The 72089-nt window shown below is 30.9% G+C and overlaps 3 protein-coding genes and 1 pseudogene across 9 annotated transcripts; all 4 read left to right on the forward strand.

Moving 5' to 3' along the window:
• Window positions 1–4822: 4822 nt before the first annotated feature.
• LOC120092570 (uncharacterized) lies at window positions 4823–7960 on the forward strand. Of its 4 annotated transcripts, none has more exons than XM_039050694.2 (4): window positions 4823–5123; window positions 5527–5673; window positions 7278–7375; window positions 7453–7960. In XM_039050694.2, exons 2-4 carry the CDS (start codon window positions 5599–5601, stop codon window positions 7718–7720), a joined length of 441 nt encoding a protein of 146 aa, XP_038906622.1. In that variant the 5' UTR covers window positions 4823–5123; window positions 5527–5598; the 3' UTR covers window positions 7721–7960. The 4 variants fall into 4 exon arrangements, with proteins under 4 accessions (XP_038906622.1, XP_038906623.1, XP_090164838.1 ...); XM_039050695.2 differs by having other exon boundaries at window positions 4882–5123; window positions 5566–5673; XM_090308712.1 differs by having other exon boundaries at window positions 4891–5123; window positions 5527–5680.
• Window positions 7961–10855: 2895 nt separating this feature from the next.
• LOC120068596 (glutelin type-D 1-like) lies at window positions 10856–26422 on the forward strand (annotated as a pseudogene).
• Window positions 26423–29647: 3225 nt separating this feature from the next.
• Window positions 29648–37003, forward strand: LOC120092925 (U-box domain-containing protein 33-like). Of its 2 annotated transcripts, XM_039051167.2 has the most exons (9): window positions 29648–30172; window positions 30718–30839; window positions 31091–31212; window positions 31759–31863; window positions 32178–32517; window positions 32663–32812; window positions 33002–33523; window positions 34981–35727; window positions 36376–37003. In XM_039051167.2, the coding sequence occupies exons 1-9, from the start codon at window positions 30019–30021 to the stop codon at window positions 36559–36561; spliced, it is 2448 nt and encodes an 815-aa protein (XP_038907095.1). In that variant the 5' UTR covers window positions 29648–30018; the 3' UTR covers window positions 36562–37003. The 2 variants fall into 2 exon arrangements, with proteins under 2 accessions (XP_038907095.1, XP_038907096.1); XM_039051168.2 differs by lacking the exon at window positions 30718–30839 and having other exon boundaries at window positions 30032–30172.
• A 6978-nt stretch (window positions 37004–43981) lies between these two features.
• On the forward strand, window positions 43982–57541 carry SPPL4 (SIGNAL PEPTIDE PEPTIDASE-LIKE 4). Of its 3 annotated transcripts, XR_016525492.1 has the most exons (15): window positions 44079–44734; window positions 45372–45530; window positions 45682–45793; window positions 48609–48728; window positions 48841–48992; window positions 49093–49275; window positions 49747–49781; window positions 51839–52001; window positions 53972–54025; window positions 54976–55189; window positions 55938–56030; window positions 56129–56271; window positions 56609–56679; window positions 56960–57043; window positions 57157–57541. XR_016525492.1 is itself a non-coding variant. In XM_039020203.2 (14 exons), the coding sequence occupies exons 1-14, from the start codon at window positions 44597–44599 to the stop codon at window positions 57267–57269; spliced, it is 1620 nt and encodes a 539-aa protein (XP_038876131.1). In that variant the 5' UTR covers window positions 43982–44596; the 3' UTR covers window positions 57270–57541. The 3 variants fall into 3 exon arrangements, 1 of the variants encoding a protein (XP_038876131.1); XM_039020203.2 differs by lacking the exon at window positions 54976–55189 and having other exon boundaries at window positions 43982–44734; XR_016525493.1 differs by lacking the exon at window positions 54976–55189 and having other exon boundaries at window positions 56129–56319.
• Window positions 57542–72089: the final 14548 nt, after the last annotated feature.

A 72089-nucleotide genomic window follows, 5' to 3' on the forward strand; every position in this document is an offset into this window, starting at 1 on the left:
ATCACACTTGCACCATTTTAGCATTTTAGCATTTTCAATTCAAGAACATAAAGGTGATGGAATAAATCATCAATATAATTACAACAATAATTCTTACATGCATAATCACACAAGAAACAATCAAGTACAATCAAACATATAACACTCAAACACACATAACCTTGTAATCACTCTCCCACTCAAACACATAAATAAGTCAAGTTCAATATAATTCTCCCACTTGATAAAACCACACTTGAACACATAACTAATTTCAAGCATATAACATTCATAAAACCAATCAAACAAAACCATTTTAAACATGACAAAAGTGATTTAATAATTTTAAAATCACTCCCAAACATGTACAAAAATTAGTAATAAAAATATTTTTAGATTTAATAATATATTCGAATTGGTCGATTCGTCCCAAATTAATTTTAAGTTAACACATCATCCAACTCAAGCCATTAAATTTTAATTTAGTTGAATCTATCCAACCCAAATAAATTCATAACGTAACTCAAAACGATAACATTGAGTTGGGTAAATTAAGTTTTTTAGGTCATCTGATTTATTTTTACTCACTTATATTTCTTTTCAACTAAAGTCATGTTTTCTACTCCTTAATCAAATTGTTACAATCGTAATGATTTTTTTTTATTATTCATAGTTTATAAAATCTTTTTAACTAGTCATCGGGTAACGTATCTAAATGGCTTAAGGCCACGTTTATTAAACCGTGATAAAAGTTGGCATAATCGGAATGAGATTTCATTAATGGATTAATCGTAATAGGTCTGAACCGTAAACACAATTGGATTGTTGTTGACCACGTTTACCTAGAATTAATTTGTCACATTTTACTATTATCATTACTGTTTGGCCCTAACGGTAACAATAAATGTGACAAATTAATAATTTTCATATTGTTATAGTAACAATATTTGTAACGGTAACAATAAGATGGTGTATTCCACGACAATTAAATTCAACATCTTTTATAGCTCAATACAAATTTCAAGATGAATTCTATATCTAATTACGATTTTGGTAAGCAAGTAAATAACAACAAAAGTAATCAACTAGATTCTACTTCTACCTTTTATAATACTATTCATGGATTATTTTTCAACCGCTGTAAACTTGACCTTAGAGTAAAGCAAACATGGCCTAAATAGTAAGAAATTTGTAGTAGGTGTTTTTCTATTTATATGTATATTCCTTTTTAAAACTATTTGCAAATATAAATTATTTTCTGAATTACCTTAAATACATTTACCTTCTTTACTTTTTTTCTAAAATAACCTTATTCTGCCCCTTCTTCCTCGTCGTCCGGCTTCTTTCTTTACGTTAAATCTATTTTCTTTCTTTCTGTCTTTTTCCATAGTGGGGCTTCATCTTCCCCCTTCTTTTTCATCGTTTTCATTTTCTTTCTGTGCTTTTCCAAAGTGCCACTTCTTCTTCTGAGGTTTCATCTTCTTTTTGGTCGAGCTAATGTGCGCTTTCCAGGTATGTCTTCTCCATTCTGCGTCGCTCAATTCTAAGGTTTTCTGCTTATGATTTCTTCTTTCTATGTTCAATTTTGTATTTCTGACTCACGATTTTGTATGGTTTCATCCTCTTCTTGTGTGATTCTTTCTCCAATATCTAGGTATTCGATTTCTTACTCTATTTTTTATTGGATGTCTAGGTATTCGGTTTCTTCTTTTGTAGGTTTCATTGATTTTACTTGAAGTATGCTTTGTTTTTTTTATTGATTTCCTCAGTTTTCTGGTATGATCTGCTTTAATTTTTTCTTTGAGTGTTCATAACTTAATTTCTGTTTAGTTTATATTTAGGTTTTTTTCTCCAATCAGTCATGAACTTCCTATCACTGATATTAGTAGTCATGAACTTCCTATCACTAATATTAGTAGTCAGGAACCTATCATTGATATTAGTCCTCTGATGATAGATACATATCATAGTGTATCAATGATATTAGCCTATCACTTATAGATATTGTTTTCTATTTATTCTACTAGTCTAGAATGTCATGGGTTTAATTGTTGTTTCTTGCAATGATTTGGAAATATGATTAAGCTTGCAATAGTGGTGTTTCATAGTGGACAGTAGGATGATAAACATAATTACTTGGTTGATAAAATTATGTGTTTTGAGAGTTTTGTGAGTTTGATATTAAAGGAAATTCAATTGGAAAGTATCTATTTTTTCAATACAATTATCGATCTCATTGGATTTTGGTATCAATGACATTCAAACTGTGGTTGAAATTCATGAAGATAACGATGTTTCTTGGTTAGTAATGTTGGTTTCGAGAAGTGGGTTCGTGCATATTGTAGAAGGAGAAGATATCAGATGATTACTACAAACATTTCATAATGTTTAAATACAATTTTAAAAGAGCTTAGAGATTTACCTGTGGCATCACTACTCAATTCAATCAGACAATTACTTCAAAAATATTTTTATGATAAAAGTAAAGTTGCATATTGTATGAAATCTGTTTTGGGTTGAGGGGAAATTACGAACACAACATCATATATCAAGAAGCTTCACTGTAAGAGTTACTTGTTTTCATGGGTAATATAGCACAATTTGTCAATGATTGAGTTCTATCAATCATAGACTTCTATCATTGATAGATTCAAATAGTTGGATTTTAATTAATTTCTTGTCTATGTGTCATTTTTCTCAAGTTAATGCAATTAATGATGTCGAATTTCAAGTAATTGATGGAAACAATCATTTTATGGTACATTTAGATTCCAAATCATGTACTTGTCGTGTTTGGGATCTTGATGAAATTCCATGTGTCCATGCACTTGCTGTTATTCGTGGATGCAACATGGATACTTACTCATTTGTTCATAAGTATTTTTTGACAAGCACCTTGATTTCATGCTATGTTGGATCTGTCCATGCTAATTGGAAGCCTATAGGGATTGACGTGAGTATATTACCTCCAATTGTTAAGCGCCCAACAAGCCGACCTCGAAAACAACGAATATTATCAATTGGCGAGCAAAAAAGTCAGACAAAGTGCAGTCATCATCGTATTGGTCATAATCGTAGAACTTGTAAATTTCCACCATTTATACAATGATGCAACATTTAATATCAATATGATCTTTATAGATGTGAACGTGTAGGTTGTGAACATTTTTAGAATGTTGTAGGGTTTGCTATTTTTACCATTAGTTTGATTGTTATATTGTTCATACGAACATAACATTCTGCTTAGAAATATAGAACCTTTTTTTTTCCATTTTTTGTCAATAGTATATGTATTCGCTTTGCTTCTTATTAATGTGAAGTAATGTCACTTAAAAGTACAAACTTTAGTCCTTTGAACTTTTTCTCAATACAAAGTATATAATTTCCTATGGAATAAAAACAAAATCAAGTACATACGAAAGAAAGTAAAATCAATTTCAAGTATTGTCACTATGCTTTCTATCACTGATATTGGTCTATCATTGACATTGATCTATCACTGACCATCCATCACACAATATCAAGAGTTTAGTTCTTAGAATTTTAAAATAGAAAGCAAAAAGGGGCATAATTTCCTATATTTATATGACAAATAGAACTACATATGAAGTTTTTATGAGTAATTTCAAGCAATGTCACTGTGATTTCTATCACTAATATTGGTTTGTCATTGACATTGATATATCACTTTTCACCCATTACATAATTACAAGATTTTAGCCCTCACAACTGTAAAAATAGAAGCACAAATGGATATAATTTGCACTGATTCAACTAACGAATCCAACAATTTCCTATATTTATACGACAAAATGAACTACATATGAAGTCTATCATGGATCATTTCTATCACAGATATGTTTCTATCATTGATACTACAAATGTGTCTACAAAAACTAGGGTATAATATCCCACATCCCATAATATTAAAGTACTGATAGCCATATCCCATATCCACAAAAACTAAGGTCTAATAGCCACAATATTAAACTAAGTCACGACTACATTATTACATTTGAGATTTTTAAGTCAAAACTAGGGGCAATGTCCTTGATTCTAGGAGAATGCTTTGTTTGTTTTGAAGAAGCTTTCTTTTCGTTTTTTGCATTCTTTTTGTCCTTTGCATTCTTTTGGTCCTTTGCATCCTTTTGCTCTTTTGCAATCTTCTCGTCATTTGTATTTTTCAACATCTTCTTTCACGGTTTAGGCTGCCTTTTTGGTTTAGGCATTCTCCAACAAATAACAACAATAATAACAAACAATAATAACAAATAACATCCGTGAATAATCAAGTTTATTGGTGACAAAAATCTATCACCAATAGACCCCCAACAAAAATACATTTGAAGTTTAAAGCACACAAACAATAATCAAACAACTAACAACAAAAAAGGGGAAAAAAAAGTCATGTAACTATATTTTTTGTTACCTTTGAATGTGATTCCGCAATCGTTTTCAGTGAATAATCGTCAACGACGGTAGGATTCTTTTTTGATTTGTAGATTTTAGAAGATAGGGTTAGGGTTTTGAAGAAGATTGAATAAAAATAGTAGAATGGGTCGATTGAAGAAGATAGTAGAATCGTCGATTTCAATGAATAATCGTCAATTGAAGAAGATTGGAAGAATCTGAAGATCGAGTTAGGAGTTGACGATTGGGTTAGGGCTACTATAAATTTCCTTGTTTTCACGCTAAACAAAGAACACAGGTTGTGGATTCATGGGCTGAAAGAATATCGGGTCGTGGGCCTATTATATTTTTATGGGCTTTTTAGTCTTTTTGTATGGCCTATACTTAAATTTGTCTATATTTATAATTTGTTTTGGTTAATGTTATATTTACTGGCCCAATAGCCTATGTTTGCAAACAGCCCTAAATATTATTTGAGAGATACTGAACAGTGAAATTACTATTCAAACGTGAGTTTTGATCCTGTATCGCCTTTCTTTCTCCATCTCCCTCCCACACTCGCCTGATCCCTAATCCTCCCGCGGCAGCAGCTTACCGGCGCCACTCTTCTCCGGCAAGTACATACTTCCCTTTTCGAACAAAATCCTAGGACGGCGATAGACCCACCGGGAAGGCGGTCGACGCCCACGAACATTCCTCAGCAACCCTCTCGCTCCCGGCGCGACATACCAGCGGTAAAATTTATCAAGTCCTTCGGAACTACTACATCGATTCAGTTTATAATTTGGCTCAATTAGTACCGAAAACCTGTATTTCTGTTTATAAATTTTGGATCAGTAAGAACTCTAGCGTCCTAGTGCTCGTGTGTTGTTTGTTTGATTGCTTTATGATTTTCTTATGTAATAAATGGGGACTTGATAAGATAGCATGCTATAATTTCTGATGAGATTATATAGGGTTGACATGCTTCCATTGAAGTGTGTATTTTGGATTCTTAATAACCTCGGGATTCTTAATTATCTTAATAATTTCTGATAAGATAGCATGCTATAATTTCAGTTTATATTTTGGATACTGAGATTAGAAAAACTCGGGGCGTTTCATGAAGTAATGACGGCTTATTCTAAATTTCTGCAGAAATCATTACAATTTCATTGTGGATCGTCGTGTCTGCAGTCTCGCAGGCTTGAAGTTGCAGTAGTAAGCGAAATGAGCAGCAAAATGAAGAGGCCGCAGAAATCTAGACCTCCCGAAATTATTAAGCTGAATGATGCAGCGAAGTTGGTAATCAGTTAAAGTTTCTTTAGTCACTTCATCATGGTTTTGTTCTCATTCCTGTTCTACTTTGCTGTTGCTGTTGGGTTTTGCTGCTAGGATTGTTATGCACCTGGATTTACATTTACCCCAATGTAGCTTGCTCAATATATTGTTAGATTTTTGTTAAAGTATAGATATAATTAAATTTACCATAGCTCATCAGCTTACATTTTTGGGCTAAGTGTTGATTTAACTCGGTCTCCGAGGGTCTTGTGTTCGAACTTCTATAGTGTGATTTCCTCCCAAGTAATATTAGGTTCTACTGGTTTGATTTTCTATTAATTTTCAAGCCTACTGATGAGGGAGTGTTAAAAGAATAGATATAATTAAATTTACTGTGACTTATTAGCTTAAGCTTTTGGGCTTAGTACCGATTTACTGTTTTGTGTTCTTCCTTCCCACTTTTTCTTTCAGTTTTCTGTTGCTAAAACGTTAATCTTTTACACTGGGTCAGATAGCCTTTTCTGGAGTAAACTAAATTTTAGCACTCTAAACTAATTGTGTTGCAACATGAATAAAGGTTGGTGATTAAAAGGTCTTAACATTTGAGGTCCATTTTGAAGTGAAATACTGAGCCTTTCTATGAAGAGTTAGAACTTGCATTCTCTAGAAAAGGAGAAAATTATATGGACATGCAAATTATAAGGATTGGATGAGAAATTCAACCAAAAGAAAAAGGATATCCTCAAACTTGTCTTTAAATGCTTTTCTTCTGTTGCCACGAAATAACCTACAATTTCCCCAAAACGGCATAATATCAGTATATTTCGTCTCTGGAAGCATTTCCTCATTTTGTGGGTATGAATCCTCAATGAGGCGAGGCCAAAGTTCCAGCTTCCTGCCGTAAAATGTGACAGCCTTTATTAAAGGATGTATGTAGAGGTGTGTGTCTGCTAATAGGTCTTGCTTCGCTGGTTATGGAAACTTACATCCAGTCTTGTCAATATTGAGAAGGAAATAAAATGTTGGAGATGACATCGAGGTGGGAAGGATTGCGATGCACTCCCCATCCCTAACTTTGCAATGATTTTTCATCTTCTTCCTTAACCCATTCTCCAACCTATGTTTCTGGATTAGAGAATCTATGGTTTTCTACTAAAAAGTATGGACACTTTAGTTTGGCTAGCATGTCCATGTCCGACACGTGTTGGTTACTCCAACACTTGTTGGACACGTATTGGACACTTGTTAGTGCAACAAATGTGTTAGACATGCATAAAACACTTGTTGAGTAGACTAAAAAGACACATATATGACAATAATAATAACTTTTGAGTGTGAAATACATCAAGCAAAGTTTCTAAGTATATAAATACATCAACCCGTTTACTTTGAATTTTCTTTTGGTATACAAATTATATATATTTTTAAAAATGTATATTTTAATAAACGTGTCCTTACCGTTTCGTGCCCTAGATTTTTAGAATATGGCTTGTCGTCGTGTCTGTATCATGTCATATACGTGTTTCATATCCGTATCTTTGCTGTGTAGGTTTTCTGCATCATAATGCCGTGCATAAAGACATGTCTTGATATTCGACAAACTGAATATTCATCCATCTTATGTGCAGGCAGCGCAGTTGATGAGCAAGATGACTAATTCTGAGTGGAAAGAAAGTACAGTTGATAATGAATCAACTGCGATTGAACCCGAGATTCGACCTCCTAGGTCAGTATACAATGAACCTGTTTATTATATGCCTCATACTACTAAGCTTTTTACTAACTCTGGACATGTTTCTCCAGACTTGGACTTGGGGCCAAAGTAACACGCCATTTCAGAAATGGACCATCTAATGATCCACTTGATAGAAAACTACATGCCAAATTAGGTGCTGGGAAAAAACAAGCTTCTACAAAAATGTCGGAGGATACTCCTGTACTTAACAATAAAGATGATGATGGCGACGACGAAGAAGAAGAAGAAGAGAGTAGAACCGCCATGTTCAATAAGAAGCGAGCAGCAAAGCCGATAACGATGTCTCCTTTGCAGGGGAAGAAAAAGCGAAGGTAGAAAAATGGTGAAAATCTTATTAGAGTCTGAAACCGAAGGGTATTTAATTAGTTCATAAGGAAGTACCAAATTATATCTGGAAGGGATGATATATCATCAATATTTTTGTAAAATACAAACTTGAAATTTTTGTTGACGTTGACAATTCCTAGTTATAGAGGTCGTGTTTTTTTAATATCAAATTATGATGTTACAACTTGCAAGTTTATAAAATAGTTATCCTACAATCTTGGTTTAAAAGGTATTTTTTTATTTGTTCCTGGTTTGTTAGCACAATTCCTTCAATTTCTTTAAAAAAATAAAAAATTGATAAAGTACATAATTGGTGCTTTACCCACCAACGACATAAATTGAGCTTTCCCTTTTTTTATGACTAAATGAATACTATATGTGTTTGCACGTATTGCACGTGTTTTATAGGAATAAAATAAATTCTTGGATAATTTAAGGAAATATGTAACAAAAAATATATTGGTTAATTTACCTTTTCTTACAAAATTAAGTCTTTTAAAACTTTGTAATAATTCTCTTTTTTTAATTTTTATTTGTATGATTTGATTATCTTTTAATTTAAATTTTAAAAATATATATTTTCAATTTTTTGTGATAATTATCTTTTATTTTTTAAAATTATTTTGATTTAGATATCTTCTTTATCTTAAACTTTAATTTAAACAAAAATATTTTTTTGATTTTTTAAAAATCATGATAATCATCTCCTAAGTTAAAAAAATATTTTTTTTCATTTATTTTGATTTGGATGGTTTTATTGATCTTTCAAATTTTCACATTAACGAAAAGATCATTATTTACTTTTTTTTAATTTCGTGATAATCCTCTCTAAATTTTTTTTAAAAAAAACCCACAAAATTTGTATTTATTTATTTATTTGTAATTAAATGATTTGATTATCCTTTTAATTTTATTAATATTTTTATTTCATGATAATTTGCATAGTAAAAAAATATTTTTATTTAAATATTTTTTTTCCTGTTTTTAATATTATTTTTTTCTTAGACATAAATCCTGCAAACTTATTTGCAATGTTCTCTTGATTTTGAACTTTATTTCAAAAAAATATTGTTTTTATTATTGGATGATTAGACTAATACCTTAATTCTTTTAGTTTGAAAAATTCACAATTCGTTATAAACAAAAAGTTATTAATGGAAAAAGGAGAAAAAATCTTGACAAAGAAAGAGATAATCGATGAAAATTTTAAGGGTAAGGATTTTATAGAAAAATTTTGATTTGATCTTGAATCAAATCTTGAGAATAAATCGAAGTAGATAAAAAAAATATATATATATTCTTTTTTCAAATGAATCAAGATATCATTCATGTTAAAATGAAACAATTTTTTAAAAACATTTAATATGCGTTTTGATGCTAAAAAAGGGATAAAATTAGATTATTTTTTCTTTTGCGTGTAAGGCTAAAAAAATAGAGGCAAAATGATTTAATTAATAATTTTAAAAGTGAAATTACCTAAGTTACCCTTATAATCATCATTTAAAAGGGGCAAAAGATGAAATTGAATGTTTCTCCTCTATAGATGTCCACAAGCAGGGCTGAGGATGTCATTCTCCGCTCCCCATTTCATTCCCATCTCCGTGAAACTCCCTACAGAGATCGGGAAACTTTACTTTTTTTTTTGTAAAAATCCAATTAACTTAAATCACTAATGTGAACAAATTTAATTAAATAATTAACTTTATCACTAAATTGTTTATTATGGTTAGTTTTCCATGAAAATTTGAATTTAAAGATAAATTAGTCAAATTTTGGCCTAGAAAGAAATAAATATAAATCAAATTATTCACATATATAATCTAAATTTAAATATTCAATTTAAACATATTTATTATCTTTCTCAATAAATAATCAAATTTGAAATTTAAAGGTAATATTTATATAATAATAATAATAATAACATAGCATTAGATAACTATACTAAATAAATATGTAGAAGTTAATCGAGGCGAGGATGGGGATGGGGAACGGGGTCGGGGTGGGGGTGGGAGAATTTTTTTCCCCACTCCTTCCCTCATTCTCCGTCTAATCGAGGAATCCCCATTCCGTGGGGAATTTGGACATCTCTATCTATAGCCCATATCGAATATAGAAATTATGAAATTTTAAAATCCAACGATGCCAAAAAGATATGTTAAATCATACGAAATACCTTCAACTTTTAAAATTGGGTTTTAAATATATTCCTAAATTTGTGAAAAATTAAGACATTGTTTTACGTCATTTATAATAACACGCTAAGTGGATAGTGTTTGTACTATCGGAGGTCTGATTCTCACACCTCATACTTTAATTACAATATCTTTGAAAATAAATAAATAAATAAATATAAATCGACAAATTAAATGGTGTAAAAAATAATTATTTTAATGATATCTTTATGATGAAATAAATAAGAACGACGGTCAAAATCTTTTATACCGTTGTAAATATCAAATATGTCCGGTAACTTTTACACATATAAGTTCTGAGGTTAATTTACTTCCATTATTTTAATGGAAAGCTTCTGTTTTTTTTTTTTTTTTTATTATTATTATTATTATTATTATTAACAATACCAAAGTTCAAGGTAGCTTTTGGAGCAAATTTTGAAGCAAAAGTAAAATTTTCAAAGCCGATGTAGATAATTGAACCAAATAGAAGAAGCGAATTTTGTATAAATAACATAAAAAATATATTTAAAAATAAGAACAAATTTTTATATCTTATTAATATCCACTTACCTAAAAGAAAAAAAAATTAAAAAAAATTAATTTGTCATCAACACACAAAATGGAAAGTTTATGACTTATGATGGATCCTTTTGAAAAATTAGTAGTTAAATAAATACATAACTCAAAAATCATGGACTAAAGTTACCATGGTCATTGCAATTTTAAAATAATATAATCTTCACAGATTTGCTCTGCTACCCTCTATCACTGTTTCTGAGCTAATTTTTCGATTGATTCCCATCTATTCTTTGACGAGTGCACATCGGTGTTGTATGAACCTTGGGGAGCAACCGACTTCTTGCGATATAGCACTCAGGTCGCATTGTTCTTGCTTTCAAGGTAGTGGGTTCATCCACGGCATAACAATCTTCATCTGGAATAATATCAATTACCGAAGAAGGTTTATGTCAATGATTAAGGTTCTTATTATTCATGGTCTCCCACGGAGCTTCCCATGCCTTGCGAAGGAAACATCGGCGAAGGAATCTAATTTCCATGGCTTACATTTAGACATTCGATTTTTATAAAAACAAAAATAGTAAAATAAAACATGCAATTCGAGGATAAACATTCAAACAAAACTATAAGCATGCTAGAAAAGAGGTAGAAAAGAATAAATCAGAACTCACCTTTGAAGATTCTTCTAGCTTTCCTTTTCCACCGTTATCAATGGTCTCGAACTAAGAAGGATACCACCAACAAAGTTACTTTGCTAATCTCTTTGGAATGGTAGTCTCCAAGAACTTTTGAGGAGGAAAAGGATAGAGAATTTTTAGAGAGAAGTTAGAGAGAAAGTGGAGGCTTGTGTAATAAAAATCTCTTGCCCTAAATGGGCTATAAGGATATATTTATATGGAGAAGGGTTAACCTTTCCTTTATACCCTTAGTGCTAATTAATTAGCTAACTCTTATTTAATCAATTGACACATTAATTAAATGACCATATATTAAATCCTATTTAATTATCACAAATATCATATATTTATACTAACCTTCAATCTCCATTATCTCTTAATCGATTAATTAACTATTAATTAATCAATTAAATGACTATATTAAATCATATTTAATATGGAATTAATTAACATATAAATATCACATATTTATATGTGTGCATCTCTTTATGAATTCAATTCATATAAATCTACTATTTGAATCTTATTCAAATATATCTTTCTTACATAATTTGGATTATATATCATATCTATAATTAACTATTATATATTAATCTTAATTCCCTCATTTTATTTGAATAATTTAAATCATTCCTCATTCTATCCTTTAGTGATCTAACAAGGGGACCTTATGGACCTATAGATTAGAAGCTTCTATGATATGAGATTAATTTATTAAAATTTTTTAATCCAATTAATCAATATTCATTAACTATCGATCACTCCATTAAAGATCGATAATTGTACTCTTCGCACTGTAGATATATTTCTGTGTCCATGGATATAACCAATCAACAACACGTGAACCTTCACAAATGCTCATAATTACAGCTGGATCAAAATATCGTTTTGCCCCTACAGTTACATCTAACTCCTTAGTATCATTGATTCCTCTAATGAACAAATAGTTTATAGTCCAACTATCTCTCAGGTCAGTGAGAGGTTAAGGCCTCTTTGTTCAAGACCCAAAACCAGCTACTAAGGGAGCAATTTATCTACCTTCCCAAGGAATGGGAAGGAGTGAATTCCATCTTATGTAGTTGTGTTCCTAACTCTTTAATTAGACAAATCCTCAAAATGGTAGGCTTATTGAGTCAGCTATCATGTCCACTCTCATCCATACAGATCAAAGGACTACCATCATAAACAGGAATTGACAACTCACTCAGGATTAAGGTCAAGTCTCCTAAGGTCCTCATCGTGAAATATTAGTTTCTTCAAGTAATGGTGTTATAAAGGGAAACTAATTATTTTGTGGTCCGGTCTATGTATAAACTCCTTTATACATAATACCCCTACTCAAATGTTTTTTTACGAACAATATGGTTCATATTGTTTGTAACACTTACATCTCATGTAACAATTACAAAGTGTGTTATATCTGCAGTGTTATCAAGATAAGGCACTCAACTTTCATCAATTTACTGCAGACCTTTTAGGTTATTACTTAAACATGAACCATCTGTATGTCAACCACATATTGTTCAAGTGACATCATATAACCTTGGATCTTAGTTTATTTGATTGAATTAATGTTATCTAAATGTCAAATAAAATATCTCTGATTTTATTAGATAAATAATTTGTGTTAACAAAACTACAAACCACGAGATACACTAGATTTAGGACATCAATCCCAACAATCTTCTATTTGTCAAAAGCTAATGAAATGTATCAAAATACAATAAAAGACGAATGGGAAAGTAAAGTATCAATATGCAATGTAAGGTGAAGTATCAATGGACAATACAATAAACTAGGGCATACAATATACCCAATAAAATCTTCCACTTGCCCTAGCTTAGATGACTCATATCTCTAGACCCAGACGCTTCAGATGACCCTAAAAAACTTTAGCCGTGAGAGCCTTTGTAAATGGATCAACAATATTGTGCTCTGAGGCAATCTTTTGGATGATCACATCTACCCGTTGCACAATCCCTCTGATAAGATGATACTTACGCTCTATATACTTTTCCACGTTTGTGGCTACGAGGTTCCTTGGAGTTTGCCACAACACCACTGTTATCACAATAAAGTGTGATGAGCAAGGACATATTTGGAACAACTTCCAAATCTGTGAGAAATTTTCTAAGCCAAATGGCTTCCTTAGTAGCTTCATAAACAGCTACATATTTAGTCTCCATGGTAGAATCCGCAATAAAACCTTGCTTAATGCCACGTCATACTATAGCTCCTCTATTCAGAGTAAACACTGATCCTAATGTGGATTTTCTTGAATCCTTATCAGTCTGAAAATCAGAGTCAGTGTATCCTGTAAAGATCAAATCCTTAGCACCATACACAAGCATATAGTTTCTCGTTCTCCTAAGATACTTGAGAGTAGCTTTAACTACTATCTAGTGATCAAATCCCTGATTGAATTGATATCTACTGATTATTTCCACTGCATGACAGATGTCGGGTCTAGAACACAACATGGCATACATGAGGCTACCCACTGCAGATGCATAGGGAATCCGTCTCATTTCCTCGACCTCTTGAGGTTTCTTAAGACACTGTTCCTTAGACAAGATAATTCCATGTCTGAAAGGTAACAAACCCTTCTTGAAATTTTGCATCGAATATCTAACAAGTACTTTGTCAATATAGATTGCTTGAGACAAGACTAATGACTTGTTCTTTCGATCCTTTATAATTTGGATTCTTGGAACAAATTGTACTTCACCAAAATCTTTCATTTGGAATTGAGGATCTAGTCATTCGTTAATGGTAGTCAGGTAATATACATCATTTTTAGTTAGTAGGATATCATCCATATACAACACAGAAAAGCTACTAAATTGTTGATGATCTTCTTGTAAACACAAGACTCATCAACATTTTGATTAAAGCCATAAGATTTTACTGCAGCATCAAACCTTATATTCCAAGATCGAGATGCTTGTTTCAATCCATAAATGCATCGATTAAGCTTGCAAACATTTTTTCTTGAACCTGTTCAATGAATCCCTCTGATTGGATCATGTAGATGGTTTCATCAAAATTGTCATTCAAAAAGGCAGTCTTGACATCCATTTTTCATATCTCATAGTCATAATATGTGGCAATAGATAAGAGAATCTGTTTAATCATAGCAACAGGTGAGAAAGTTTCTTCATAGTCTACTCCCTCAACCTGGGTATAATCCTTTGTTACTAGTCTAACCTTAAAGGTTTGCACCTTTCTATCTACACCCAGTTTCCTCTTGTAGATCCATTTTCAACTTATAGGTTTAACTTCAGTTGATCTACTAGTTCCCAAACAGAATTGGAGTGCATAAACTCCATTTCTTGATCCATGTCTTTAATCCATTCATCTTTATCAACACCAACTATTGTCTTCTTGTAATACGATAGATCTTCAACCACATCATCTAATATGAAGATTTGAGTTTCTATTAAACCCAAAAAGCAAGTAAGTTGGGTTACAATCCTTCCACTATGTTGAGGCTCTCGCAACACTTGAGAATGATGTGTTTGACTAGATGAAGCAACATCAACAACTCTTTTTGAAGTTTCAGTAGTTTTTTTTGGAAATTTCATTTAATACGATTTGGCTCCTTGGCTTATGTTCTCTAATATGGTTTTCTTCTAAGAAAGTAGCATTTTCGATACAAATACTTTGTTTCTTTCGAATCGAAGAATAGACCACCTCTCATTTCTTTAGAATAACCTACAAATAGGCATAATCTTGAACGTGGTTCCAATTTCTTTGGATTTACCACAAGCACATGTGCTCGACATCCCCAAATCTTGATATATTGTACACTACTTTTACGATCTCTCCATAATTCAAAAGGTGTTCCAGTAACACTCTTTGATGGAACCTGGTTTAAAACGTAAGCTGCAGTCTCCTCTGCATAACCTTAGAACAAGATAGGTAGAAAAGCATAGCTCATCATAGAGCGAACCATGTCCAACAGGGTTCTATTTCTCCTTTCTGATACACCATTTTGTTAAAGTGTACCAGGTGCTAAGAGTTGAGACGTGACTCCATGTTCTATCATATAATTTTGGAATTCAATATTCATGTACTATCCACCTCGATCTAATCAAAGTGTTTTAATCTGTTTACCAAACAAATTTTCAACTTCAACCATATACTCCTTGAACTTCTCAAGTGTCTCAGACTTATGTTGCATTAGATAAACATGCTCATATCTTGAATAATCATCCGTAAAAGTGACAAAATATTCAAACCCTCCTCTGTCTTTTACACTCATCGGACCACAAAGGTCTGAGTGTATAAGCTCCAAGGGTTCTTTATGAAGGAATTCTAATGAGAGAACCTTGAGCGGAAGCGGATCGACCAAATTCCATAATTTATCGAATACAAAGTTTACAGTAAACAAACAACTAGATATGCATTTAATATAAATTACAGAATATTTTACAAGAAAAGGTTTCAAGAAATATTACCTTTGTAGAACCTTTTCTTCACGATTTTCCCTCGAACAATCACAAACTTCTTGAAGACCTTCTTCAAGATAAGCCTCGAACAGAAACTCGGACACTACCATAATGAAATCTTGGTATTCTTAGGGTGAGAACTCAAGAGGGGTGAGCTCTGACTATTTTGGTTAAGAGGGAAAAGACTTTAATGTGGAGGAGAAAGATTGGGAATTCTCTCAAGAACACAAAAAGATATGGAACACTTTTGCAAAATTTCTCAATCGTCCAACAGCATCAGTCACACAAAAAAGAAAACAAATATTGTCACCCTAATTTTAACAAAATTAAAATTACAAAAGAAAGTTATCATCCTTGAGTTGGAAGAGACTCTTGTGATTAGCCAACTACTAGTACCTTCCATGACGCACAAACCCAGATGGACAAGGGGTTTTCGTTGAACTCCACGCATGGCAAAAGAAGTGTTTGACGAATGATGCCTCGCTCGACACATGAGTTTGAAGTACCACATGCGTTGGACAATGAAATTCAGCACATGGGTATCGTCTCTCCGCATGCAACTGTAAGCATTGCATCCACCCCGCCTAAGTCCCTTCACCGCATGAGCATCGACTCGCCGCATGGGTATGCTCCTGCCGCATGGGTTTTCGTTCAACCTTGTAAGTGTCGACGCATGGTATACGTTGACGTGTTTATCTTTACTTTGCAAGTGTTAGGGTTGATGCCCTAAAGTCTCGTGTCTTGTAGTTTGTAAACAGTATATACGAACACCAGTGATTTTTAATATATGATATTTACTTCACATCTTGTTGTTTTGCTCGGTTTTTTGTTTTATTTGCTTTACCATAAACCAATAAACATATAATCCCTGGTTATCTGTATGTGACTCAAGCATGTATGTGGTGACATACAAGTGGATCATGTCTTGAGTGATAACCAAAATGGTTTGTAATAAATGGATAAAGGAGGGAAATCTTATCCTGGTAACGCTACGGACATGGTCCACTTTTTGGAATGGTCACAAGTGTTGTGACTTATCACAGATGATCTGATCCTGATCATTCGTGTTGGGGACATGCGAGTGGAGGTGTCTTATACAAAGAGTTTGTATAAGACCTGACCACGAAGTGTTAATATCTCGTTATATAACACCATTCATGACAAAGACTTCACTTCACTAGGATGACCATAGGTAACATAACCTCAATCCTGAGTAGTTCGGAACTCCTGCCATTGAGGGCAGTCCTTTGATTTGTATGGGTGCAAGTGGCTAGGTCGCCGATTCAAACCTACCATTTTGGGGATTCGTCTGATTTAAAAGCTAGGAACTCAGTTACATAAGATGGAATTCACTCCTTCCCTGAAGCAAGAGTAAGTAGATAGATGGCTCCCTTAAAGACTGATTCCGGAGCTTGAACGATGTGGTGCCACACACCTTCACTTGGCTCGAGAGGTGTTCACACATAGTTGGACTATGTTGTATTGTTTATTAGAGGAATCAGTGGTACTTAAGGAGTGAGATGTAACTACAGACGCAAAATGGTAAATTTGCCCAGCTGTACTTATGAGCATCTGTGAAGGGTCATCGTACTCATGATTGGTTATATCCGATGGACACATAAATATATCTATGATAAGAAGAATTCAGTTATTGGTCTTTAGTGGAATCACTGACAGTTAACGGATGGTAGACCTCGTGGCTAAAGAGTTTAGTCAGTTATTCACATACCGTTAGAGTTTCGAGCTACAGATCCATTAGGTCACCTAGGTAGCTTGGATAAAGTCGAGAACCAGTGTTTTGGTTAATTTGAAATATTCAAATTGACAAGAGGAAGTTCAATTATATATGATATAATTAGACTGGTTAATTAAATATGATATTAATTGGCTAAATGTATGAGATACATTATTTTGGAGAAAATTAGATATAAATATGATTTATATCAAGTAGAGGAGAAAATACTATAGTGGATATATGATATCAAACTATAGGATATAAATATAATATGATTATATTTATTAATTAAATTAATTGATTAATTATTTGATAATTAACCGATTGATCCACGTTCGGATGTGAGAAATGGGGCTGCGAAGGTTATGGTAACCGGCGAGTTAAACCAATGAAAATAGTTTTCATTTTATTCATTCATTCGTGCATTCGGAGCCCGCGCCCAAAAGAATCTGTGAAAGAGCGATTGCGAGAGCCTATACGATAGAAGCTCATTCGTCTAAACGATCGTCTACTTCACGCGTTCTCTAAACGATCGTATACATCTTTCCTAAATGATCGTTCTTTACTATACGATAAACATTTCCGCTATATGATAGCAGTGTTCATCTCCCATTTGCTTATCGTCTACACAATGTCTTCTCCTCCGTCCTCTACCAAATCACCAAAGCCCACTCTTTGGGATTTTGAGACCAAGGTTACCCGGGTTTCTCTTGTGGTGGTGTCGCCCCGCGGCATTGTTCGTGTATGTTCAAATCGTGTTGTTGCAGTCGACATACTCGTCGGGTGTCGGAGATCAGTAGGAGGTTTTCCGCTGCTGACGGTTCAATACGAAGACAGTCTTCAATTGGTATGAACCTTTTTCCTTGTTAATTTTTGTATTCTGAGCATGCTGATAATGAGTTTAATATGCATAACTGTATATATGGAATGTATATCGTTTGTGTTTCGGTCACTGTGAAATCGGAGCAATCTAAACCCGCTCATGGAACTCTCGATATGAGATCCTTCAGCAAGGCCATTACCCTATTGCATGGAATGCACCTCGCCACAAGCCGTCATCGCATGCTAAGATACCAAGCGCCATGAGACAGAAGCAGATCCTTTTTTTTTCTTTGAAAATCTGGGCTCTAGACAACATTGTTACTGACCCTGAACGACCCAAAAAATACATACTTGATTGCAAAAATAAAATGCACAAACAATAGGCCCTTACATTGATCAAATCAACATAAAATTTTACAATCTATGGTGCCAATAAATTATCTATCAAGCAAACCTTATATATTTTCAAGAAAAATGCAAAAAAATAACCCACCTCATGAACCGATTTTTGTTTAAAAAAACAGAAAATCAAAATATAAGAAAACATTGGCTCCGATGCCAATTGAAGGAATCGAATTCCCATGGAAGCATGTGAACGCCTTGCATTTAGACATTCGATTTTCATGGAAACAAAAACCGTAAAATAAAACATGCAATTATAGGATAAACATTCAAACAAAACTATAAGCACGCTAGAAAAGAGGAAGAAGAGAATAAATCAAAACTCACCTTTGAAGATTCTTCTAGCTTTCCTCTTCCACCATTATCAGCGATCTCGAACTTCTCCAATGAAGAAGGATACCACCAACCAAGTTACCTTGCTATTCTCTAGGATTCCAAAGAACTTAGAAGAGTGGTCTCCAAGAACTTTTTGTTGGGAATGTCCTAAACTCGCAATTCATAGAAATTGTTAACATATTCTATTTATCAATAAAAGTATTTTTGAGTATTTTTTTTTCAACAAAGTGTTGTTGATATTGCATTCTATTATAAAAATCCAATAAACGAATCCATGGCTAATATAAATACTTTAACTTTATGTGGCGACATAAAAGAAGATCAAGTTTTAGTATATAGCTAAAATGGTCTATAAGTATATAGATGAGATTGGGTACCTCATTCTGGTGACCTATTGGATGCGGTCTTTTTTTGTATATTGATACAAATGATGTGATCCCAAAATCATTCATGAGGATACATGTGAGTGGGGGCATCCTATGCAATGAGTTTGCATAAGACTAGACTTCGAAATAGTCATTTTTCTTTATAACGATCATTTACTGTTAAAACTGACTATTTCAAATTCAATGATCTAAGGTAACTTGATCTTAATCATGAGCTAACTATGAACTCCTGTCTATTCGGGATTATCCTTTGATCTGCATATGTGAGAATAGTCCATCAACACTGCTCAATAAGCCTCTCATTTTGAAGATAAGACCGAATAAATAACCGGGGACATAGTTCTGCAAGATGGAATTCACTCCTACCCGACTTAAGGTTAGCAGATAGGTTGTTCTCTTAAGCACTGATTCCTAGTCTTGAACAATAGGGCCCCGCCCTCTCACGATCGAGAGGGACATGGTTTATAAGTTAGACTATAAGCCAAATTATTTAATAAATGATTAGTGGGAGCTTAAGGAGCAAGATGTATTTATAGGGGTAAAACGACAATTTTGACCTAGCTGAAAAAACGAACAACCTGTGAATGATTGACTTACTGATTATGGTTAAAGTAGACAAAAATATATCTATAGTGAGGAGAGTGCAACTATCGAGCTATAATGGTGTGTCTCGGTAGTTAATGAATATTGATTAATTTAGTCTAAAAGAGTTTAGTCAATTAACCTCAAATCGTTGGAGCTCATGATCTGTAGGTTCATAAGATTCCTCTATTAGCTTGTAAAATTATATCTTGGATTAATGAGTTGAGCGGATTTAAAATATTCGAATTCGAAATTAGGATTTTAATTAATTGTATTTGATACAATTAAAACGTTTAATTTTGTGAAAATTGAACAAAATTGGAGAGTTTAAAAACATTTAAATGTTGATTTAAATATTAATTACATGAATACGATTCATGTCTAATTAGATGATTTATTAATTTAATATTTGATATTCAATTATTATTTATTTAATTAATTAAATTAGTTGAATTAATTATTTAAATAAATAAAACATTATTTCATTTATTGAATCAAATTTAGATTTAAATTTACAGTAAATATATATATATATATATATATATTAAATTTTACTAGAAAATTAAATGAAAATTTGGAAAAATGAAATTCCACTATGAGTGGAAATTTCCAAGTTTTTCCTTCATTTGGAGTGGCTTCACCCAAATCAGCCACATTTCCCACTTGTTTAATGCTAATTGAAGCGTCAATTAACAACTAAGTGTTTGCATGAATAGAGTTGGTAAATAAGCTGAATTTCAGCTTTGATTCATTCAAGCTGCTGGAAAAAAGCTGAAACCCTCTCTCCATCTCTTAAACCCTCTCTAACCCTTTACATAATTGGTTCCAATTTTGAGTTCCACTTCTCAAATCGAAGTTCGACGATAGTAGATGAGCTCTTTGTGGTGGTCCATTGAAGTTTTGGGGTTCAAATTCACGAGAGAAGCAAGCATCAAAGGTAATTATATTCTTGAAACCTATTTTAACATATAACTGTTTTTTACATGCTTTTAGAACTCAAATGTAATTAGAATGTTTTTTTATTATAATTTCTTCCGTTGCATATTAGTTTACTCTATTACTTTCAAGGAGAAAAATGGTAGAGAATTCTTAAGGAGAAGTTAGAGAGAATGTGGAGGCTTGTGTAATAAAAACCTATTGCCCTAAATGGGCTATAAGGATATATTTATATGGAGAAGGGTTAACTTATTCTCCAAGAATTTTCCTTTATACCCTTAGTGATAGTTAATTAAATAACCCTTATTTAATTGACTGACATATTAATTAAATAACCATATGTTAAATCCTATTTAATATACATTTATTTAATTATCACAAATATCATATATTTATACTAACCTTCAATCTCCATTATTTCTTAATCAATTAATTAACCATTAATTAATCAATTAAATGACTATATTAAATCATATTTATTATGGAATTAATTAACATATAAATATCACATATTTATATGTGTATATCTCTTTATGAATCCAATTCATATAAATCTTATATTTGAATCTTATTCAAATATATTTCTCTTACATAATTTGGATTATATATCATATCTATAATTAACCATTATATATTAATCTTAATTCCCTCATTTGATTTGAACAATTTAAATCATTGCTCATTAGTATCCTTTAGTGAGCTAACAATGGAACCTTATGAGATTAGAAGGTTCAATGATATGAGATTAATTGATTAAACTCCTTCAATCTAATAAAACAATATTCATTAACTACCGATCACTCCATTAAAGACCGATAGTTGCACTTTTTACACTGTAGATATATTTCTATGTCCATGGATATAACCAATCAACAGAGCGATGACTCTTCACAAATACTCATAACTACAACTAGGTCAAAATACCGTTTTACCCTTGCAGTTATATCTAATTCCTTAAGTACCACTTATTCCTCTAATGAGCAAATAGTTTTTAATCCAACTATAACTAAAACCTCTTGGGCCAGTGAGAGATTGAGGCTTCATTGTTCAAGACCTGGAACCAGATATTAAGGGAGCAATTTGTCTACTTTCTCAAGGAATGAAAATGAGTGAATTTCATCTTGTGTACCTGTGTTCCCAACTCCCTAATCAGAAAAATCTCCAAAATGGTAAGCTTATTGAGTCAGCTATCATGGTCATTCTCACCCATATAGATCAAAGGACTACCGTTATAAACAGGAGTTCACAACTCAATCAGGATTAAGGTCAAGTCTCCTATAGTCATCCTAGTGAAATATCAGTTTCTTCAAGTAACGGTGTTATAAAGAAAACTAACTATTTTGTGGTCCGATCTATGTATAAACTCCTTTATACATGATACCCCCACTCATATTGTTCGTAACACTTACATCTCATGTAACAATTACAAAGTGGGTTATATCTGCAGTGTTACCAAGATAAGACACCCAACCTTCAACCATTTACTGCAGACCTTTTAAGTTATTACTTGAACATGAACCACCTATTTGTCAACCACATACTGTTCAAATGACATCATATAACCTTGAATCTTAGTTTATTGGATTGAATTAATGTTGTCTAAATGTGAAATAAAATACCTCTAATTTTATTAGATAAATTTGTGTTAACAAAACTACAAACTATGAGATACACTAGATTTAGGACATCAATCCCAATAATCGGCACCTTCAAGCTCACTCTTGAGAAGAATGGTTTCGCTTTCCCTCGTTAATTCCGCCAAGGTCGCTTATGTTCTTCAAGGTTTTTTTTATATACCAAAATTTGTTTAAATTTATTTTTTACAGTTTTATTTTTCACTATGGATCTAATTGATGTATTAATTGTTTCAGGCAATAGAGTAGTCGGAATCATTTTGTCGGAATCTGAGGAGAAGGTGATTGGAATCAATAAAGGAGATGTGATTGCTCTTCCATTCGATGTGGTGATGTTTTAGTTCAACAAAGAAGCCACCGAGCTGGTGGTTTTGTTCTTAGGCGACACACCAAAGGCTCACAAATCAGGCGAGTTCACCAACTTCTTCTTAACTGGTGCCAATGGAATCTTCACCGGCTTCTCGATGAAGTTTGTCAGGCAAGCCTAGGATATGGACGAGGCATCAGTGAAATTTCTAGTGAAAAACCAAACTAGAACCAAAATCGTGAAGTTGAAGGAAGGAACGAAGATGTCAGATCCAAAAATGAGGTCGAAATGGAATGACGTTAAACTGTGAGGAGGCACTGCTAGATGTGGACATGAAAAATGGAGGACGAGTTGTGGTTCTGTAAATGAAGAATTAGCCACTAGTAGGGGAGGTAGGATCAGGAGAATATCTAGTTTGATTGGATGGTGTTGTTCTAACTAATGAGAGGGAAATGAGAAAAATGAGAAGTGTGTTTTTCATTCTAGAAAACTCCATACAAATACATATCTTGAATCTAAAAATAGATTCCACAGTGTTAGCAACTCCCACTAACTCCACAAGGATAGAAACTTAGACTTGACTACAACTAAAAATAACTTCAACTATTTCCTAGAAACTAGGAATTGACTAGACCAACTCAAAAACTAATTTGCAATTTTGAGTTACTAACATTCTCCTCCTAACTCAAATACTGCAAACACCTAACTTGCTCCTAAGAGTTTGAAAACGACTCACAACAAAACCTAGGTTCAGCAAGTGATCATCCATCTTGCTATACCATGCCCTAGAAGTTTGCTTCAGCCTATAGAGAGCCTTCTTCAACAAATAAACCTTTTGCTCTTGTCCTGGTATGATGAATCTGTCTGGTTGCTCAACATTGATCTCTTATTCTAACACTCCATTTAGGAATGCTGACTTCACATCTAGTTGATACATTTTCCATCCATGCTGGACTGCACAGCCAGTAGCAACCTGATTGTGTCCATTCTTGCAACTGGTACAAAAGTCTCAGAAAAATCAATTCCTCAGACTTGTGCATACCATTTTTTATGAAAATGTCCAACCTCTTGTGCCATAACTCAGTGTCATTTACTTGACATTTGAAAGCTATTTTCTCCTTCTTGAGTGGATCCAGCAAGAAGCTTATGTGCTGCATCTTTATTTTGAACAACTCATTCCCATTGGAATCAGAAATGAGGTACTTTCCTTCTTCAAACAACATTTTGAATCCCTTCTCTACTAATTGACCAACGCTTAACAAGTTTTGATCAATTTCAGGGACAAACAACACTTCAGTAATCAACTTGGTTTCAGCACAATTCTCTATTGACACGGTGTCATTCCCCTTTACTTTTAGATACTCATCGTTTCCTATCTTCACCCTTAACTTGAATGACTTGTCAGGTCCTTGAATAACTTTTTGTCACTTGTCATGTGATTGGTATACCCACTATCAACCAACCAACCATCACATTAAGTGACTGATGAGAAACAAGTAGCCACAAAGAGTTGATCTTCTTCTTGCTATACTACAACATGTGTTCCTCCTTGCTGTTGAGTTTTTGCTTCCTTACAGAATCGTTCAATGTGCCCTAATAAATGACATCTTCTACACTTCACATCTGGCCTTCTCCAGCATCTGAAATGTGGATGATTCTGCTTCCCACAGTGCTTGCATGTACTACCAGCATCTTTTGCAGCAAACTTTGAGTTATTGCTGCCATTTCCCTTCTTCTCTCTTCCACCTTCTCCCTACTGCACTCTAGTAGGGGTATTCATGGGTTGGGTTGGGTTGAAAGAATTTTTAGATCCAACCCAATTGTTCTGGTTGTAAATTTCTTCAACTCAAATAACTCTTACTAAAAAATGAACCCAACCCAACCCAACCATGAAATATTTGGGTTGGGTTGGTTCGGGTTAATCAGGTCATTTATTTAAAATTTTATTCTAAAAAGAAACATAAATATGTAAAAATCTAATTTAATTATTTTCATATATTGAATTAAGATTAACTACTCAATTTCAATTTATATAGTGGAAATTTCTTTCTAAAGTGCAAAGAAACTACTTTTAAGAGTTGTTGAAGAATAAATTATTCAAAAATATTGGAATTAAATTAAATTAAAATCAATATATGTATAAATAATTATGTTATAAGTAACAAAATATATATATTAAAGTTAATAATAAATTCGGGTTGGTTCGGGTTATATTAGATGAACCTATGAACCAACCCAGCTCATAAAATTTTCATTTATTTGAATCCAACCCAACCCAAACCGCACGGGTTGGGTTGGGTTGATCGATTTTTTCGGGTCATCAGGTTTTTTCAACACCCCTACACTCTAGCTTTCAATGCCCCCTCAATGTTTCCTTCTTGTCTCATCAACCTCATCTGCTCTTGTGCTTGCAAAGCACTAACCACTTCTATCACCTTGAGTTTTGAGAGGTCTTTAGTATTTTCTAAGGAAGCAATAGTTGCATCATATCTCTCAAGTATTGAAACTAGAATCTTCTGAACCAATCTATTATCAAATAAATTGGTTCCTAATGCTCTTGCCTTGTTAGCAATCTCAATCAACTTATCTGAGTACTCTTTAATGGACTAAGAATCCTTCATTTGCATTCTCTCGAATTCTCGCACCAAGTTCAACACTTTCATGCCTTTAATCCTCTCATCACCTTCATACTCACTTTTGAGGAACTTCCATATCTCCTTTGCCAACTTGAAGGCCATAATTTTGTTGAATATGGCGGGAGACACAACTGCATATAGGAAAGCTCGAGCTTTTGCCTTCTTGGTGACCCTCTCCTTGTGAGTCTTGATCTGATGTATTGTTGGGTTATCAGAAAGTGGAGCAATCTCATAGTTTACTCAATTGCTTCCCAATAATCATGACCCTCCATGTAGGCTTGTATTCTGATAGCCCATGCCTGGTAGTTTTCACCATCAAACACAGGTGGAGCCAATAAAGAAACATTATTTGATCCTAATTCCATCTCTAACAACTCTCACAGGTGTATCACTTAGTTTCTCTCGGAGATATTTCACCGATTCTCACTCACAGATCTCTTAAGAGTTAAGGGCTCTGAAACCATTGTTGTTCTAACTAATGAGAGGGAAATGAGAAAAATGGGAAGTGTGTTTTTCATTCTAAAAAACTCCATATAAATACATATCTTGAATCTAAAAATAGATTCCACAATGTTAGCAACTAATCCCACTAACTCCACAAGGATAGGAACTTAGACTTGACTACAACTAAAAAATAACTTCAACTATTTCCTAGAAACTAGGAATTGACTAGACCAACTCAAAAACTAATTTGCAGTTTTGAGTTACTACATATGGAAATGTGATGTGCTCCCTTGAATTCTTCTGTGATCCAGCGTTGCAGAGGACATACATCATGAAAGGAAGTGAGAGAGCGAAGGTCGTAGGAATTGACAGAAAGAAGGTTCTGGAGACGAGAGTGGAAGCTGGAAATTTGTTCATACTACCAAGGTTCTTCATGGTATCAAAGATCGGAGATCCTGAAGGAATGGAATGGTTCTCCATTATCAGCACTCTCAATCCTGTTTTCACTCACTTGGCCAGTAGTAACGGGGTTTGAAAGTCTCTTTCGCCGGAAGTTATGAGGGTATCCTTCAATGTAGATGTTGATTTGGTTAAGAACTTCTATTCTAAGAGAGCTTCTGATGCCATCTTCTTCTCTCCTTCCCATTAGAGCTTCACCTTATTCAACTCAATCAATTACATCATATCTCTTTTTTGGGTTAAAAAGTCTTCCTAACTTAGGTCTTTTTTAAAAAAAAAAAAAAGAAAAGAAAAGAAAAAATTAATTTAATTATAATTCTAGTTTAGGAATTTCAAATAGTTTTTTAAACTAGGAGTTTTTATATCATTAACACTTTCATTTATCTAAAGTAAGGAAAATTTTGTCAATTCTTTGACATTTGAATGCTTTGTTCTTACTTATATCATTTTTCAAGTAAAATTAGTTTTACATCCATATCTCTCATCACTTCAAGTAAAATATAAAGCTTTTTCTAGATATCCATATGTACTAATCTGTTAGCAATAACACAAAGAATGCATTTTTGAAAAGAATAACTTAAGAATTTTCTAGCAACTTGTTCTAGAATTTCTCATTAAAGGGCACAAACCCTATAAAAATTATTTTAGCATATTTCTCATCTCACCAGTTTAGCATAAGGAAAGCAAAGCTTAGAAATACAAATCAACTTTATAAGAATGAAATCTTAAAGAAATTGATAACATTCGTTTAGTTTAAAAGATTCTAGAATTTATTATATAATTAAAGTAAAGGGAAATTATTTCAAATGGTAAAACTGTTAAAAATATTTACAAGATATAGCAAAATGTATAACTATCAATTATAAACGTTGATAGACACTGATAGATTTCTGTCAGTGTCTATCATGTCACTGATAAACACTATCCGCATCTATCATTGATAGTTCTAAAATTTTGCTATATTTTCTAAATATTTTGATTCATTTTTTATATTTAAAAACAACCAAAAAGAAATATCAATAACCATATATTTTCTCCTCATAGAGTAAAAGGAAAACCTTTTGTTTAATTTCTATTCACTCTTTCTCACTCGTTTTTTCTTCATTTAACATTCAATTCAACCCAAAACTTCAAATTTTCATAAATACTATTATCTAAAGAAAAAACAAAAGAATAAAAACCCGTTCAAATAGGTTTCACAAATCACAACTGATATAATATTTTAAAAAAAAAACTGATATTAAAATTAATTTTCAATTATTTAATATTAAAATTGATTAAACATGAATATGATATGAAGTATATTCTGGGAGAGGACATGAGTTTACTTTATATATAATGATAACGACATTCGTTAATATTATATGATTCAAAAAGTCAACTATTCTTTTTTTTTTTTTCTTGAATCATTTGATAATCATATACTAATGTTCATGATTACCTATTTTTATTTTTTAGTATACTTTTAAATTATTTTAATAATCTTGCTAACGGAATGCTATTGAGTTGCTCATGAATTTACCCATCATGACAAAGCTCCAAAGGATTTAAAAATTTGGATTCAAAACCACCCACCTAAATGATGAACGATCTTTTAGATCTACTTATTTCATAATTTTTCAATTTCTTTTATTTTTTATCTCTATATTAAAAAGAATTATACTAAAATAATTTGAGTAGACTTGAATATTGTCAAATCAGACATAACTCAACTATAATATATGTTAGCAATTAGGAACGAAGAGTAGACCTAATTATTAAACTTAGGTCAATTCGTCGAACTTTTATTTTATTTTTGAATTTTCAGTCTTCCTTCAATTCATTTTGTTTGATATTGATTACCTTTATAAATTCAATTCATTTTGTTTGATATCGATTACCTTTATAAATTAACTTCAATGATGCATGACTAAAACAATGAGAAAATATAAATTTATATTTATGAACTTTAGAGTTGAATAAACTAATAATTGTATTAATTTAACTATAATTTTTCATAAATTAATCTATTTATATCCTTTGTCGGTAATTTATAAATTTCACTAGTATTATGTGATTCTTTTTAAATAAGTAGAGAAAAGGAGAGAAGTATGAAAAGATGAAAAACCATTAATCCAACATTTTTCTTTTACATTATATTAATTCATGCATTTAAATAAGTCTACACATATATAAAAATTATATATTGATATTTTTAAGATGAAATCTTAAGGGAGTATTTAAATTGATTTACTTATGAAAGTTTAAAGATGATTAATAAAATTATTAGTTTGAAATTTTAAATGTTACAAGTTCCAAAGTTAAAGTACAAATTGATTTTTATTTATTTAATCATAATTTTGAAATTGTCTAATAGGTTACTTAATTTTCAATTCTAGGTCTTATAAACTCATACTTAAACGAATATTTTAAAATTGATTGATTTATAAATTTAAATTTTATGTCTAAAAGAATTTTAAACTTTCACTTGTATCCATACTTTTAAAGAATATTGAATAAATCTATAAGGTCATGTTTGTTTCACATTATCATGAAATTTACATTTAATATCCTTATTTATTTCGTGCGATTTCATTTTTTAATTTACTTTTTAAACCTATGATATTATTATTCATGAAACTTTAAAATCCATCTGACATGGATTTTTAAATACCCTCCATACTTGTGGATTTTTATACCTAAAAAATATATATTATTTAGGTTGAATAAGTTCAACTATTACATTTATTATTGATATTTCATTTTATCATAATTATTGAGTATAAAATTTTATTATTAATTATTAATATTTTATTAATTTATATTATTTTAATTAATAAAATTAAATAATTTAAATAATTTTTAATTAAAAAAATTATTTGTTGATATTTTAAGGTAATTAAATAATTAATCAATATAACAATATATTAAATAGTTAATTTAATTATGACTACATTACTTGTTCTCTCACTTTTTGAGTTTCTATATATAAAATTAGTAAATCATACACATTCATTTAATTTCTCGACATTAATTATCCTGTAAATCACGGACATTTTAATTTTAGTCACTTAATATCTATATTCATAAAATCATATTTATAATTTAAAGGATCCTAAAATACAAAATTAAAAGTCTGAAGAATTTATTTGACAAAATTGAAAGTCTTAAAAGCATATTATATATTTTAAAAGTAAAATAAGCATTAATATTTGTAGAGAGAATGTAAATGTGAATTGGAAGATATCCGTGTTCTTGTACGTCATTATAAATTGTAAGACGATATTCTTCAAATTTTAAATATTAACACAGCTGACTTCTTCTTCTTCTTCCTCAAGCAATTGCAATGGCGAGAGAAAGAGATGTGGACCGAGTAAAGTCTCGCATGAAAGTAGTTTTATTCTTCATCCCATTTTATATTCAGTTCCTCACCTCTAACATTCCCTCAAATCCATCGCTACAGAAGCTCTGCAGTCTGAATTACACCAAACAATATCAATCTCTCACCACTGACCATTTCCTTCATTCATTCACTTTCGTTTTAATTCTCTTGATAGCTTCGAGATTCTGGTTTCTCCGAGAGAATCCGATTTGGGTTTCGTTGTATTTAGCACTTGATTCAGAAAACATGAAGTGTGGTCAGAAAAAAGGGCATGTGGGTGAAATATTGAAGTGAACTGAGGAATGTGGAAACGTTCTATGCAATGGCTGATTGTGTGTGTTTATTCAGAAATTGAAAGAAATTGAGAGGGGTTTTTCTTTTTCTTGTTTTGAGTTCGAGATAGGTTTACTGATCCTACAGGAATTATGGCTGGTAGCAGTGAAGAAGATGTGGTTTATGTGGCTGTGGGAAATGATATAAAGGCGTGTAAATTGAATTTGGTCTATGCTATAAAGCAATCAGGTGGGAGGAAGATTTGTATCCTTCATGTTCATGAGCCAGCAAAGTTGATTCCAATCTGTAAGCTCGCGGACAAATTTCAATATGTTCACTTAATTTTGCTCAATTGTCTGATGATTTTCATTGCTTTTGGTTGATAGAGTTATTACTTTTTGCTGTTGATACCTTTTTTCATACTAACAAAGATATTTGACTTTTACTGAGTGGACACCGTTGATTGGATGCTCTGAAAGTTGTTTGTAAAATAGAAATTTTTTTATAGGTTAATATGAGGAAGAAAATCCTAATTTAATGATAGAAATAATAGAAATTCTTAAGATTAATAGTAATGTAATAAGATTTCAGATTAGGATCTTTTCTATGTTTAACTTTCTGCATTTATTTTTTGCTCTCCATATCAAGAAGAAGAGTTAATCCAGTGGTTGAGTTAACTAAAATAAAGTTCGTTCCAAAATGTTTTTGGAATGAATGAAATCGAACACTCGCATGAATTGGAGTATTTCTTAGAATTGTTTGAGATAATAGCTAGAGTTGACTTACTGTTAGTAGCTTGACTATGGAAACACCTGATTAGTTATTCTGAACTCTCTCTTCCATGCATCAAGTGGGAACAAAATTTTTGGCAAGTTCTATGAAAGAAGAGAAAGTAAATGCATATCGCGAACTTGAGAGGCAGGATGCAAATAAGATTCTTGATGGATTCCTTCTCCTCTGTCACCAGGCTGGGGTACACATCCATTGTTCTATCTCTTTCAATATTCTTTCATTGTTCATTGAACTAAATTGGGTTTTAGGATCCTGGGTTAAGAAAATAGTTAAACATCATAAATACATAATGTGAGATGTGATCATGCATGAATCAGTTTTCGGCTTTTTGATGATTTCAACAAGTAAACCGGGTTAAACATAAGGAGTGATTTCAAATTGCATTTGGGATTTGTCCCATTTGTTCTCCTATTCATTAATTTCTTGCTTCAGGCTCGGGCAGAGAAACTTTATTTTGAATCTGACAAAATTAAGAAGGGAATTGTGGAGCTTGTCTCCCTTCATGGAATTAGAAGGCTTATTATGGGTGCAGCAGCGGACAAGTATCACTCAAGGTACACTCTAGCTACTTGTGTTCTATTCTTCTTCCACGTATATCTGCTTTCATCTCTTAAAGTAAAGGGTATCTTTTTTTCCTATGATTATTAGTTACTTCATTTGCACATATCATGCACTCTGCTCTGTATATGGTCCACGGCTGAAGACTCTGTCGGAAGAAATGATGGTTTAAAATAAAGAAGTAGAAAAATTAGGAGGGGATGAAATCTAAATAATATTAGTTGAAGGAAATTAAGAGAATAGAAAAAATTTGGTTTGGGTAAACATAACACTTCAATTAGTTTGTAGTTATTTTTGTTTTGGCATAGTAGTCATTAGTCCATTGTTAAGTGAATAAGAGGGAGATGATAGCTATTTAGTTGCCTTTTAAGCAGGATATACCGTTCAACAATATTACAAGTTCCTAATAGCTCAATCATTGTGAGGTTATCAGTCTTTGTGATGGTTCAATTGTGGAAGTAAGGTGATGCCAGATAGTTAACTAAATCGAGGAGAATATATTATATCTAGGCAATGATGGTTTATCTTCTCTGATGTCACAGAAAAATGACAAAAATCAGGTCGAGGAAAGCTATGTATGTTCACCTGAATGCACCAGCTTTCTGTCAAATTCAATTTGTTTGCAACGGGCAGCTAATTCGCATTAGGTCTGTTGCTCTCACTCTTTATCTGTTTTCATACTTTAAATCCATTGATAGGAAAAGATCTATGTATCGACTATGTCATCAATCCTAAATGGTTTAATATAGGCATGTTGTTGAGAACCAATGTCCTAACTACTGATCAATTCTTGAACGTCTGGTCAATTCATGTGGTTCTTAAACTTCGGTCAATTCGTATGGCAATATGGCTAATGATCAGCAGGAGACTTATAGAACTCTTATAGACTGCATACTTGTTTGTTGTTTTAAGATTGCAACTTTGTTGTATGACATCTAATGTAAATACTACATATAAATAGGGAAGCTTGTCCACAAGAACCTCATGCAGATATCTCACTGCCATCACCTCAGTCACAGAACATCAACGGGGCAAGTTGGAGACCAGTGCAGTCTGGCCAATTTAATGGGAGAATAATAGACAGTCCATCAATTGGCATGGAAAGGCTTACAATTTCAGATGCCATTTTGAATACTAGTGGGACTTGGAGCGCTTTTGAGCATTCATATTCAACAAGTCCATCCAGTGGGTGTATGGATGTTGCATCTTCAAGGACTGAGGAAGATGAGTTTGAACTAGGATTAGATTCTCCTCGTCAGTTGACTAATTTTGCTCCCAACTCATCTCCTCCACATTTGTTGGTATGCTCCTGAATATCAGTCAAAGACATTACTTTATGCTTCGCATTCAAAGTTTTAGCTTTGAACCGTGGACTTTTTCTAGGCCAGAAAATGAATAAGTGCACAGGGAACACGTAGTTTTTATTTTGGCCTTTCTATTTTTCAGGGATTCCAGCAAGATGGAAGTGCTGATGATAGTCTTTATATTCAACTTGAAAAGGCGATAACCGATGCAGCAAATGCCAGGCGAGAAGCCTTTAGAGAGGCATTGAAGCGAGCAAAAGCTGAAATAGAACTTGGCCATGCTATTCGCAGGGTAACTCTGATGTCAATTGTTGTAGTCTGATCTTATTCATTTATTATGATCAATCGAGTGTGTTGTTGGGACGTGTAGTATTTTTTATATTACAAGTCTTTGATTAGGGTGTTCTTATTGCATCTAGTTGTAGTCAGCAAGTAAATCTGAAACATCTATGATCTCATATGGTATTCGTTAAATATTCAGGCTAAAGTTGCTGAAGCCTTGTATGCTGAAGAGTTCAGAGGAAGGAAGGAAACTGAAGAAGCACGGTCAAAAGAAAGAGAAGAACTTGACGATGTGAAGAACCAAGTAAATGAAATGACGAAGGAGCTCCAAATTGCTCGAAACAAGGGATTAAAATTAGAAAACCAAATTGCAGAATCTGATGAGATGGTGAAGGAGTTAGAGCAGAAGATTCTCTCAGCCATAGAACTGCTGCATAATTACAAAAATGATCGAGATGAGTTGCTGAAGCAACGAGATGAAGCACTCAAAGAATTGAATGACATAAGGACGAGACAAGTAGAGGCCAGAATTCAACATAGTGCTCATGAGTTCTCATTCTCAGAAATTGCAGAAGCGACTCGGAAATTCGATCCCTCCCTTAAGATTGTAGAGGGTACAAATGGAAGCATGTATAAAGGTCTGCTGTATAACACTGAGGTTTCCATTAAAATGCTCTGTTCTCATAACTTGCAGAATCCAGAAGACGAGTTTCAACGTGAGGTACGAATGGCCTGGATCCCTTCTAATCTTTCTGATGAGTTAAACTATTTATTTCATGTACTTTTGCAGCTTGACGAATCAACTTTAAAGTTCCAAAAATTCTACTAGGATCATTTATCTCTTCTTTACAGAGTTCTATTTCTTGGTTGTACTGTCCTTGTGGATTGCAGTTATTTTTTTTGGTGGGCATGAATCTTTTTCTTTTCTTTTCTTTTTTCTCTTTTTTTTTTTTTTGGTGGGTGTGTGTAGAATTTAAATGTTTGAGATATTGAATATCAAGTCTTTGCTCATGGAAATTTCGTTTATTCAATTAATTAAGTAAATATAAAAACAATAATTTAATTCTGTTGAACTATTTAATATAAGTCATTAATTCAAATCAGTATAGTTTAACAAAGAACTACATCGATTGATTAATTAATTAATACAAATTGAAAATAAATAACTAAATTTTATATTACAATATTAATTAAAAGAAATTCTAAATACTATATAAGTATGTATAATTAGTATGAAATAATAAATAAGTATAAATTAATTAAAACATTAATACTAAATATTTAAACTATCAAGAAAATATAATTATAAATTATTACAAGAATGCTAAAATATTAACTGTATAAATAGTACACTAGTACTTAGATTTTTATTTATTTATTATTTTTAGAAGGGAAACAAATTCCATTGCTTAATGAAATTTAAGAGGGTTAATAGACGCCCAATTACCTGTCGGTGTATTACAATAAAGATCTGCAAATAGAAATAACGGATAAAGACTATAATCGATAGAAGGAAATTGACATTTACACCAATAAGAAAGAAAGAAAGACTGCGATTCTGCAAGTTAGCAGGTAAAATTTATCAAGACTAAACAATAATTTAATGTTAGTAATCAACTAAAAGTAAGGAGTATTAACCAAGCTTTATTATGTTCTCTGTGTTTGGTGTATGTTATGTTATAAACACTCGTTTCTCGGTTAAGTAGGTGCTCTTCCTCAATGTTTTTATATATATGCATATATGTGTGTGTGAAACCGAGAAAATTCTTTCATTATTGATATAATTAGTTTCCAAATATAATTAAAAGTTTGTATATTGTTTAGTTAGATAACTATATTTTCTCATTTTATATGTGTTAAACTACTAATCAATCCAAAAGGTTAAGTTGATGGACTATGGTAATTTTAATTATAACAATACTTTCACACTCTGACCCATGAAAAATGAAAATTTGTAGAAGGCTCAATAAGTGGAAACCAATCAATGTGGAAGAAAATGATGTTACAAGAGTTTGAACACATAACCTCTTATTATGATACTATGTTAAATCACTCATTGGCTCAAAAGATAATGGTGATTTTACAATACGATTAGGTCCCAAATAAGGATAGAAGTTTAGAACCCCATGTCAAGTCAATTTCAAACATTTCCTTGATATATTTTGTTTTATATGTTAGGTTGATGTATTGAGTAAGCTGAGACATCCCAATATTGCCACACTCATTGGAGTCTGTCCGGAGGCTTGTATTCTTGTCTATGACTATTTTCCTAATGGAAATTTAGAAGATAGGCTAGCTTGCAAGGACAATTCCTCTCCATTATCATGGAAAACTCGGATACGTATCGCTACAGAGTTATGCTCGGCTCTTATATTTATTCATTCGAATAAAGTTTGCAAGATCATTCATGGTGACATGAAGCCTTCAAATGTACTATTAGATGCAAATTACGTTCCTAAACTTGCCGGATTTGGAACTTGTCATTTTTTGCCTCATGATGAAAAGTCAAGTTACAATGAGGATTTATCTGCCGGATATGATGCGAAAGGCAATCATGAATTCCCTCTCACAACAGAATTAGATGTTTTTTCATTTGGCATGATATTGTTAAGTTTGTTAACTGGACAATCATACTTGAGATTGAAAGAAGATGTCCAGTTCATCATAAACATAAAGAAACGAAAATTGAAAGATGTTTTGGATCCACGAGCAGGGGACTGGCCATTCGTGCAGGCTGAACAGTTGGCCCAGTTGGCATTGAGGTGTTGCAATACAAATAGTATGTACAGGCCAGACCTTGTATCTGATGTGTGGAGAGTACTTGAGCCAATGAGGGCTTCTTGTGGAGGTTCACAATCAGTATGCCTAAGCTTTGGAGACCAGCAAGTGCAACCTCCTCCTTATTTCATATGTCCTATTTTTCAGGTTAGTTAAATGCATAGCCCTCTCTTTATTGGCTCATTATTCTTGCTTTGATAGCGTTTTCGTGAAAGACTCATGTACGTCTCTTACACTATTATTGCCCCTCTTTTGCATATTCTTCACTTTTGAATCCTCTTAGCTAACTGAAAACCATCTTGAGTTGATTTTTTAGTCCTCCCCATTACTCAGGCTGTTTCTTAATACAGTTCTTTCATGGGACCTTGGTTTAAATATACCGTTGGTCCCAGTACTTCTTACTTCTATGCAATTTTTCAGTTTAGTTCTTAAAATTCAAGAAATTTTCTATTTTGGTATCTAAATTTTTAGAATCTCAATTTTAGCCCTAACATCACTCAATCACTATACTAGTTAATTTAGAGTGACCTAACATCATCATTCACTGTTCTTGGTACTTTCTAGAGGCTAATTATTGTCTGAACATTAAATGATGAAATTGTTACAGTTCAGGATAGAATTGAAAATGGTATCTAAAGCTAAAAAGAAACTTTTATCTCAACTCGGTTAATTCAATGGAAAATACATCGTCTATGTACGATACTGTTACAGTTCAGGATAGAATTGAAAATGCATCTGTAGTGTCTGCACCTCTAATGGATTGATATTTCACTCCCTATATTGGCAAATACTCAGGAAGTCATGGAGGATCCTCACGTAGCAGCCGACGGGTTTACTTACGAGGCAGAGGCTTTGAGAGGATGGTTAGACAGTGGACACGACACTTCACCGATGACGAACCTAAGGCTTGATCACCAAAACCTCGTCCCTAACCGTGCTCTTCGTTCTGTAATTCAAGAATGGTTGCAACAGCACCAGTAAGTCCATTGATTCAGTTTGGTGTTATGTTTCTGTTTTCATATAGTTAATAATGTTTGCCATTCCAAGAGTAGGGGAAAAGAGAAGGAAAAGATAGAAAGAGAGGTAGATGAAAAGGGAAACAATAGAAGTGTAAAGATGCATATAAGATATAGAAAAAGAAATGAGCTATGTGAATAATGTGTTTCTTTTTTGTTTGTGGTGGGTTCCTAAAGTTTGGAGAATGAATCTGCTATCATCCTTTACTGTTGGGTAGCAGTGATATAGAAAATGATGTGCATTCAATTCCATCCCAGTGTACATGAAAGTGTGAATACGTCTGTTTCTTATATTTGATTTGATTTGATTATTTAACAGACACCAGTCCAAGCAAGTTGTCCATTAGACAAGATGCTATTTTGCAAAATTCCTTTCACCTTCCAATGAGATGAAATCAATTATTTCATGTTGGCTTTATCATTTGATTACTTATATTTATACTTCGAATTTGTGCAAGCCAACTATATCATTTTGGATTGGGTTAGTTTTTAATCTTCATGTCACGTTTCAGTTTTATCTCTTGTATTCTATAAGAGGGTGTTTGGGGCGTTGAATTGAGTTTTAAAGTCTGAAATTAGGAAGTTTGTGTTTGGTATGCATAGTTGTTTAGTCTATAGTTAAAAAACATTAGAGAGAGGAAGAGAGAGGAAGATAAACTTCCTTGATAAATGTGTACATTTCAGTAGTAAACATTGTTGAAATTGGTGGAGTTGAGTTATTTAACACCAACTTATGAAGTCGGCGGGTTAAACTCTCCTTAAATTTTTAATTTATCTTTTACGTATTTTTTCTTTCCTAGTTGGTTCTTAGGTATACTAAACATTAAAATTCATCAATGGGCCCATTTGGATCGCAGATATTATTTCATGGATATAGATATTAAATATCTGGGATTTGAATGTCTAAGTTTTTAATGTCTAGAATAATTAATGTTTGTGTTTGGATATGCAGGATAATTAATATTGGAAAGTTAAATATATGTGTTTGATTTATTCATTTTGTATATAGGAACTAAAATTAAGTAATTACTTAATTAAATGTGAGACTTTATGTGATCATCGATTGAATTTAGCATTATTTAATTTATTGTTATATTAATTAATTGCTTAATCAACTAAATTAAATATAAATTAATATTTTTATATTAAACATAATTACATTATTTAAATTAATTGCTATAAGTAATTAAAGTAATATCAATTAATTAGAATATTGATAAATCATAACAATAATTTATATTAAATAGTTAAGATGATATAAATATAAATTGTAAAGGTATTAATTGAAACTTATTAAGTATAAATAATATTTTATATGTAATAATTAATTAAAATTAATAGTAATCAATGATTGATATTAATTTATTAATTACTTATGTTATATTTTTACTAATTTTTTTTCTCCAAACATAAAAATCCAACAATTATGATGGGTTTTAAAATTTTTGGATAATAATATTTAAAAAAAAAAAAAGAAGTAAAATTCAGTTAAACAAATAAGAATATTAAATATCTGTATAAAATTTTATGAAAAAATTAGTCTTTAAAGAAATTGTTCAAAATCTAGATTGAGATGGAGAATCATCTTCCTAGGGAACCTACAAAAAGGTCTCATTTCTAATCAAATCACATCAAAATGATAAAGATACAATATCAAATCGTAGCATATATATATATTTTCTAAATTATGGGTGTACATGAATTTGATTGAGTTGATGATATTTTTTTTGAACAACTCCAAAATTTGGATTGATTGGGTTGACAACCCAAAAAGTTTCTAACCCAACTCTTAAAATTCGGGTTGGATTGAGTTGTGTTGTCGGATTATAATTTATTCTATTTACAACTCATGCTAATAACTAAAATCTTATAAAATTCAAATGTTAAAATTAAATATCCATGATATTTATTATAAATTTTAAACAAATACAAACATCATAACAATTTAATAGAAGAATATTAAAAATTCATAACTTCATAACTTAAAGTGGTCAAATTTTAAACAAAGATATATATATAATTCAGGTTGGATTGAATTAATCCGAATTTTTATTTTAATCAACCTTGAATCCAACCCAAACCAACAAAAATAGAACAAATTCAATCCAACCTAAGAACAAAATTAATCAAATCCAATATTTATAGTTTGGTTTGGATAGTCTGGATGGTCAAGAGTTGTTGAATTTTTTGAACCCCTAATATAAATTATTAACAAAAAGTCTTTAAGGCTTTGCAACTTATACCAATCATTAACAATAACTTAAATGGTTGTAATCATTGGTGCAGTTGATATATAACATAGTTCAAAGTTTTGTCTTCTATGCAAATATTGGAATTTTTGGGATCAAAATAGTAAACAATAGCCAGAAAATAAATGTTTAAATATTGTGAAGAATTATGACAAAATAAACTTGGGGAGCCAGATTTCAATTTTAATTTTAATTACCAAAGAAATACGTAATAATAAATTTGAAATTTGAAATATTGTACTAATTTTACTATTACATGTGGGACTTAACATCAAACACTTATATTTATAGTGGGTAGCCCATTTCACCACAAAATTCTCTCTCTCTAAAACAGTAATAAATTGATAAATTTAAAACCGCACGTGCGATTCCTTCGATTAGAATGGCACATGTGTGGATTGGACACCACGCTGAAAACCATGTGCGGGCCCTACATTTGTGCCGTACGGATTCAACTATATGAAAAAGGATTTTAAATCAGATACAGCCAAGTTCATCGAACTTGGACACGCGTCAACTTTCCGATTGGTTAAAAAGCGATAAGTATTGTTATCTAATAATAAGCTGACATGTGTCCGGTGATATGTGGAGTTGGTCGCACGTCGGGAAGGATTTATCTTTTGTTCCGCCAATTTTTATGTACGGCTGAATACGAAGGTTGGAACATGTTCAGACGGTAGCCAGTCACGGACTACCCATGTTCCCCCACGCGCTCCTACTTTTTGTACCCGCGCGTGGCCTGCACTTAACATTTATGAAATATTTTTTTTTGAAGAAAAAAGAGGACTTGGGATTCAATTTGATTTTATCAACTTGGTAAATTTTGGAAGTTTTAAGGATGTTTCTTGATTTTTTGAGAAGTCATGGTTGAAAAAGAAAGGTAAATGTAACGATTAGTAACCATTCCTTTATGTTTTTTTAAATTTAATTTTTAAGTATATTAAAATATTAATTTGATTAATATATTGATTTTGGTTCAAATATAATTTGTCTATTTACTTTATTTCTGTCAATGAATGTTTATGTATTTTTAATAGATGTTAAATTTAGTCTTTCAAAATTGATTTTTATCAAAATTAGCTTAGTGACTAACAATTCTCATGCAAGTAAAACCGCTATGTAAATATACATTCACAGCACAAATTTATAAATTAGTTGCTCATACATATTGAAAAACTAACAATAAATTATGTCACATTTACCCCGTTGGAATGTGATGTGATTGTAATGGAATTCCATTGATACATCAATCATAGTGGGTCTGAATCGTAAATATAAATGTATTTTTATCACGTTTACTTATAATTATGAATCTGTCACATTTATTATTATCATTATCGTTTGACCATAAGCAGTAACAGTAACAGTAATAGTAAATGTGATCGATTTGTACTTTTCATGCTGTAACAGTACACTGTCGATAAACTGTAACAATATGTAATTTTGAAACACACATTGATTGATCGCCCTCCGCACACTAATCGATTTGTGTTTTTTATTACATATTGGACGTTGAGCCCCACTGTCACTATAAATGTGGAACACGAATTAAACAACAACAAAAGTAATCTATTGAGACCCGTTTTTCATATTAACATTCATTTATTATTTCTCCTTCCGTGTAAATATGACCTTAATTGGATTGATTAGCTATAAATTTATTGAAAATATATTGACTAAGATTGTGCAATTTAAAGTACAACCAAAACTAAACAAGACTCAAACTACACCTTTTTTTTTTTAATTAAAAAACATTCTTGACCTATAACCATAATTTGTAACAATTTAATGTTATATATTTTCAAATTTGGAACACATTAGTTATTATATTTTAGTATATAATAATTTAATTCATATACTTTAAAAAATAATGGTAAGATTATGCAATGCTAAATTGTTACAAGTGAAAAATATAACATAACAATTAAAATATTTTAAACTAAAGTTTTGTAAATTATTTGTAGCATAAAAGCAGAAGTGTTCATTTAACACAAACATCTAAATTATTTATGAAAATTTATTATTAAAAAAAATTAACGTGTCATAGAATTTGCCAATATATATTATTTTCTTTTTACTTATCTTAAATATGGGGTTTTTTTTTTTTTTTTTTTTTTGAGTAATACTAATACATATTTAAAAGGCAGCAACGCAAGGAAAAAATTAATAATTTTGTTTAAAAGAGAGAAAAAGCTAATAATTATTCTTTCTTAAAAATAGTAATTATTTACAAAAGTTGTCATTTTTTTTATTCATTGGTTGAAATTATAAAAGTCATATTCGATGATTTTATTTGTCAATATCAAATATAAAGAATTTAGTCCCACTTCTGTTCCATCAAATAAAAACGTATCCAACTTCAATCCAAGTCATAATCAAACTTCAATTACAATTATCTTAAATATTCACTTAAAATAGATTTTTCTTATATTTCAATTCAGATTGGCGTTATATTGATTTTAAATATCATGGAATATATAATTCATGGCATGGAGTCTCTATTTTCAATATGAACAAATATTTTTTCAAAGAAATTATTGTAATGTATGAAAAAAAAAAAATATTGTCCGAACCTTCGTTTTTATGAATATTCGCACCTTCATGGTTGTACAACGTACAAATTTTACGTTTATAAAAATATTATCAAATTTTATCTTCGTAATTAATCAATCTAATATTAGATAAAATTCAATTGATCAAGACATTAGCGTGTCCTATTTCTTAGGAACTCACGTGTTCAATTCCTATTTGATTACTATTTAGTCTTTTAATTTTTAGTATTACTCATTCTACCTCTAAATTATTGCTTTATTATATACTTTCTACCGATGTTTTCAAATACTAAGTCAAGTTTTAAAAACTAAACAAAATAGTTCTCAAAATTTTGTTTTCAAATTCGATTATGAATTCAACTATTGAACTTGATAAATAAAAGTAAGAAAATTAGAAAATAATGGACTTATTTTTCAAAAACAAAAAACAAAATAAAAAAACTTGAGTGCAATATGAGTTGCAACTGTTTATTGTGTATCTCAAGCATCATCAAATAAAAATCTATCATGTGGTAAAATCTTAATTTTTAAAAATCAATTAATTTTTTTTTTTTTACTATATAGGAAATGGATGTAGGAAAATTAGATACAGCCTATTGACCGAAATAAAAAAAACCAAATAATTACCCAATAGGTCAAAATATCCATTTTTACATCTTAATTGCAATAATTAAAAAAAAAAAAAAAGCATCACATGTTTAATGGCCACATAATAATAGTTTTTTAAAAAATAAAAAAAAAGAATCTAATAACCTATCTAATAAAAAAATTTGTTCAAGTTGGATTAGGTTAGAAAGTAGTTTAAGTCCAATATATATATATATAGTCCAAAATGTACATTAATTTATAATAGAGATTAAGGCATTTTCTTCTTAGCTTTTAATTTATTTAAAGTAGTTAAAGCTTATTCATAAAATATTATTGAGGTTCACAATCATTTTATTTTCAAGTAATAAAGTACTCATTAAGATTGAGTGGCTGTAGCATTTATAATTCTAGTTTTTAAAAAGTAAAAAGTGAAACACAAAATAATTATTAAGCGGTTTGGAATAACTTAAAAAAATTAATTTTCAAAATTCCATTTACGTTTAAACATTTTTGACCACAACTTCTTAAAATAAAATTACATGTGATTTGTCAACTCTTTCTCAAAAGTATTTTTATATACAATTTTATTTGATTTATTATACACAAAAAAATTGTGATCGGAGTATGCCTACGTCAATCACAAAAGGTTGGTTATAGGTGATGGTCGGAGTTAGCCGAAAGCTATCGCAGGAAGTGGTGGCTGAAGTTGGCTGACAGCGGTAGCTGGAGTTGATTGGTGATAGTTGCTAAAAATGGGTATAGGTGGTAGTCGTAGGCAGCAGTAGTCAGGACAACACAGTGGAAGTGAGGAATTAGAGAGAGGTTAACTATTAAACATTCAAAATTATTGCTTTTTTATTTTTTTAAAGTTGGTTTCAAGTGTTTATCTTAAACCAACTTATTTTATAAAATCATTTTTTCAAAATCTATTTTAAGTGACTACCAAATATTTGATTTTTTTTTTCAAAATAACTTATTTTAGGTGAAATATTTGAAAAATATATTTCAAATGCACACTAAAAGAGACATAAATAATCATTTGCTTTGGCTTTAGAACTATAATTTTCATTAAAACACACACAAGAATACATTACTACAAGAAATAGAAAATTATGAATTTTGGTGATTGTATCAATTTATACATCTAAATTTTGGTGATTGTATAATTAAAACCATACACTAATTAACTGTGTCAATTTAACCACAATTTTGTTTGTAAATGCATAAATCTATATCATCAATTACATACATTAAAATAAATGCTACGTGAGATTTATAATTTTATCAATTAAGTTATCAAACATTCATAACCAAATCAATCTAAATTCGTAAGTTGTCAACATCAATTCCAATAGTTCATTTTATTATACGACATTTGGAGAAGTATACACACGTGTGAAACTTGATATCTTAACGAAGAGTATAAATTGTTTCTCTCATAATAGTTTAAGAACTTAATTGACAAAATTATAATTTTTGTTTGGTGTTTATCTAAACAAAATGTAATGAAAGGTATAAATTGATGTCGTTACAAAATTTTAGGGTTAAACTCAATACAATTAATAAGTAGGTATAAAATCAATATTTTTCAATGTTTTCTTAACAACTTTTTGCATTGAACCAATCCACACCTAACATTGATGTAAGATGGTCAGTTATTTTTTAAGTCAATCACATAATTAGCATGCTTAATTTTGACAAATTTGAAATCCAAACAATTCAATTAATTACACATATATCTATTAATCAAAATGCAATGAGTCAAATAAAAATTAAGAGTGAACTTATCTTACCATTTTTTAAAGCTCAATAATGATATAGTGGAAAAACGGAATCGAATTGACTTACCTTAGTTACTTAATCAATACCGATCTTATCAAATATAAAGTAACCAAAAAAAAAAAACAGTATCAAGTCATTAAGATTAATTTAAAGTTAGGTATAAAACCGAAACAAACGCATAGCTACAAATACAACAATGAGATAGTTATCAAACATTTATTGATGTTTAAAAATTCTCTAAGTAATACTTGAACAATGAGTAGAGCAATTAACAGAGATTAAAGAGAGAGAGATTGAAATTAAATTAAAGTAAAAGGAAAGTTTTTATCCGTATAGAAATCAAATCATGAATGGTGAAAAGGTACAATAATGGAGGTCGTGAGCTCGGAAAAAGGACAATAATGGAGTCAGCTCCACTGCAATTTCTCCACGCTATGGCGACGCGTGTATCGTACGAATAAACAGCAACGGCTATGGATGGATTAAGGATTCATTTCAATAGAGGGAATCGAAAAGTGAAAAAGAGAGAAGCAACAAAGCAGTTCAATTCAACGCTTCTTGTAGACGGCGTTTTCTATTCGTTTTGTTTCGTTTATGGCCGTAACGATGGAGACCCAATAGAAAATCAAAGTGAAGACTGAAGGCTGAAGCGATCTCTCTCTCTCTCTCATCGTCTTTCTTTCCTTCTTCTTTTTGTTGCTTCCTGTGAGCTTCTTTGATAAACTGTAACTTTCTTTCTCTCTCTTTATTAGAAGTTTGATTCTCTTAAAACCCTATTTCTTGCTTCGGATCTTGGAATTGGAATCGGTTTTGGGGTTGTTGGGCCGTGATGACTTCGTGGGGAGATGTGATTACTACGGTGCTTTTGAGTTTGATGCTGAGTCTGAGCCTGGTTTCAGCTGGGGATATAGTTCATCAGGACAGTGTCGCACCTACGCGTCCTGGTTGTGAGAATAATTTCGTTCTGGTTAGAACTTCTTCTTCTTCTCTACTGCGGATTCACACCCCCCACCCCACCCCACTTAATTGGAAGTTTCAATTTGAATTTCTTGTTATTGGTACTTGAACTCTGTGGATTTGATGGTTGGGAAATTTGGGTATTGGCCTATTTGTCTATAAGTAAATTGGACGAACCCATTCAGAGAAAGCGGGGTTAATTGAAGAAATGAAAAGTTGGGAGTTGATGGTCGCGTGGTTTGTTTGTGATTTATGTGTCAGGTTTAGCTTATAGAGGTCCTTCATTCAATTATTCCCTCTCTGTTTCCCTCCGTCTCTCAAAATGTTTTTTATGATTCATTTTTCCTCGTCTCTCAATTATTCCCTCTCTGTCTCTCAAATGTTTTTGATGATTCATTTTTGCTCTTGTCTATTTGGCTACTGATATGATGACAATAAACGAAATAAAATGATGATTGTTGTGCTGTATCTTGTTATATATGTACTGTCTACTGAGAGCTAAAGAGTTAGATAGATTCAATGGATGGAGATTGGAGGTAGAATCGATTTCTTGCTCAAACAGTGATAAGTTTGAGGATTGTACTCAGTTTATACTACAACTGTATGTATGATGATTTCATATTGTAGTTCATTGATTTTATGTTAAGGTGAAAGTTCCTACTTGGGTCAATGGTGTAGAAGCCACTGAATATGTTGGTGTTGGTGCACGATTTGGCCCAACCTTGGAATCAAAGGAGAAACATGCTACCCATACTAGAGTTGCTCTGGCGGATCCTCCTGATTGTTGCAGTATGCCCAAGAATAAGGTAAGATTTTTTTATATCTATTTTCCTTAACTTAGATATTAATAAGAAGTAACATCTTATTGGTTGTTGGTTTTTTGTATTGATGCATATAAAGATATTTATACTTTGAAGCTTCATTGATTTGAAATTGGACTGTTTGGTGTGCTTGTAGCTGGCTGGAGAGGTCATTTTGGTACGTCGTGGAAATTGCAGTTTCACAGATAAGGCAAATATTGCAGAAGGTGCTAATGCTTCAGCCATCCTTATCATTAATAACAGTAAAGGTATCAACATTTCTTTTCCTTATCATTCTTGTTATATTAAACCATTAATGAGAGAATGACCTGAACAAATTATGGATAGATATTTACTGATATCACTCTGCTACAAGACCTTTTGAGATAGCTTCTCTTCTTCTTCTTCTTCTTCTTCTTCTTCTTCTTCTCTCTCTCTCTCTCTCTCTCTCTTTGCAACGATTGTAAGAAGTTGTGGATATCTCTCACAATCGTGTTAGTATTTTTACTATTACAGTACTTCAAAAAAGTTACCTATAATTAATAATTAATTATTATTATTATTTTTATCATCATCATCATCATCATCATCATTATTTAATGAAGTGAACACAACTTTCATTAAGAACAAGAAGTGTAAGAATCCATGATGTGCAGTGGAAGAGGAAACAAAACACAACCCTATAGAACCTATTGGAAACTTCCAAGATATACCCCCAAGGAAGATTAAAGAATGGGAATGCCACAGAACTCACAGGACTTAGATGCTCTCCCCCAAAATAAAAGTGTTAAATCGAACCAACCACTAAATCTGCTCAATGTTTCATCTTAAAAAATCCCATCATTCCCTAACCTGAAAATAATTATAAAGATTTCGATCCAACCATCGGAGAATCTCACCTTTCCCATTCTAGGAAGGATCAAGCAACAACTCACCAAAAAACTCTTTACCTTGCTGAATGAAAGCAGTATGCGTCAAAATCTGGATGTTTTACTAGTCAAATATCAAAGGGCAATGAAGAAATAAGTGCTTTAGATCATCAGAATTCCCTTGACGAATGCACCACTGCAAGGAAATCCAAGCTGATAAGAATTCTTCCCATGAAGTCACAAGATCACTTGCTAATTTGAGCTAATTTGCCTTGGCTTTTTCAGGGCATAAACTTTATCTCACAGGGTAGAGTGACAACCAAAATGGTCTAATGATATCAAAGACTCAAAACAAAAAGGCAAGAAAATGACATAGAAGAATGTAACCTCCAAATTCTAGAATTTTGAAGTAAAGGATTTATGATGCATATTTGAACGAGATCAAGAAGAGAAAGAACTTGTTGAGGCTGTGTATCATTGAATTCCTCTTGCAATTTGAAATAAATGGAGTCATGTGAGGAAGAACTGGGAATGGGGAAGGCATACAGTATATGAATTGAAAGCACCACTACTCTGTAGACCAAAGAAAATTTGGATCCAAAACCTTACCCTTTAAAGTAAAAAATCCAAACAAAGTGTTCATGGTATTTCTTAAGACTGATATTGAGCATGACTCCTTTTTCTTGATTTTATAAAACTCCACCATCTCATCAGTACAGAAACCTTGTCTAAATTCTCTTTACCCTTGTGGAAGCCCTTTGAGAAAATAAAATAGTGGAGGCAACAATCTCTTTGGTCTTGGAAGCTAGTACCTTACAAACAATTTCATGCTGGGTTCCCACATTGTTATTAGAAAACTAATACATGTGAATTAAATTTGTGACAAGATTACCTGTCAATGATAGTGTTGTTGCAAAAGTTCTAAAACACATGCTTCTTGGATCTTATTTGATCACATCCTAACCATATTCTAAGGAAGTCAAAAAGTAAGTCTTGCTCCATCTAAGTTTAAGCCAGAGGTGCCATATGGAAGAAAAGTTTTAGCAAAATTGTATTCCTCAATTCAATAACTTTTCCTTGTTGTGTGAGGAACATCGTGCAGTTCACATTAATTTTTACCAACCAACTGCTATTAAGGGGGTCACTCTACCTAAAAAGGGCACCCAACTAAATTAAAAAAGCCTCTCGTTCACCTTGAAAGGTTTAAACATAGGAAACTTCCTAGATCAAAATAGCAATTGGAAATTAACTCCTTTTGGGACAAGGTGACCGTTGATAAACTTGAACTGGAAAGATAGATAACCTTCCTAGACCATTCATGTGCAACAACTGGCAATTAACTCCTTATTGGGCAAGGTGACTAATAATAAACCTGGTGAGCCAAAGCAAAAGGCATTGGGGCCAGGCCATGGTATGCAAAAACATATTAGACATTGAAAGTGAGAGATTTGTAGGGCTATGATAGAGGAGGTTATGCTTTTCCTCCTTTAGAGAGAGGGGAAATTTTTTGTGGTAGGCTTGTTTCTTTGCGGTTGTTTGGGGCATTTGGTTTGACAGGAATCACAAAATTTTTAAAGGGAGAGAAATTTGTGAAGGAGTTTTGGGTGGTTGTTAGGTTTAATATCTGAGTTTAGCCTTAGTGGCTAAGGTCTTTTTGTAATTATGAGAGAGACCTTATTCTTTTAAACTGTAGCCCTTTTCCTTATTTCTTTGGGTTCCTTTTGTTGTTTTTTCTTTTTTTGGTATGTCTTGTATATTCTTTCATACTTCTCAATGAAAGCTCAGTTTCTTATCAAAGAAAATAATCTTGGTAGGCAGTTCTTACTCTATCTGTGTATAAATGTTTTCTGTTTGTTATCCCAAAGAAAACGGTTTCTCTAAGAGTCCTTATACTTTAGCTAGTTTATTGTAAATTGTATGATTGAAACTATGTCTGTGGCTTGCTCAACATAGGCCTCTTTTCTTTTGTCGTTTTTAGTTTAGATTTTTATTGCAATTGCAAGTTGTTGAATCTTTGGGACCACCATATCACTTCTATAGTCTTTTCAAGTTTCCCAGTCCGTTAAGTTGATGGACTTTATTTTTCGTTATTTATATAACTGATAGGATGGTTCAACTCACTGCCCATTTTGGAAATCAGTTCTTTAATTCTTATAAAAATCTATTAAAGTTCTTTTTTGTTTTTAAAAAAGAGAATTCCTTTTCTTTTGTTCAGAACTTTTCAAGATGGTCTGTGAGGAGAATGAAACTGATGTAACCATAGGCATACCTGCTGTCATGCTCCCTCAAGATGCTGGTGATAGCTTAGAGAAAGATTTGAAGAACAATATCTCAGGTATGTATTTAATTTCGACCTATTTTGTATTGTAGTTAGCAATTCCTTTGAATTTTCCTTCCCCTTCTATTCCATTTTAATTAATTTTAGTGTGAACTTACCGTTATTTCAGTATCTGTGCAACTTTATTCCCCGCTTCGGCCAGTAGTAGATGTTGCAGAAGTATTTTTATGGCTTATGGCTGTTGGTACTGTCTTATTGGCCTCTTATTGGTCTGCATGGACTGCAAGAGAAGTGGCTATCGAGCAAGATAAGCTGTTGAAGGTCCTATAGCTCTTCTCCATATCTATCTATTATTTCACGAGTTTCCCCTTGGGATACTCAGTACTTTCTGAATAGTTGATGGACTTTACTCCATTCGCAGGATGGTTCAGATGAGTTGCTGCAGATGGAAGCAACTGGTTCCAGTGGATACATAGATATTAACACTACAGCTGCAGTTCTCTTTGTCGTGATTGCTTCATGTTTCTTGGTTATGCTCTACAAACTAATGTCATCCTGGTTTCTTGACGTCCTGGTGGTTCTGTTTTGCATTGGTGGTGCAGAGGTTTGCCCATTCTTCTCTTTATTCTGGGTTGTTTAGATAGACAACTTGCTTTGTATCTATAAAAAATTGTCTGTGAAATTTTGTGGATGTTGTGATGTACAAGATTGAATCAATTTATTTTATTCAATAGGAATTGTTTTAAGATCTCAGAATCTTCAGATATTTGATCATTAATTAACAGGTATAAAAGAATTCTTCATAGAAAAAGAAATGATTTTAACAATTAGATATTTCAAAGAGCTCTTTTAATAATTTAATTGTTTGAAAGTTTATTTGGTTGTATTTGTTGAACGTATCTTTTCTTTGTCTCTTCTTCTAAGAGTTTGTATCTTTTGACCTTTAATTCCTTTTCGTTACATCAATGAGAAGTTGTTTTTTGTTTCAAAAAAAAAAAAATATATATTTAAATAAATTTAATATTTCTACCAGTGTGATGAAATTGTACCTCACGATATCTCTGTGCGCTAACAGGGACTACAAACTTGCTTGGTGGCTTTGTTATCATGGTACGTAACTTCCCTCACTTGTCCATGGTTCAATTTTTATAAATGCTTTGCTTAAGGAGGAAGAAGCAAGGAGTATAGGTTCTCTCTCTCCCATTGGCATGCTGTATGTTTTCTGAGCGTTTCTCCTTTAAAATTTTTCCGTGGGTCTAGTCAGCTTACAGATGTAGTGCAGTAGATATTGATCACAATCTAGCTCTGCTATTTATGATTACTTGTTAGGCCCTTTGGTTTAAGATTTAAATGGATGTCCATGGTTATTAGATGTTAGAGAATAAAATAATCTTATTTAGTTCGATGGGAATCCTTGACACTCAAACGTTGTAGTTGTAGGGTCAGACGGGTTGTCCCGTGAGATTACTCACGGGTATGAAAAAAAAAAAAGGTTCTACGGGAATGTTATCAGATATTTGTGTAAACATATCATATTTATATTTGTATTTCATCAAAAAATGATATTTATATTTGTATAATTAGATTACTCTATAAAATGTATGTAATTATTATACTGATAGAACCCAAATATATTGAAAGATAAACTATAATGGAATTACAAGATATACCAAAATTTCAAGGTACTTAAACCCTCCAAATCTTGAGATCACTCTCAAATCCTATACTATTTACCAAAATATTGTCTATCCTTCCCCATCGCCGCTCCCTCTTTTTATAAGCAACAAGTCTAACAAACTCCCTAACTAATTACTAATATATCCTTATAATATCTCAATTAACATACCTACCAGACTCATTAAATAATGAAATAATGTTCAAATAAATAAATACCATTCAAATGATTATATAATTTAATTATGTACTAAAATATAGTTTAATTAATTTTAAGTAACAGTCCAGATGAAATAGTCAATAAATATGTTACATGAACATTTTGTAAAGTTTGTTTCATAAGAGATAAGAGTGTATCTACCACAAAGCAATGCTTTTGTAGACAGTTATGTATGAACCATAATACAATGCTCAAATAGAAATTATGCTCCACAAATAATGTGCAATTTTGTTTTATGATATTAATCTTATAAAACTTAAATAATTATGATATCTTATTAACTAAACGATCAAATTAACTCCATAAAAGAATATAATTTTTTACAATAATAATTAATAGTTAATTGATCATAAATAACCCATAAATAATTATTTACAAACATGAAACCTTACAATCAATTAGTAATATTTATAATTAATTGTTTAAATATATTATTACTTAATGAATTAATATTTTATACTTGATTTCATAATTGATGTTTACGCCTGTCTTGTTTTATCAATTTATTCCCAAAAATATTATTTGATACATTATTTATTGAATTAATTAAAATTAGTTTCAAGTTTCAACAAGTAGATATAAATTAATTGATTACAAATAACTTTAATAAAATAGTTAATTATAATAATTGAATTATGAAAATTTATACTAAATACTAAATATGAAGTAAGAGAATGGGAGCATTAAAAAAACTCACACCTTTTAAAGGGTGTATAAATACCCTCAATCATGGGAACGAGGGATGCATGAGAATAACTTATTCCCATATCCAAACTTGCAACTCTTGCTCCAGAAAAGGGAATCCCTAGCCCTTACCCATTCCCACCCTTGTTCCCCTCTATCCAAACGTCTTGTCCTTGAATGCATCATTTAAAAGTTTCCTCCTTTTTCTCTGCTATTTTTTTCTCCAATACTGTTGATAAATTTAGTATTCAGGGATCTGTAGTCAGCTTCCTCATTCCTCATATCCTTGCTTATGTTTTCTTACAATTTGGCTCAATATTTTGAGTTATATACATACAATTAGCTGGAGAAGTTGTATCTTCACATCTGCGTCAATACTGTCTAGGTAGAAAATTTAATCGCTTCTATAGTATGACCTTGCACCTAACCACTCTCTTAACTGATTACCAATTAATGAAGTGAGGATTGCTGTATTTCTATGGGTATTTGGGAGAAGAAAGGATGGCACTTTGAATTATTTTGAATTTTCCATAATATATATATTTTTAAATTTTTTAGCGGGATGAAACTGATGATATAAGAACTATAGTTTCAGATGGTTTGAACATGCTGCTGAGTCATATATCAAAGTACCCTTCTTTGGAGCCCTGTCCCATCTGACGTTGGCAGTTTCTCCTTTCTGCATAGCGTTTGCTGTTCTTTGGGCTTGTTACCGCAAAAGACCTTTTGCTTGGATAGGCCAAGATATCCTTGTAAGAAATAACTATTTCCAGTCTTCCAATTTGCTTGTTTCGTTGCTTTTCCCTTTGCATCTAAAGTTCTCTTTTAATTCAATCTTTATCTCTCCTCCCTCCCTCCCTGTTCTGGGAGAAGGGGTCAGGATAGTTGTTCCCAAGTTGAGCCTCAAATATTATTCATTACTTTTTTTCCCTTTAAATATATATTTCATTAATACCAGAATAATATTCAATACTCGAGTATTTATTGAGTTGTGATTTGCTCTCTTCTCAACTTGATGTATACATTTTTTACATCTTTCTTGGCATGGATAGGTTGGATATTTTGTCTTCCTTCTTGCTTTTTATTATTGATTCTTTAGTAAAAGAATTGAAGAATGATCTGGTTTAACAGTGCATATCTTCTGAATCGGGACAGCTTGTGGGTTTTCTTTTATAGTGGGAGCTATTTAGGTCGAGTAGGAAATTGAGAATAGTGTTTTTCTGGGAGGATAAGAAAAAGTAGTTCATAATACAAGAGGATAACATTATCAATCATGTCCCAGAAAATACTTGAGAAAAACAAACAGAAGAAAAAACCACACTTCTTTTTGTTATTTATCTACTGAATTTACACTTGGACATGCTATTGAGGGATAGAATCCTACTTCTACCTGCTTAGGACGTTCTTGCTGGTAACAAAGCTAGGGTTGAGGAGTGTGTGTCATTTTTTTTTTTTGGATTTTTGTCAATTTTTGAGGGCCATATTGGAATTTCCTTAGTAATCTCTTTAATGAAACAATCATTTCATAGAAGTAATGACTTGTACAAATAATAAGAAGTTCTCCAAGAGTTTAAAAAACTTTTTAATTACTTTTTTACTAGATTTTCCAGTTGATAGTTTTGAGCACACTCACCTATAAGACCAGTTTTTATTTTTTGACATCATAGTCTCAAAGGAGCAGAGAACCTGCTCTAATTTTCCATAGTTCTCTTATAGAAACTCCTTTCTGTTTCCCCCTATTGTTTTATAAAAACTCCTTTCTAGCCGAATCTTATAAGCATTTTGGCCCAGATTCTTGCAATAAGATAACACATTGAAAAGAAATGTGTTAAAGCGTTGATGTAAAATTAAATTCACCTAACCCTTTTGTATGTCCTCGTAGATTTTTGTATTTTTATCGATAAAAGCTCAGTTTTTTCTAAAAGAAAATTAAACTTACATAATCCATATGTTTAAGCTTTGGGGTTGAGTGATAATTTAACATGGTATCAAAGTAGGACGTTTTGTGTTTAAAATTATTATTATTGTTGTTGTTACTATTATAGAAAAGTTTATTTTCTTAAAAAAATCAATTGTTGATCAAGAAGATGATATTAAAGATCTAAGAATATAAAGTTATCTGCTCATATGCCTCCTTGCACTAACATGTCTGTGGATTGATTCTTCTTCTGGTACTTCTATTTCAGTGTTGTCTCAAGCTGCTTTTTGATCCCAAAGATTTAAATACCTTTAAAAAAGATAGAAATCATGGGTTGGCCTAGTGGTAAAAAGGAGACATAATCTCAATAAATGGCTAAGAGGTTTGAGGGTTCAATCCATGGTGGCCACCTACCTAGAAATTAATTTCCTACGAGTTTTCTTAACACCCAAATAACTTGAGGCGAAAAGTTACAGAATTCTAAGAGAAACTTCTATTAATAATTTAATTGAAAAGGAAAAAAAAAAAAACTGCAAATCCTATGGTTTTAAATAACTTTCTTTCGTGGTGGATGCATAGGAACCTACGTATGACTTGAAACGATTATCTTCTAGGGCATGTGATAGCTCTTTCACTAGCCAAGGTTTTAATTTGGCTACTAAAATATTAAGGACCCACATTAATGTTACACTTCATGTGTATAATTAGTTTGATTTATATCACATTTATAAGACCCGGTCACGTGTTTGATGTGATTTTTTTAAAACTTTGTTGAAATGACTTCCTGTTCCCACTTTTATTCAGGGTATTGCGCTCATAGTAACAGTCCTTCAGATTGTTCGAGTTCCTAATCTCAAGGTAATTTCTACAAAAAGAAATAAAATTGTATTAATTGTTGTCTCCTATAATCAACTTTGAGACCAAGAACAACTTCACATACATCAAATTGAAGTGTCAATATTATGACATATTTCCTAGAAAATGTTTCATAGCTCAACTAAATTTTAACTTGGGATCAGTTTTTGATTATTTTATGCCTAGAAAATCCTTTTATTTTGCTAAATACCTGCGCTAATAGTTGTGGAGATTTTCAAGTTTATTAATTAGTTTGGACTTGTGAAGGTGTATTGCATAGTGTAGTTGATAAGTTTCTAATTGAAAGTCTCTAACAAGCAAATTACATCTATTTTGTAATGAATATTTTATTGAACTATTGTAAAAAAAAAAATGACGTAATTCTACAATATTATACACTAGTACAAAATAGATAAAAGAAGGAAATGTAATGTCATGCATGCATACGAGCACATATGCTCCTAATGTAGTGCTCTGTCCTCCACCTTGCTTTATGTGTGCTATGGCAGTGAAGTCTGGCACTCAGCATAGATAATGGTTATGTGAAGGTATATTGTATAGTGTAGTTGTTGGGTGTCGGATTTTTTGGTCTGGTCGGGGAACTCGTCTCTTTCTCCTTTGGTTTCTGTCGGTCTTTGTCTAATAGGGAAACAATGGAGGTGGCTTCTCTTCTTTCCTTGATTGAGGGTTTTGACTTTAGGCTTGGGAGAAAGGACGTTCAAGTGTGGAGTCCTTCCCCTACGGAGGGCTTCTCTTGTAAGTCTTTCTTTAGGTTTTTACTGGACCCCTCTCCTGGTGCTGAGTCGGTCTTTGATGCTTTGTGGAGGATTAAGATTCCAAACAAAATCAAGTTTTTTTCTTGACAAGTTTTGTGCGGGCGTGTGAGCACGATGGATAAGCTTATGAGAAAGTTGTCTTCACTAATGGGCTTGTGGTGTTATATCCTTTGTCAGAAGGCGGAGGAAAATCTAGATCAACTTGTTTGGGAGTGTCAGTTTGCTAGATCAGTGTGGAATGAATTCTTTCAGGAGTTTGATTTCGCACTTGCTCGTCAGAGGGATATTCGGTTGATGATCGGGGAGTTCCTCCTCCATCCGCCTTCCAAAGAAAAAAGTCGCTTTCTTAGGCTTCTGGGGGCGTGCGTTACTGTGGGATCTTTGGTCATTGGTGAGGTTTCATGTTTCTCTTTGGGTTTCTTCAAATACTTTTTATAATTATTCCCTATGTAATATTTTACTTAGTTGGAAACCCTTTCTCTAGGAGTTTTGTGGGCTTGTTTTTTTTTTATGCCTTTGTATTTCATTTTTTTTTCCTCGATAAAAATAGTTGTTTCTATAAAAAAAAAAAAGAAAAAAAAGTAAAAAAAGAAAAAAGGATAATGGTTATGTGAAATGTTCGGATCATATAGTCACTGCAGATAATAGCAAATGTTCATATATAAAACTAAGAAAAATAAAAAGTTATTTGATCTTTTATAACCAAAAAGAAAAAGAAAGCTACAAGTGATATTATTGTCTTGAGAGGTTCCATTCCCTGCAACAGTTGGCTGTCAAATTCAAACTTATAGATTATATTGCTAGTAGTAAACCGTTGTGTCTACATTGAACAATGTTGTAGAAAATTCCATTATAGACTGATTTTTGGCATACGAGCACAAAATTGGAAATTGTACAAGAAAATGAACACTGGATAGACATTGTAGGATGGTTATAATTGAAAACTTCAATTTTATTTTTTTTTAGATAAGAAACATTTCATTGAATAAATGAAATAAAAGAAGATACCCCTTGACACCTAAAGGTGATTACAACATGGATTTCCAAATGGAAGCTAAATAAGAAAGACTGTAATGTTTAAAAGGTTGCTTAGATTTGCACCAATACAACGTAGTATTCAATTTGTTTTCTGTCATCAGGTTGGGACGGTTCTCCTCAGCTGTGCGTTTTTGTATGACATTTTTTGGGTATTTGTATCGAAATGGTGGTTCCATGAGAGTGTTATGATAGTGGTGAGTTGTTTGTTAAAGCCATCCCCATTCTTCATTGTTCTTCATAGTCAATGCTGTTTGTTTCTGTTGAGACCTTATCTTATTTTTGGGAATTCCAGGTTGCTCGAGGCGATAAGAGTGGAGAAGATGGTATACCCATGCTGCTAAAGATTCCACGGATGTTTGATCCTTGGGGAGGGTACAGCATTATTGGTTTTGGTGATATTATCTTGCCAGGACTTTTAGTCGCATTTTCACTAAGGTGAAAGCTACAAGTGCAACATTTTTTTTTCCAGCTTTTAGGATTCAAGTAAGTTTGACTTCAGTGGGTCAATATCAAACTGGTCGAACCGTGCAACTCAATAGTCGCATCCTCAATTTATTATCAAAATATATGCACGCTCTCTCTCTCTCTCTCACTCTCGGATGAGTAAATTAGCCAACACATTGTCATCAGAAACTGTTGTAGCATTCTAATAATTCCTGGCAAGAATACCATTGCATACGAAAATTTCTGCAAGTTCTTTGAATTGAAATGCAAGAGTTCCTAAAAGTTAATCGTCCATGGAACTAAATGGTGGATTGCCTAATTTGTGCAGGTATGATTGGCTTGCAAAGAAGAAACTCCGAGCAGGTTACTTCGTTTGGGCAATGACTGCTTATGGCACAGGTATGTTAAACACTACCTATGTAAGATAAACTCCAAATAGGTTGCTTCTTTTTGTCTCTTATCTTAAAAAACTCTAGTCCTTTTTTGTAACATATTTTTTTCTTTCTTTTCAATTTTCTTTTTTTTTTTTGTTTCTGAATCCTTTAGGGGCTATATGTTTCTTTCGTTGCCCATTTTTATTTTCGTATAGTTTCAACAGGACAGAACAAAAAACTGGGACTAAACATTCAAAAGTTGATATTCTCAATCTGAAATTGTCTTTGTTCATTTTGCATTTTAGGCCTACTCATCACTTATGTAGCTTTGAATCTAATGGATGGACATGGCCAACCAGCTTTGTTATACATTGTTCCATTCACCCTCGGTAAGTACCATGGTTCTATTACCCAATCCGCCATCCTACCAACGAATTGGCCCTTCTATGATAAATTGGAAAGTAAAGAGGAATTTTAAGAAAAATTCTTGATTTCATTGTAGGCACATTTTTGACACTGGGAAAGCAAAGAAGGGATCTTAAGATTCTTTGGACAAGAGGAGAACCAGAAAGGCCTTGTCCACACATCCAACTCCAACCTTCCTCTCAACATTAAATGAACAGTAAGTAACTTTGCATCATAACCAACACCTGTTGTAATACCACTGTTATTAGGAGCACAAAGAACTTAGAGAACTCTTCTTACTTTTTACCTTTCTTAGGCTGTAGATGACTTCCTTGTGTAATTGATAAAGCTTCCCCCCTCCTTACAAACTACCAATACTTAACACAGAAAGAACACTCTTGTTTTCGAACTGCTGTCTTTGCAGTTCTGTTACTTGTGTTAATGTGATGTTTACTACTGAGAATCTAAGATTTTTGGAAAAAGGTGACTAAGGACCCTTTAGATTGACTAGAAGAAAAAAAATATTTTTTAAAAGAATCATTTTTATTTAAACTCTTTTGATAAAAACTATTTCAAATCAACTTTGAAAGTGGTTCAAAAGCTATTTTGAGTGGTTGTCAAACAAATTAATTTATTCTCCAAAATGACTCATTTTCATAATTAAACATTCCACCTAATTATCCTAAGATGGTTATCTTTGAAAAATCTAAAGCTATAATTAATTTTCCAATTTAATTAACTGTTTTGTAGTTACCTTGAAATTCTGTAAGTTGTAACCTCTTTTTCGAAGTTGATTAGGGCCTGTCTGTGTAACACCAACTAAGAGATTATATGTTTGAATAATTGAATGAAAATAAATAAAATTTGATGTCTCTAAAGTATCATAACTTTAGGTAGACACAAACTTTTTTGTTTTTAGAAAGAAAGGGAAAATAGATTCTAACATACAACGTGCAATTTTAATCTTATGGCTTATTTGGTTCATGGGAATAAGAGGTGAGAATGAGAAAAGATATTCTATCGCTATATTAAGTACAAGTTTTAATCTTGGGAATGAAAATATCTTATTTTAAGGCATTTTATATTTTCATCCACGAAGGTTTTTTATAATCACCCAAATTGATCGGTTTTCTTTCTCTCTTACTTTTTATCTTTCCATTTTATTTGTATTTCTTCTTTGTTGATATTGATTAATTTATTTAATTTTTATAAAAATATTTAAATTAAATTTATAATTGATATATATAATTAATTTTATTAATAATAATGCTGATTTAATAATTTATTCTATTATTATGAATTAATATGAAAATTCACAATTTTATAAAAAAAATATGAATAACCATAATTATATTTGCTTAAATCCTTTTTATTGGTAATATCTATTAACATAATAAATTATTTATTTAAATTATTAATTAGTCTTAAAAAAATATTAATTAATTAACTAATGAAAAAATAAGTGATTTTTTTTTTTTTTTCAATTAAACAATGTACACTTGTACTTTTAGTTTTAATCTATAATCATAGTTAATTTTTTAAAAATTAAAAACATTGTTTGATGATTTAAAATCAATTAATTTATATCAACTTGTTTTGTATATATATAAGGCTTATAATTGATATTAAACAATTAATTAATTAACTCTTCAATTAACAAAACTACAGAAAAAAAAGAAAAAGATATTTAAATTAATTACTAATATTTTTTAATAAAAATTGATAATATAAATGTGCAATATAAAAAATTTAATTGATAATAAATATATTAAACGGGAGGGTGAGTGGGTAAATCTAGTTAAATTTTAATGGCTTAAAATTGATTTTATAACTTAATGTAATACAAATAAATTAACAAATAAAAATTATTATTGAAATTAATTTTTATTAATTTTATACTTTATAATTGCATAAAAAAAAGTACAACACATTCCTATTTTCATATATAACAAACACAGTCATATTTGATTTCAGATATCTTATTTTTAGATATTTTATTCTCAGACATCATTTATTCTATCTACGAAACTTTAATCCAACCATCCCTTAATGAAAAGTTCCAACGGCATAGGAGATTGATAACCTTTGAAAAAGTAGGCATGATATAAAATGTGAAATAATGGTCCTCCATAATTTGAAAAAGTAAAAAAGAGATCGGAAAAAGTAACTTTTTAAAAAAAGTTTAGTCTTGAAAGTGAAAAAAAAAAATTAGGTTACAAATAATAATTTCTGGAATTGAGTAAATTTCAATAGTAAACTCTGTTAAAGTCGGTGGAGTTGAATTATTTAATATCGATTTATGAAGTTAGTGGACCAAATACATTTTAAAGGTATTTATATAGTGATCCAAAAAGGGATTGGAAACAAATTATTTAATGGAAAAAATCTATTTTATATTTTCACTGGCTCTTAATATGATTTGATAGTAAGTCTTAGAATTTGAAAACATTCGGGATTAAAAAGAAAACTCAAAATTTAAAAGATCATTTTTCCAAGATAGAATTATTTCACATTCTTGAGTAGTTCATTGATCCTTCATTCGTTGATTTAGGGTCGGTTTGGATTGACTTAAAAAAAATATTTTTCAAATAATTCATTTTCATTTAAACACTTTTGATAAAGACTGATTAAAATATACTTGAAAAGTTATTTTGAGTTGTTACAATTTTTTTCAAAATGATTTTTTTTTAAAGAAAAAATAAACACTTGAAAATGTATTCCAAACACATGGTTAATATTTAATTTTATATTTTTAAATATAAATTTTACATCATTAAAAAATGATTTTGAATTATTAAAAAAATACGTTTCATAGTGATTTTCAAAATATCAAAATTAATTTTAATAATTTCATAATTACTTCCAAATATGCCAAAGGAACATGAAAATTATTTCTTAAAATCTACATCCCTCAAAACTTTTCAATTCATTAAGCCTTATGCATATGTAAGTAAAACTTTTCGTAATTACTCATCCTTTTTTAGATATGACTAATTGTTCATTCAAATTATAATAGTCAATGTTGTGAGATTGACATTTGAAGAAATCTACATATGTATAAGAATTTATGTTTTGACGATTTTCAATCTAATAAAGGTTCTAAATCAATTCACTTGTAACAATTTATTAAATGTTTTGCATGATAATTTTCAAACTAAATCTCAAGGAAGGTGTAAATTGATATACTTATGAAAGTTCATGATTTAAATTGATGCAATCATTAATTTGGGGTTTGAGAATTTAAATCGATATAATTATTAATTTAGAATTTAAATTGATACAATCTTCAAAGTTTAAGGGTATATATTGATATTTGTCGAATTATTTATTATATTATCAATAATTACTTTTCAATTAAATTTCACGTACATATTGGCTTCTAAATTCTCATCTTTCTAAAAATCTCATACTTTCTCTAACCATTTACAAATCTCAAATTTATCCTTCCATATTTATACACTTTTTCACGTCTATACACATGAAATTTTGATTAATCATTCTTCTTAAACTTTTATAAAATAATTTGGATTAAACAATTTAAATCATATAAAATTTTTAAGTTATTTCTTATAATATTATTGTTACAAAAATCTAGAACATGCATGCACCCAACGAAATAACAATGGTCAATTTATTTAAAGGAAAAGAAGGTGACCTACACCTTGATGCTTTAAATAAGAGAGTGAAAGTGTTACAAACTTAGGAGTTTGAGAGTAGAGAATGAACTTACTCCCATTGTAGTCATAATGATATATATTTTTAGGATCATAACTATGCATATTGACCTATGTTGTTCAAAACGAAGTTTGGAGTCGAATCAAGCTAACCTTCCAACCCAATTAGGCGAAGACACACATTACGCTGGGGTAGCCATGGTCGAGGTCAAGAACGAGGGTTTGAGCCTTCTCCAAGCCTATTGGAATCTCTGGGTTTGGTTTTGGCCCCTATCTTTCACTAATGTTGATTATGTCATTTGGTCCGAAATTACCTATAACAAATATATTTAAACAAAAAGGTTTAACATCAATATATTTTAATAAAAAGTTCAAGAAAATACAATATTAAAAAGGAGAAACTCCCACTAGGTTAATTGAGATGGTATTGAGTGAAGTGAAAATGTATGAAATAATGATGATAATATATATATATATATTAAAATTCGAAGGGTAAAATAAATATTTTGAAAGCTTATAGACGAAAATTGAATAAAGATAAAATTTAGTGACCAAAATGAAAGTTAACCATTTTTTTTAATTTATGTTTTAAGAATTACAAATATGACGTATAAAAGAAGGATGAATTACAAATATGATACATACACACAACTAAATTTGCACTCCCAATATTTCATTGGTGGTTTGATGAATGTTGAGATGTGATGTATTAGGGATAGTGTAGGATACAAAGTTAATACTATACCAGGCAGCATATTAATCATACTAAATATCATAATTTGTTACTGGTTGAGTCTACACTGTCATTATTGTATTTGATTGATATTTGATATAATCATATTAAGTCTCGTGTCTTATTAACTTTTTTTCCCTCTATATGTGTTATATCTAGTCGACCTCAACAAAATTGACTAGATTATATCTTTTGCAATTTTTTTATTAATGGAATTTCAACCACAACAAACAACATTAATCATTTTGTAGAATTTCAAACGCAAATTAAACTAAATCTAGAAAATTGATTAAAGGAAGATAATGAATAGTTTTAGCCAAAATTGAAAGACTTATCAAGTTTTGGATAAAAGTCATTTTGTGGGGCCAATTTGGAATAATATTAAGATAGTGGGTCACCAAAAAAATAAAAAGTGGGAGACCCATATTATCAAAACTTCAACTACTCTATATTAATTTATTGTGGATTATTGTATTTAACCAAACTTCAACTTCCCAACCATATATTACTTTCCAAAGTTTCCCTCTTTTTCTTTTTTCTTATCTAATTGTTATTTGTGTATTTTCCCAAACTTGGTATTATACATAAGTTAAATTAGGAGTAAGTCTATGAACACTTCAATTTTTGTAGTCTATGAAATTTAAAAAAATATCCAATAATCTCCGAGTTTTCAATTTTATATCTAATAGGTCATTATACATACTTAAAATTTTCAAATATTAATGAATCAATTAGATATAAATTTAATTTTATATCACGTGGAACTATAAATTTTCAAATGTGAGTCTAAGTAATTTTTTAATTGTACAAAAATATCGAATAGGTTGAAGACATATTAGATACACAATTAACGGGTTATCCCCCATTTGATAACTATTTGGTTTTTTGTTTTTCAAAATTAAACTTATAAACATTACTTGTGCTTGTAAATGTCTATGTTTTGCTATCCTTATTCTACTAATATTTTTAAACCAAGTCAGGTTGTGAAAACTAATATATATATAATTTTTGTTTTATAATTTAACTAGGAATTCAAATGTTTCTTTTAAAAAAATAAAAATCATAAGTGGAAAATTGGATAAAAACAAACATAAATATCAAAAACTTAAAACTAAAATCGAAATCATTATTCAACAATAGCTTAGAGACTCATTAACCAGAAAATTAAAATTTGGGTAATTTATTGAAAAATCAGGATTAAAATTTGTGATTTAATTATATGATACGATCGTTATTCATTTTTTTTATAAATACTTAAATACTATTTAAATTTGGATAATTGTTTTAAATGATAAATCTATTAAAAATATTTTTAAATATAGTGAAAGAAAAGTTATAGGCAATATTTTGAACGGTAAGGAAGAAACTAGAAGAAATAAACATTTAAAATAAGAGAGCAAAAATTCAAATCTTTCTTAGAAAAAAAAAAAATTAAAACAAACCTATATCTAAAAAATAATAAACAAATAACATTTCTGATTATTGTTTTATAAAAAAAACAATAAAAGTATATTTGGAGTGATTCTAACATGGTTAAAATTACTTTTAGCATGTTTAAAAATTATTTCGAAATACTACCTTAATCACTCAAAATCAATTCAATATTTAATTCTATATTTTTAAACGTATTTTTCATATTGTTACAATTAATTTATATGATTTGAAAAATATTTTTCAAATAATTCTAAAAATGACAAGAGTAATTTTAACTATTTCGAAATCACTCTAAAAAATACCAATAATAAAAAAACTTCAAAGCTCAACCTTTCTCTCTATCAATTGACATAGTTAAACAAATCGCCAACGTTGTTATATAGTTGTTATTTTCGTTATCTTTTAGCAAATCTATGACTTGTTTATTTATTTTATTGTCTATGTTTATGATATTAAAAAAAGAGAAATTTTCACCGATAGAAAAAATGTTAAACTATTTACAGAAATAATAATAAGAAAAAACCGATAGATATTGATAAATTTCTATCGGCATCTATCGATGATAGACTTCTATGAATTTTTATCATTGATAGACATTAATAGACTTCTATCAATCTCTATTAACTCCTATCAAAGAAAATTAAAATTTTAGTGTAAATAGTATCTTTTATTTTTCTATTTTTAAAAATCTCCTATAAAAAAAAAGATATAGAGACCTTACATGGAGTAAGACACTTAAAAAATAATGAACTAAAATAAAAGAAAAAGGAAAAAAAAGCCACTAACCAACTAACTATGGGAAAATTTAATAGCCGACTAGAACCAACATCCAAACTCAAATCCTCCACATGACAATGTTCAATTATTCAAACCAAATTTAATTTTGAGATAGCTACCCAAATTTGTTTAGAGATGTTCATTTTTTTCGCATAGATCTCACTGTCTCCATTTAGGTGGAAAATGGAAGCGATTAGAAAAAGATTTTCGGAAGCGGGGATGAGAAATGTATTCTTTGTCTTCGGTATATTATCACTCCATTTCATCTATGTTTGTTTATTTATTTTTAATTTATTATCACATGTATTTCTATTTATTTTAGGGTTTGTTTTCAAATATAGAAAAACTAATCAATTTATTTATCAAGATAGTAAAATATCTTTGTCTATCCGAAATAGACAATGATAGACACTGATACATATCTATCACTAACATTTATAGATACCTATCAGTGTCTAATATTGATAGACAATGACATTTTGTTATATTTAAAAATATTTTCAATAATTTTGTTATTTAAAACAATTATCCTTTATTTTAATTGATTTTAACTAAATATGTCATAATTTTTCTCTTGGAAGGTGAGAAATTCTCAAACTAATTCTCGTGGAATTAAATATGAAATTTCGCAAAGATGGAAGATAAAATGGAGAGCAGAATAGAGAAGAAGTCTTCGTGACTCTACCCCACCTTGTGAACATAGGTAAAAATATTTGAAATTACCTATTAAAAAAGTAGAAAAAAAATATATTTTTTATCCTTAGGTTTTGGGTTTAGTTTCTATTTAGTCCTTAGATTTCAAAATATTACGCATTTTATCCTTAAGTTTTGAGTTTGGTTTCAATTTAGTCATTAGGTTTCAAAATGCTACAATTTTATCCTTAACTTTTAAGTTTTGCTTCAATTTAATTCTTATATTTTAAGATTTACACTTTTAGCTTCAAATTTTCACTAAATATCCACTTCATGTCTTTAAAGTTAATTTATGTTAATAAATTAAAAATCGTTAAAAGAATTATATCTAATTTTCATTTTCTTTTATCACTTTTAAAATTAAATTTAAAATTTTATAATTAATTAATAAAAATTAAACATCAATGATAGACAATGAGTATTTAATAAAAATTGAGATTAAAAATGAAAACTCTTGAAACCCATAAACCAAATTGAAACAAAATTTAAATCTCAATAGTAAAATTGTACATTTCGAAACTTAGGGATTAAGTTAATATTTAACACTCCTCGAATATAGGACCTCTTTGTACCACAATTCTTATACCATCTTAAATAAAAAATTCATCTAAAAACTTAAATTAGTGAGTAAAAGTAAATTTAATTATAATATTTAACCAGTGTTATTAAAAAAAAAAAAAAAAAATAGTTGCCATAACGATTGCAATTAATATGATTATTATTTCCATGATGATTAATACAAAAACAAAAGAAAATTTATTATTCTTTTTTATTCCACCATGTAGCCATCATGCCTAATTAATATGTTAAAAAAAAAACATAAATATTTTCTCTCTTCCCATATATGAAATTTATGATGCTCTTGGTCTGAATATTTTAATTATTAAGAATCTTATATTGATTAATGAAATATTTGACAAATCCTTTTCAACTCACTTTTTAAGAAAAGAAGATACTTTATTGAAGGGACATATGTATATATATATATATATGAGAAACATACATCAAATTTGAGCAACAACGTCATACATGGTAACAGATAGAAAAGTAGGCCAATTTTAGAACAATAGTGGTTGTATCATAATTAGGAAATAAATTAGATTATGTCAACCATAAAGTCACCCTCCTCCCATTTTAATTTGTTCTTATTAGAGACTCTAGAGATTCGTCGAAAATAATATTAATCGTAAAGCATCGAATTCACTTAGAGAGGATCGATAACAAGATTTTCTTTGTAAAAGGTAAATAATAGAGTGGGTAAAAGACAAAAATATATAGAGATTTTACAAAAAGAAGAAAAAAATACTTAGGTGTTGGCTGGGTTGCACAAAGATACCCTACTTAGTTGCCCAATTAAAATTTGTCGATGTCATAAAGATGTTTTAAATGATTTTTTTTTTAATTATGTAATAAAAGAGAGTTGTATAGTAGATAGGTGCAGCTTAGGGATGCACTTAATTATTGTTCACTTTGAATGTAGTGCTAGTGAAGGAAGATATATGATTTGTAGTTTTGTTGTGAGAGTGTCATAGAAGTCTTGATAGGGATGATAATCAGTTCGGTTTTGTCGGTTTTGAGGCCAACCAAGAACTAAACTAAACCAACTGGTTCTACAAAGAATTGATCCAAACCAATATCCAATAAAGAACAAAACCATTGGATCGATTTTATTTGGATCGGTTTATTATCGGTTTGGTTCACGGTTTTGAATTTTTTTTTTTATTTACCATTTTTTTTGTTTTAATTGGTCTTTTTTGCTAATTTAAAATTAAATTTTGTTTTTTTTGTTTTTTTTTTTTAAATTGAAATTTGCTATCTTTGTTTTTTTCTTCTGGGCGCTTTTCTATATAGAAAAATATACCATCCATAATAATTGATATTTTTCTAAACAATAAATATACATGCACAATAATAATTAAACTACTAAAAGATAGTTTTCTTTTAACGGTATATATATACCATTGGATTGATTCGATTTTGATTGGTTTTTCTAATAAAAAAACCAATCCGAACCAATACTTTTTGGTTTTCTCCAAATACAAATCAATATATCCAATTTTATATATATAAAAAAACCAAATGAAGGCATTAAATCAGTTTGGATTGATTTGGTTTTTCGGTTTTTGGTCAACTTGATATATATGATTAGAATCATTTATACTGTATTAAAGCTGCAAAGTAAGACAAATGAAAAGGCTTATACTATTATTAAGCTTGTTGAATATTTTATACATAAGCCAGAGAGAGTGGGTGAAATAATATTAATACTTTCCTAGTTTACAAATGTTATAGGCTAAAATTGTATTAACCAATTTCCAATTATTGAAGAAATAGGAGTTTTTTGAATGCTCCCTTTGATTTGTATCCACTCAAATTGATTTTAGGCTTAGTTTATATTAATTTACTGCATCTTTTTAGGTTATCTAAATAAAATAAGTAGTTTGTATCTACAGTATTTAGAAAATCAATTTTGAGGACAATACCACACCTTTACAGTTTTATAGTTATTTCATTTGATTGATATTGTGGTGAAAATACGTGTATATCTTTATATTATTCTTGTATATGTTGTGTATATTATTTGCATTTCTTATGTTTCATGTATTTTTTGTATTTTGTTTCATTTATTTTATTTTTGCGCTTACTGTTCACATGAAGTTTTCGAAGAAATTTGTTTTGTGGAGTTGATATTGATGTTGATGCGATGTGGTTCAATATTTAGTACTTGATCACCTAATTCTCTCAATTGAATATGTACGCTTGACTTGAAGAAGCGGAGCGTATGATATTCTTGAAGTCGAAGTCTCGAAAGGGTTCTGCATCCTCAAGAGACTTGTGTCTTCAAGGAGTGTGCAATTTTAGGAGCCTAGTAGTTTTCTGATTGTTAGAAGAATTCCCTCTACGTTCTCTAGAATGTAGAATTGTTGACTCCTATAAATGAAGAGAATTTCTTTATTTACCGAGTTCTCAATTGGGCTTGGTGGGTTTGGTCTTGGTTGTTCTATGGATTTGGCACTTGGGTCAATTTAATTGGATTTGGGTCTTATTTGACATTTGAGTCAAATTAAACATATTATTTGGTCCAATTTAAGTTTAGTCCAAAATTTAATTAGACCAAAATAATCGAGATTTGCCAAAAACACATGGCAACATTGGGATTCGCCAATTTATGACTTCAATTTCTACTTAGGACACATGTCAACTTTTATTAGTCCCAAATTCAATTATTGTAATTTCATAATTAATTTGGTAAATGAGATGACAATTTGTGATTGATCCAAAATTTCTAATTCAACCAATGACATTTTCAAGATCTACGTCGATGTATAGGTGGATGGATCTCGAAAAGTAATTTGTTCTTGATTTTGGCTTCCATTAATCAAACTATGAATTTAGTATATAAGTTTAATTAAAATTTGGATAAAATTTGGAATATGTCCAAATTTTGATTTGAGATTAATTTGAGGTTTCATCCTATTTAACTTGAGGAAAAAACCTAAAATTACTTTAAATTTGGGGTAAATTTTAAATTATGCCCAAATTTTAATTTGAGATAAATTTGAGATTTGTATCCCCCATTGTATTTTGATTTGAAGATAAAAGCTCAAAGTTGAATCATTTGAATTTTGGGATAAAATATGGAATATAACCAAATTTGAATTTGAAATAAATTTGGGGTAAAATCACAACTTGATTAGACTCGACAGAAGCCTAAACTTGAAAGATTTGAATTTGAGATAAAATTTAGAATATGCCCAAATTTTAATTTGAGATAAATTTGAGACTTTATCCCTAATTTAATTTATCTTTAAGGATGGAAGGCTAAATTTGGATTATTTGAATTTGGAATAAAATTTAGAATATGCTAATTTTTAATTGAGATTTTATTCACAATTTAATCTCAAAGTTGAACAACTTGAATTTATGATAAAATTTGAAATATGATCAAATTTTGGTTGGAGATAAATTTGAGATTTTAGCTTGTGTAATTTAAATTTTGGATAAAATTTAGAATATGACAAAATCTTAATTGGCGATAAAAAATCAATTTTTGTTTTTTTTAAATTCAATTTGAAACAAGATTTCAATTTGATAAAATTGTAAGATATATTTGATTTCAAAGCCTATTTTATCCACAATTCTTAGATTTAGCTTTAAGTATAATTGTTGAGTTCTTAGCTAAATTCTAAAAACAAAAATAATTTTTTGAGAGTTATGTTTTAATTCTCAAAATTTTATTTTGGTTTTTTCAACTGTTAAAAGTAGATAACAAATAAAGAAATTTAGACGTAGAAGTAGTATCCATAGACTTAATTTTCAAAAATAAAAATAAAAAAAACAAAATAATTACCCAACTAGACCTAAACAAATTAACATTTAAAAATCTATTTCTCCATCTATGAATAGGACTCAAACCACACATTATTTTCATCTTCCTCCACTCTTCTTCCAACATTTTCTTTCTTTCTTTTCTCTTTTTTTGTTCTGCTTCTTTCTTTCTTCTTTCTTCCTTTTTTTTTTCCAACATTTTTTCCTTCTCGTTTCTTTTTTTCCCTTCTTTTTTCCTCCTTTCTTTTTCTTTCTTTCGTTTTTTTCTTTTCTTTTTTCCTTCTTTTTTTTTCTCACGTTTATTTCTTTCTCTTTTCTCCCTTTTTTTTTTCTTTTCTTCATCCTCTTCTTCTTTTTTTATATATTTTTCTTTCTTCTCTTTTTTTCTTTTCTCTCACTTTTTTTAAAAAAATCTTTTTTGTCATTTGAAATCTTAATTATCATTTTTTTACTAACCTGTCCCCTATTTTTTCTTATTTCTTTCTTATTATTTTTTTTTAATTTTTTATAGTTATGAATGAAACAAAAAGTGGTTCAGAGCATCAATTTTAGTATCCATTCGACACTGACCTTAGAATTATGCCACTTTGATCCTAGTCTGCGACCTGAGAATTTCGTCTTAAATCTTTGAGGATCTCAACGTTCTATTGGCTTTGATCTTAGTGTCCGACCTGAGGATTCCGTCGGTTTTGGTTTCAGTCTTTGACTTGAGCATTTTCGGTTTCAAACTCAGTGCTCCAACGACTTTGATCTTCACATTCTATTAGCTTCGATCTTAGTGCGCGACTTGAGGATTCCGTTGATTTTGGCTTCAGTCTTTGACTCAAGCATTTCGTCGGTTTCAAACTCAGTTCTCTATCGACTTTAATCGCTACATTCTATTAACTTCGATCTTGGTGGGTGACCGAAGGATTCTATTGGTTTTGGCTTCATCTTTGACTCGAGCATTAAACTTAGTGCAATACGGACTTTGATCTTCACATTCTATTGGTTTCAATCTTAGAGCGCGACCCGAGGATTTCGTTGGATTTGGCTTCAAGTCTTGACTTGAATATTCCATCGATTTTAAACTCAATGCTCCACCAACTTTGATTTCCGCATTCTATTAGCTTCGATCTTAGTGCGCGACCTAAGGATTTTTTCGGATTTGGCTTGAGCCCTTGACTTGATCGTTCCGTCAGTTTCAAGCTCAATGCTTTATCGACTTTGATCTCAGCATTTTGTTGACTTCGATCTTAGTGCATGACCTAAGGATTCCAGTGCTTTACTTGAACGGAAACCAATGACGTTTTCGCAACAAAGTGGGGATCGATCCCACTTTTAGTTTTACAGAATTCCAAATTACAGAATGAAACAGAGAGATTATGCATTTAGAAATTAATTACAACATGCTTAAAACATAAGAAATTGGGAAAGAAACATACATACCCTTGAAGCCAATTTCTTCACGAATTCCCTCAAACGAATCTCGAACCTCTTCGATCTCCAAATGGTAGACACCATTACAAAAGAGAATCTTCTGTATTCTCTAGGGTTGAGAATTGGCAGGAGTTGTGGGCTCTGCTCAATATTTGGAACAGGAAAGAAAAGGATGAGAGGGAGAGAAGAAGATTTTCTTCTCTGTGATTTTCTTGGGAAAAACCTAGAGAGAATTTTCAAGTCCACAAAGAATGGAAAAAGATGAATGAACTTCCAACCACGCACTGCACGTAACGTTCTGAGAGAATTAAGGGGGAAGGAGTTACCCTTTAATTAAATTAAATCAATATATATATATATATATATATATATATATATATATATATATATATATATAACCACCTTATTATATATATACTATATGTTATATCAAATACAACATATAACCTATAGTTTTATATTGTATCAAATACAATATAATCTATAGTTTTATTATCTCTCAACAATGCATGGTATTTAATATAAATCATATTTATACTAAAATCAATTATATAAATCTCATCCATATTATTAATATTCAAATCATATTTAAATATTTAATTATTAACTATTTATGATATTTAATATAAATCATATTTATATTAAATTTAATTATATGAATCTCATTCATATAATCAGTACTTGAATCATATTCAAATTCCTCTCAAAATACTTTATATATAATGTATCAAATACATTATATAAATTATATCACATATAATTAATTAATTAATTTAATTATATCATATATAATCAATTCTCTCAATTAATTTGAACACTTCAAATTAATCCAAAATTAATTCTCAATTAAATCCTTGTTGAGCTACAAAGGGGACCTTATGGACCCGTAGATTGAAGCTCCAATGGTGCTTGGATAATTAATCGAACTCTTTAATTACATTACCTAACTTTCATTAACTATCGGCTACTCCACTAAAGATCGACAGTTGCACTCTTTGCACTACAAATATATTTCTGTGTCCATTGGATATAACCAATCAACAACGTGATGACCCTTCATAAATTGCTTGCAAATACAGGCCAAAATTACCGTTTTGTCCCTGTAGTTACATCTAACTTCTTAAGTACCATTGATTTCTCTAATGAACAACAAGTCATAGTCCAACTATGACTAAGTCCCTCACGGGCCAGGAGAGGGTGTGGACACATTGTTCAAGCCCCGGAATCAGCCATTAAGGGAACAATTCATCTACTTACCTTGACATCAGGGAAGGAGTGAATTTTGTCTTATGTAGCTGTGTTCCCAGCTTCCAAATCAGATGAATCCCTAAAATGGTAGGTTTATTGAGTTGACAATCTGGCTATTCTTACCCATACAAATCAAAGGTCTGCCTTCATGAGCAAGAGTTCACAATTCACTCAAGATTCAGGCCATGTCACCTATGGTCATCCTAGTGGAATGTAAGTCTCTACTATTAATGATGTTATATAATGAGACTAACCATTTCATAGTCCGGTCTTATACAAACTCTTTGTATAGGATATCCCCGCTCACATGTCTCCACATGAATGATCAGGATCAGATCATTTGTAGCACTTTATAACACTTGTAACATCTACAAAACGAGTGTATCCATAGTGTCACAAGGATAAGGTACCCAACCTTATACATCTACGACAGACTGTTTAGGTTATTATTTAAACAAAATTCACCTGTGTGTCTCTACATACTTGTTTAAATTACATAAAATAACCTAGGATATTAGTTTATTGGATTGAGTGTATGCTCATAAAATAAAACTTGTTTTATTAATAACAATTTGTTTATACAATGTTTACAAACTACGAGAATACAAGATAGTTAGAACACCAATCTCAACAATCTCTCACTTGTCCTAAAGCTTAGGGAGTCTAATGTACAATACAAATAAAATACAAAATACAATAAACTAGGGCATATACTATACTCCA

Source organism: Benincasa hispida, chromosome 12 (genome assembly GCF_027475165.1).
Source record: "Benincasa hispida cultivar pf3 chromosome 12, pf3_genome.v1.1, whole genome shotgun sequence".
NCBI lineage: Eukaryota > Viridiplantae > Streptophyta > Magnoliopsida > Cucurbitales > Cucurbitaceae > Benincasa > Benincasa hispida.

Excerpts from the sequence above, each read along its gene's own strand:
- SPPL4 (XM_039020203.2), top strand. The coding sequence starts at position 44,597 with ATGACTTCGTGGGGAGATGTGATTACTACGGTGCTTTTGAGTTTGATG. Across the intron at positions 56,031-56,128 it reads ATGAGAGTGTTATGATAGTG|GTTGCTCGAGGCGATAAGAG; the intron begins GTGAGTTGTTTG and ends TGGGAATTCCAG. Across the intron at positions 56,272-56,608 it reads TTAGTCGCATTTTCACTAAG|GTATGATTGGCTTGCAAAGA; the intron begins GTGAAAGCTACA and ends TAATTTGTGCAG.
- LOC120092925 (XM_039051167.2), top strand. The coding sequence starts at position 30,019 with ATGGCTGGTAGCAGTGAAGAAGATGTGGTTTATGTGGCTGTGGGAAAT. Across the intron at positions 31,213-31,758 it reads GCGGACAAGTATCACTCAAG|AAAAATGACAAAAATCAGGT; the intron begins GTACACTCTAGC and ends CTGATGTCACAG. Across the intron at positions 32,813-33,001 it reads TTGGCCATGCTATTCGCAGG|GCTAAAGTTGCTGAAGCCTT; the intron begins GTAACTCTGATG and ends TTAAATATTCAG.
- LOC120092570 (XM_039050694.2), top strand. The coding sequence starts at position 5,599 with ATGAGCAGCAAAATGAAGAGGCCGCAGAAATCTAGACCTCCCGAAATT. Across the intron at positions 5,674-7,277 it reads TGAATGATGCAGCGAAGTTG|GCAGCGCAGTTGATGAGCAA; the intron begins GTAATCAGTTAA and ends TCTTATGTGCAG. Across the intron at positions 7,376-7,452 it reads CCCGAGATTCGACCTCCTAG|ACTTGGACTTGGGGCCAAAG; the intron begins GTCAGTATACAA and ends ATGTTTCTCCAG.